The sequence below is a fragment of the Lactuca saligna genome, chromosome 2, assembly GCF_052625555.1.
Source record: "Lactuca saligna cultivar CGN05327 chromosome 2, ASM5262555v1, whole genome shotgun sequence".
NCBI lineage: Eukaryota > Viridiplantae > Streptophyta > Magnoliopsida > Asterales > Asteraceae > Lactuca > Lactuca saligna.
The window spans coordinates 46,963,695-47,035,783 of NC_136418.1; positions in this window are offsets into that span (position 1 = coordinate 46,963,695).

Sequence of the window (72,089 nt, forward strand, 5' to 3'; positions counted from 1 at the left end):
TTGAAATGAAGTATAATTTCCTCTCCCTTAATTATAGCAAAAAAAAAAAATTAACCCCTGCAACTTCCCGAATTGAAACTTTTTTTTTCTATAATTAACATTGCTAACTTGTAACACTAAACGTAATAATCATGCTCCCACTAACATGATGATTATCGTCATACCACTTATGCTCCCACTAGCTCTAACATATTTCTAGAAATCTGTTGGACTTCTGAATTTTATATTCATACACCTTTCCGTAGATAGCTCACCTGTGTGTCTCGGCAATTTTCAGAACTATGAAAAGGGATGTCGTAATCATACTCTCAATTTCTTAGACCTCTGCCATTTCTCACAAGTCCATGTTAGTGTGCCGGTTAACCACACACGCTCCACTAACGACTTTTGAAAATGCAAATAATATAACTGATATCTACGTAAAATCTACTTAATGGAAGTGTTTCCTCACCATCATTTTCATGAATCGGAGAGAAACCTTATGACACTTAGATTTTATAGTGTATGAATTACTATCAATGTGAATTTGTCAAAACCATAATCACAAGATAAGGTTAGTGATAAATTCAGCCTTACATGGATTAAACTTGTTCAATCTTAGTTTCTTGTCACCTTGGTAGCACAAGGCCCAGCAATGCTTCCAAGTTGAACTCTGACAACTCACATGCAAATTCAACTTATTTGAAGTAGGTACAGAAATAAGAATTATGTCAACACCATAGGTTGCAAACCTTAAGTTGTGTGCTAGTGATAAATTAAAGGTTTTACTCTTGATTAAATTTTGAAACTCTTTCAGGATCTTGAAGGCTCCTACTGTCCCCTTGACATATAAGTTTCCCCAGTCATGAACGATTCCTTCACAAAACAAATATTCAAGGGATAGTGCGGATTCTTATCAAGACTAACACTTCACACAATTGGTCTTAGTTGGTCTTTGTCTCATCCAAGACATCACAACTTACCAATCTCAAATGTACAAGGGTAGAAACATTTTACACTACATTTGATAAGTGTTTTAAACCTTACATTATGTCACTCAAGGTTACAATCTTGAAGTATGACTCTAAAAATTGTTTTGGAACGAACTATGACTCATCTTCTTGATTTTAACCAATGCAACAATTCATGACCTCTCTTCTTAGCCATAACAATGCACTAAGATGTCCTTAGAGTATGAACTAGTGATATGGTTTCATAATCATTAAGATGATCATGAAATATGATACTAAAGTACTCTCCCATCCTTTCAGATTTGAGGAACTTTTATCTTTCTGCCTAATTTGATTCTTCTCATTTGTTTTGTCATACATTGTATCCTTTCCAATGTTACAGAATTATACTGAACCTTATAAGTATAATCATATTTACTAATCTTTAGTAAATCATGACAAATCAATTTTTGTGGTGGACCTTGACCAGCGCACACCCAGTGTACCTAATTCCTTAGTCCTTCAATTGACTCACATATACATGTGATCAAACAATTAGTCTTAATTTTCAATGATGAAAATTCTCATTCATCATACAATACAACTTGTATGATTCCAAGTTTCTGTCCAATTGAAACTTGGGTGATGAAAAACTTTCTTCATTTGGTAAATTCAGACACTACCACAAATGAAAGAATCAAATCCACTTTCCAATATTGCTATTACTAGAAACATATAAGCAACGATTTTCCATAGATGCCATTGTAAGGATATTTTTAAAATAAATAAAATTAAAACCCTTTTTTTTATTTTAAAACATTGCGGAAAAACTTATCCTTACAATCCACATGAAAACCTTGTTGTTATCTATTCATACGGAATATATTATAACTCTTAAGCAACAGCTCAAAATTCTAATTACCGAACCATGCGATCGAAACCCACCTTCGCAATCAGAATCAACATATACTTACTTTAATCTTCCTATCTTTTCTTTGATTCTTAAAACATCAGCATGTGACCCATTCACATTATGTAATAACAATCTCCAAATAGGAACTTAATAGAGCTAGACAGTGGACTTTACCCGAAGTAGAGTCAAACCTCTTGACTTGATCAACCTTATGACCTTTTAGCTGAATAGGGCAGCTTCATAACCAATGCCCCTTCCTTTGGCCACAAAACACATGGACCCTTTGGTAATGCCACTAAACACATGGACCCTTTGGTAAAGACACTCACTATGTTACTAAGAAAGTGATTGAACATCTAACTTTCACGGGACTTTGACACCCAACTCTCCTGGCTTGTCAATATGTGACTTTATCTCCAAGATGTGAGTACACATAGACTATGCTTGCCAATAGGGATTGAGTGACTTTAAACTTTTAAAGAACTTGTGGGTGAGAGAGAATAATTGGAGGAGGTGGAGGAAGTGAAGCATGATGTTGAGGGACACCATCTTCAAGAGATTTGGGAAGATCATAGTTGTCTAAACCAGACATCTATAATGGTAGAAAATCAAGTTAATTGATTCAAAATCCTTAATATAAAACCCAATATGAAATATTAAGGCTAGGACCCAACACAATATTTTATAATCCAATCTATAAAATATTTGAAGGTAGGCGAATGACGATTCACCAATTTTGACCATGAAAAATGAAATAATTTATTAGGTTTTAATTGGATTTGAAATTCCTAGATCTTTTGAGATTCATTGAACTTTTCAATGGCATGTTTCAATCTCAAGTGTGCCCTCTCAAATTTTGTGACTGGGATGCTGAGGATCACAAAACAAGGTGTGAATAACCATACCAATTCACTTGGTACCCTTAATATTATCACCTAATCAACGTGCCGGTTAACCACACACGCTCCATTGATCTATGACAAACATTAAGTCACCCTTCGTGGTCCTTACTAGTCCAATTTAGTGTGCCGGTTAACCACACACGCTCCACCAACGACTTGGTAAGGTACAAAGTATGAATTCCATGGGCTAGCACCAAATTCACATTTTTCCTAAAGTAACTAAGATTGCGAATTAAATAAAAAAATATTTAGTTAGTTTATAATTATCATTATACTTTTAATGAGACATTAAAGTCATTGTCCTACCCGTTCGGCTAACGACCCTCCACCGATCAAGCAAGCGGTCGGTGAGAGTAGACACCCATTAAGTCGCCATTTTATAGGCAACAACCTTATACCCACCTTATACACCGGCTTCCTGAATGAGGCCTACTAACGGTAAAACGACTTGTTCTGTCACACCCCCAAACCAGAACGGCGGAAACATTTGGGGGTGGAGAACGTCATATTCAGTATCATAACAATTCATAGAAAGGAAAGTACACACCACCATATACATTAAAGTTTCCAAAATGTTTACATAATTGTATTCATTACATGTTCAAAAGTTAAATACATAAACATCTTTCAAAAGAAGTAATTAACGTTTGTACGTGAATCCCCAAAAGTTGATTTCCAAATCTGCTTAGCGGTTCCCTGAGAATACAAGTTATTTAAAAGAAAAAGTATCAACAATTAAGTTGGTGAGTTCATGAGTATTGTTTTGAGAAAATGTACGCCATTCGAAAGTTCGTGTATGTTTTCCAGAAAACACAGTATTTCGAATGTAAAGAGTTATGATTTGTTGTGTTGAAAGTGAATGTATTAGATCCAGAAAATCTCATATTTTCCCTAATGGTTGAGCTATGAATTGTTGTGTTCTCCAAGAAAAACCCTTATTTTCTTATAAAAGTATGAAATGCCTATGAATGTTCGTGTTATAAGTTGTAAATAATTGCACCAGGAAAATCCCTTATTTTCCTATTAGTTGTTTCGTTTATATACAGGAAAAACCCTTGTTTTCCTAACATAACAGGCAGTCTCTAAGACCGAAAATCGCAAGAAACCGACGTTCTTAAAAGTTGTGTCATGGTTTTATATAATAAAGCTATATGAAGATCGCATTTGTTAGATGAAGAATAGTTTTAATAGCTACTCGTTCATTAAAGCATAATACCCTAATAATTGTATATCTGGTGAGTTTTATAACCATACTAAACATAATATGCCTGTAACGACGTTCTTCAGGCGTCGCAGCGTTATGACAACTGTCACCCTAAAGGACGGACTATAGCTAACAGTTAGGGCGCGGGATCATGACTTCCCGTATAGATCTATACACATTTGACACGTTATCCGAACGGGAGACTCTGGTTATAGACAGGACTTGCAGTGTTACTTTCTAATAAAGAAAAGTAACGTTTGAAGATATACACGTCTCATGGATTCTCAACTAAGTGTTTATTAAAGTGATAGTTTTGTATGCAAAGTTTATCCTTTCTTACAATGTTTGACAAATCAAAATCATAAGTTTTTAGAATGTATAAAACAACTTAACAATGAAAGGTACTTTGAAATCATTCTATACTTTGTATAAGTCTAATGCATGCAAAGTATGACAAGGGTTTTCCATAGTAGTAATGAATTTCAAGTGATTTATTCGATAAAACAACTGAAGTGAAACTTTATAAAATATTAGATAATAACTGTATGTTTATTTGTATTCCCCCCGCCCCTTAAAGTGTATAAAAGCATTTAAAATGTATTTAAAGTGTGTTTGAAGGGGGTATGAACTCACTTGATTGAAGTGGTTGATTTGAAGTAGTCGAGAGAACAATCGAGCAGAACTTCGACAAGAAAAGTTGAAAACGCGGGAAAATCTCGGGATTCTCGGGAATCTCGGGAACAAAAAACCTTCCTTTGGGACTTTAAGGTGAAAACTGGGGCTTTGGGAGTGTCTCGGGGGCTTAAACGCAGATTTTCGTCGCGAGAAAGAAGGGAATCGAGCAATGGAACTCGGAGCCCTTGAAATTTATTTATAGGAGCATTTCTGGTGTGCCACGTCGTGGCTATGGTTGGCCACATCGTGGGGAGCAAGCCATATCCTCTTCCGTTGATTGGACGCCCTCAGTCACTTGTCGGGTCGCGGCCAAGCTGTGCCACGTCGTGGGGGCCTGATAGCCTCGGATTTTGGACCCCGAACTTGTAAAATCCATAACTTTCGCGTACGACCTCCGTTTTCGACGTTCTTTATATGCACGCGTAGCTGAAAACATGATCTACAACTCTCGTTTAGACTTCATTGGCTAATTTTGATTTATTTTTAATTATTTATTTTTAACGGGTCCGGACACGAAAATTCCGTTAAAAATCCATAACTTCTTCATCTGATGTCCGTTTTCGTCAGACTTTTCATCATTGCACTACTATTGTTGAGACCTTTGATTCTAATTTAGGTTGTTTTGGCGAAAAGTCTCTCAATCTCTATTTCGAGTTTTTAGCTGTCTACTGCTATATCCGGATCTTGGGAAAATCATAACTTCTTCATATGAAGTCAGATTTGGACGTTCTTTCTACGTACGTTTACGGTTTTGATGATATCTAAAACTTTCATTTAAATACCTAAGGCCAAAAACTATTTTATTGAAATTTTGCGTTTTACGTTTATCAGTATTGCCGGTTTTGCCGAGAATCTTCGGTTGGTCATAACTTCTTCGTTATAACTCGGATTTTAGGGTTTTTTATATGTAGGAAAACCTTGATACGATTCCTACCACTTTATTTAACCCAAATAAGATTTTAGGAAAGTTAAATTTTGACCTAAATTTGACTTGCGTTCCATCATATTGCCACGAAATATCGGGTTGTCACATCATCCCCCTGTTAGAGGGAATTTCGTCCCGAAATTAGTGTTTAAACCGAACTAGTAAACATGCTATGGATAGATGTTTTATTTGCTTCTCGTGTTCCTGAGTGAACTCAGGTCCTCGCTTGGCATTCCAGCGAACCTTTCACTATTGGGATACGATTTTGCTTCTTTCGTTTGACTTCACTGGTATGATAACTCTTCTTTATTGAATGTGTGTTGAGTGTTTTTGTCGTTTGTGAGAGTATTACACCTTGTACCCTACAAGTAGTGTTTTCCAGATCTTCAGAACAATTACCTGCTCCTGACTCAAGATCATGTGTTGTATAGTTAACTTCTAGCGCCTGAAGTTGTCTTGAGGTATATGCAGTGGCCTTTCCTCTTGTATAAGAACGCAACCAAGCCCTTGGTTGGATGCATCACCTTTCATCACGAAATCTTCTATCCCCTTTGAGATGGATAATATCGGTGCGGTACACTAAGCTTACTGTAGCTTTTGGAACGCTCTTTCCTTGTTACAGAGAAGTTTGGTGCTCCTCCAAGTGAGAATTTTGGCCTAAACAATCCTCTTCTGAGGAGTTTGTTAAGCTCACTAGGAAGTTCCAGTATCTTAGTTGGAGTTAGACGATAAGGTGATTTGGCTACTGGGGTAGCCCCTGGAACTAAGTCGACTCTGAATTCGACTTGATGCTGTGGTGGTAATCCCGGTAGTTCTTCTGGAAAGGTGTTAGGAAAGTCGTGTACTTTTGGGATGTTCTGAATGTCCTTCACTTCTTGGCTCGTATCGACGATGTGTGCAAGAAATGTGTGATATTCCCTTCGCAGGTGCTTTTGAACTTAAATACACGAAATGATGTGAAGGTTCGTACTTGATTTGTCTCCGTAAATAACAAGAGGTTCTTTGATAGGGAGGTTAGGATGAACTGCTTTATCCAAGCACCTGATGTCGGCTCGATGTAGACTTAACCAACTCCTACTGATTATGATGTCAAAACCTTGGGGTGGATTAGATGTCATGAAGATCTAAAAGAAAGTATGACTACTCATGAATTAGGGAGAAGGATAGGTGTTTCTAAGTTTATTCTCACGGAAGCACGACCACTCTCAGTCTTGGGCAGTCTCCATCCTGAAGTTCATAGTAGAACCCATACCAGGTTCATCAATCATAGTCTCGGGTATACGAGTCGTATATAAATAAGATTAAAACTGTGGTTCTTTGGATTGAACTTGACATACTGCACGAGTGGTACTTCGGAGAGGTTTGTTGAGGTTTCTTTGGAAAGGGTAAGAAACATGAGGTACTCTACGCATGAGTACTTCGGAGTTCTGAAGTGATAGTTTTGTTAGGAAGATGATTTTGGAGAGAGAGATTTATGCACGAAACTGGTATTGTGAGGATCAAATAGACTCTGATAATATGATGAAATCGGAATCACATGGAAATAACGACACTAGATTTGATCATAAAGGCGTTAGAGACAAAACAAAACAGTTCAACTTTTTAACAGAGTTACAGTACTTTAGAGTAACTACAGGAATACTGCTGCGAACAAAGTATACTACAAAAGGCAAGTATACACAGCACGAGGGTCCCTTAACTGACGGGATCTCGCAAAAGATAAGACTCGAGTTGCACTAGTTTTAAACATGTTTTAAAAATATACATAATACTAACGAGTGGAAGTGAACCTATACTATAGTAGGGTCCTTCGTTGCCTCTTTCCATTATGAGGTCAAACTCCTTCAGAATCGCCGTCGTTCTCCTCTATTGGATAGTCCCTCTTGAATTGTCCCATTACGCCACATAGATGGCATATTCGAGAGATTTCGACATTGGTGGTTGAAGTAATGTGTTGGATCCGAGTCTTAGAGTAACGGACGGTGTGTCCCCTTTTTATTGCAGTTTAAGCACTGCATTTTCTGACAAGGTCCATGATGGTGATAGTTGCATTTGTTGCACTTTAGGAGATTGCCAACATACTGTTTGGCCGGGTTAGGGATAACTAGGATACTAGAAGAGATGGTAGTAGGAGGTACAGAAGTCGTGGCCGCGAAGGCTGCCACAGTTTGTTGTCTTTTGCTCTCCCCTTGGGGTGATTTGCGTTTAGCTTTAGCCCAAAACTATTGTTTGTTACTCTTGGGCTTGGGATTCGGGGAGTCGTGGTAGTTTGTTGCTCGTTGAGGTACTTCATTGTTACTTGGATTAGAATTATCGTTAACTATCCCGCTAACATTCGCGTTGTTAGTGTTATGGTGGGTCAGAACAACTAACACGGCAGCCGAGACTGCAGCTTGAAAGGTAGCTGCATCAATCTGAAGAGTTGGTGTTTGGTTGATGGGTTGATCGTTTTTTTTCGGCGACATGATTCTGTTACATGGAAAGAAAAAAAAATGAATTTGTGAGCGAGTATGGTTGAACCTAGATGTAATTCCATCGTTCGTGTAAAGAATAGGAGTATGTTCTCGAAGGTTTGACCTACATCCCTATGATGCAGTCCTAGTATGGAGTAGAAGTAAATTAATAGAATGGTCTCAAAATGCTTATCTTCCAAACCAGGGTATTATTAGCTGGTGGATAAGATGATCCAACCTTTGAGAGAAACTTGGAAATGATCCCGGAGTTAAATTACCATAGTCCAATAACTTGACTACATGGGGTTATAGATAGACTCAAATGAAAGCATGATGAAAGCATTTGAACAAAGATTGACACAGAAGTTAGCCGACTGTCGATATCATTGATGTTTAACATGTAGTAGGTTTGGGAAATTGACCTTATTGTAGGTCTTACATCATATTCGAAGAAGAAAAGTCTACGACAACATAAAGACTTCAATAAAAGTACTTACAGTACAAGGTAATTACATAGAAAGTACTACACAGAACATAGACAGGAACACGGTATCTCCTACTGGCGACAGTCACCCCTATGGTGAACCCTTAGTTCGGTTAGTTGATGTTCCATATCAAGCAGGTATCTCTCGTACACCCTCTGGCGTACTTGGAGCTCTATGACTTCGGCTCGGGTTTCAGCTAGTGCTTGCAGCAGCGTCTCATGGTTTCTCTCAGAGCTCTCACGAGCATCTTCTAGACGAATGGTGCGGAGGGTATGTATTCTCGCATTGGTATTAACCTCTTCGATACGTTGGAGAGTTGTCATGCCCTGAATTTTATTTCGGATAACTCTGTGGATTTGGATTGGTAGAACTCTGTCTGCTAAGCTCCCTTCATTTACGTTGTAGAAGCTTCGGTCTCCATTAAACGACATAGGTTGATCTTACTCTTCGCTCCATGTTTCCAATCATTCTACCCAAGGAAGCATCGGGCCATGAAAAGTCGGGCGAGGGATAGGATTTAGAAATGGAGCTACCAGGGGTAGGTTCTCAACCTCGGGTTCGGAGTTATCAATATCCGAAAGGTTTTCAGCATGGTGATCATTCAAAGGGATTGGATGATCATTCTTGAGTTCTTCTTCAAACCCTCCAACATTTCCTTCGTTCGGAAGGTACATGTTGCTGTGGGGATGGAGTCCAACCACTGTGTCTGTACGAGAATAGGGAGATAAGGATTGTCTAGAACTAAGGCACATAAGGTTGACATCAAAATTAAACTATCGTATGCATAAAATACTCCTATATAGTATTCTAAATGTTATGTTGGATTCTAAAGTTTATAAGTTTGGTAAGTTCTAGACTCGTTGTCCATTGTAGCTATCCCCTGGCATACATAGTTCGGATCTCGGACAAATATAGTTGATCAGGCTATATTTATCCCAATTCCGATTACATATCCCAAGGCATACCTGTATTGCACAACTCATCTATAATACTTCTATATTGTTTTAATTATGACACTGACCCTATTATTAATATGAAATGAATGCATGCCTACTTTACAAAAACTAAATAAATTTAGTTTTAAAAGTATGACTCTTACTCACAGTGTTTTTGCCCAGTTGTGTTTATAGCTGTATATCAAAAATGGTTATGATATACTTAGTTCACTATAAACAATGCTCTGATACCAATCTGTCACACCCCCAAACCAGAACGGCGGAAACGTTCGGGGGCGGAGGATGTCATATTCAGTATCATAACAGTTCATAGAAAGGAAAGTACACACCACCATATACATTAAAGTTTCCAAAATGTTTACATAATTGTATTCGTTACATGTTCAAAAGTTAAATACATAAACATCTTTCAAAAGAAGTAATTAACGTCTGTACGTTAATCCCCAAAAGTTGATTTCCAAATCTGCTTAGCGGTTCCCTGAGAATACAAGTTATTTCAAAGAAAAAGTGTCAACAATTAAGTTGGTGAGTTCATGAGTATTGTTTTGAGAAAATGTACGCCATTCGAAAGTTCGTGTATGTTTTCCAGAAAACGCAGTATTTCGAATGTAAAGAGTTATGATTTGTTGTGTTGAAAGTGAATGTATTAGATCCAGAAAATCCCATATTTTCCCTAATGGTTGAGCTATGAATTGTTGTGTTTTCCAAGAAAAACCCTTATTTTCTTATAAAAGTATGAAATGCATATGAATGTTCGTGTTATAAGTTGTAAATAATTGCACCAGGAAAATCCCTTATTTTCCTATTATTTGTTTCGTTTGTATACAGGAAAAACTCTTATTTTCCTAACATAACAGGCAGTCTCTAAGACCGAAAATTGCAAGAAACCGACGTTCTTAAAAGTTGTGTCATAGTTTTATATAATAAAGCTATATGAAGATCGCAATTGTTAGATGAAGAATAGTTTTAATAGCTACTCGTTCATAAAAGCATAATACCCTAATAATTGTATATCCGATGAGTTTTATAACCATACTAAACATAATATGCCTGTAACGATGTTCTTCAGCCGTCGCAGCGTTATGACAACTGTCACCCCAAGGGACAGACTATAGCTAACAGTCAGGGCGCGGGATCATGACTTCCCGTATAGATCTATACACATTTGACACGTTCTCCGAACGGGAGACTCTGGTTATAGACAGGACTTGCAGCATTACTTTGTAATAAAGAAAAGTAACGTTTGAAGATATACACATCTCATGGATTCTCAACTAAGTCTGTATTAAAGTGATAGTTTTGTATGCAAAGTTTATCCTTACTCACAATGTTTGACAAAGCAAAATCATAATTTTTTAGAATGTATAAAACGACTTAACAATGAAAGGTACTTTGAAATCATTCTATACTTTGTATAAGTCTAATGCATGCAAAGTATGACAAGAGTTTTCCATAGTAGTAATGAATTCCAAGTGATTTATTCGATAAAACAAGTGAAGTGAAACTTTATAAAATACACGATAATAACCGTATGTTTACTTGTATCCCCCCCCCCCTTAAAGCGTATAAAAGCATTTAAAATGTATTTAAAGTGTGTTTGAAAGGGGTATGAACTCACTTGATTGAAGTGGTTGATTTGAAGTAGTCGATAGAAGAATCGAGCAGAACTTCGACAGGAGGAGTTGAAAACGCGGGAAAATCTTGGGATTCTCGGGAATCTCGGGAACATAAAACCTTCCTTCGGGACCTTAAGGTGAAAACCAGGGCTTTGGGAGTGTCTCGGGGGCTTAAACGCAGATTTTCGGCGCGAGAAAGAAGGGAATTGAGCAATGGAACTCGGAGCCCTTGAAATCTATTTATAGTGGCATTTCTGGTGTGCCACGTCGTGGCTAAGGTTGGCCATGTCGTGGGGAGCAACAAATATCCTCTTACGTTGATTGGACGCCCTCAGTCACTTGCCGGGTCGCGGCCAAGCTGTGCCACGTCGTGGGGGCCTGACAGCCTCGGATTTTGGACCCCGAACTTGTAAAATCCATAACTTTCGCGTACGACCTCCGTTTTCGACGTTCTTTATATGCACGCGTAGCTGAAAAAATGATCTACAACTCTCATTTAGACTTCATTGACTAATTTTGAATTTATTTTTTATTATTTATTTTTAATGGGTCGGAACACGAAAATTCCGTTAAAAATCCATAACTTCTTAATCTGATGTCCGTTTTCGTCAGACTTTTCATCATTGCACTACTATTGTTGAGACCTTTGATTCTAATTTAGGTTTTTTTGTCCAAAAGTCTCTCAATCTCTATTTCGAGTTTTTAGTTGTCTACTGCTATATCCGGATCTTGGGAAAATCATAACTTCTTCATATGAAGTCAGATTTGGACGTTCTTTTTACGTACGTTTACGGTTTTGATGATATCTAAAACTTTCATTTAGATCCCTAAGGCCAAAAACTAATGTATTAAAATTTCGCATTTTACATTTATCAGTATTGCCGGTTTTGCCGAGAATCTTCGGTTTGTCATAACTTCTTCGTTATAACTCGGATTTTAGGGTTCTTTATATGTAAGAAAACCTTGATACGATTCCTACCACTTTATTTAACCCAAATAAGATTTTAGGAAAGTTAAATTTTGACCTAAATTTGACTTGCGTTCTATCATATTGCCACGAAATATCGGGTTGTCACATGTTCTTATACATACATATATATATATATATATATATATATATATATATATATATATATATATATATATATATATATATAATTAACCATTAATGTTATAAATAGTATAAGTGTTGAATTTTAACTTTTAAAACTCTAAGTGTTGGAATTAAAGTTTATTAAAGTGTGTGAAACTTTTCCAAATTCCAAAATTTGAGGACAAGTTTTGTAACTCTTAAAAACTTTTCATTTCATAACTTATGAATTAAAGGTTCATAAAATGAAGACTCTTCATTTTATGTAACTTATGTGTTTTTAATGTGTGTTTAAGAAACTGACCTTTGGATATCCATAACTTGAGGACAAATTATGGACTCCATTAAAACACATAAATGATCAAGAATTAATCCTAAGCAATTCAGCAAATAATTCCTATCATCTTCTAAATTCATATGAACATGAACATGATTATCAAAGTTTCAAGAATTATATGAACACATACAAAGCATGAAATTTTGATATATGCTATTGTAAATGGATTAGAACAACCATTACACCAACTAAAATAAGTTTTAAAACATCAAAACAGTTTAGGGTAAAGTTTCTAGTCCATTTCCAGCAACAAAAGTCGAAAATCTGCATTCTGAACCTTCTACTCGCCGAGGGCACGAACCTACTCGGCGAGTAGGATGAATTTTTCCTTGGACTCGGTGAGCCCCCCATGGACTCGGCGAGTCCATCATGCAGACAACAAAAATTTCGACTTTTTTCACTATTTTGCATCAAGTATCAAACAAGCAAGCCTAGGCTCTGCTACCACTGTTGGGTTTTGAGCAATCTAACACTTCCTAAGTGTGCATGCAAACCTAATAAACGTTGGATATATGTGTGTCTAGATACATGCAAAATAATAATTTTTCCAAGGTTCATAACCTATCTAACATGGCATGGGGTACTTTTAAACATAAAAGAATTAGGTGAGATTACATACCTTTTGATGATGAGTTTGATTCCTAAGGAGTTTGAGGGCCAAGCACCAATAGTGTGAATGCCTCAAATGGAATCACAAATCACCACAAACTCTTGGAAAACTTTGAGAGAGTGTCTACACAATTATAAAATCGGCCACACACTAACACACACACTAGTGACACTAGTTCCTATTTCATGCAACATAAGCATGCTTATATAGTGTACATGATTAGGGTGAAACGCTAATAACCCATGTCTTTTCCTTTCCAAGGATCCATGGGTTAAAAGTTCCATGGATCCTCCAAGGACTTCCATATTAGCTTAGCACATTAACAAATGAGTATTAGCCCACACTATATAAAATATAATAGCCCACAATTTAATTAGTCTTCCTTTAATCTCTAAATTGATTCATAATTAATTTAAGACTAAGACTAATTAAAGTATTAGCCCATGATTTCGATCGGTTCCTCCACAAAGTTGAGGTTTTCATTGATCTTGATCTCGTCTAAAGGAATTGTTAGGGTTTCATCGGATAGGCACTTTTTGAGATTTGAAACATGGAAGACAGGATGAATGTTACTGAGTTCGTGAGGTAAATGAACTTTATAGGCAACTGGACCGATCCTCGAGAGGATCTCAAAGGGTCCAATGTACCTTGGATTAAGTTTCCCACGCTTACGAAAATGTACAGTGCCTTTCCAGGGGGATACTTTTAATAGGACACGGTCTCGAACCTGGAATTCTAGTGGTTTCCAACGATTATCAGCGTAACTCTTTTGACGATCACGAGAGGCTTTCAGTCGGTTACGGACTTGAATGATCTTTTCGGTGGTTTCGCGAATGATTTCAGGACCATTGAGATCACTGTCGAGGACTCGACTCCTGGCTAACTGTGTATCCCCCACCTCGGCCCTGCACAGAGGAGATCTGCACTTACGACCGTATAGGGCTTCGAACGGATGAGCCCTAATGCTGGTGTGGTAACTGTTGTTGTACGAGAATTCGATCAAAGATAGATGTGTGTCCCATGACTTTCCAAAGTCAATGACACATGCCCTAAGCATGTCCTCCAGGGTTTGGATTGTTCTCTCACTCTGTCCATCGGTCTGAGGATGATAAGCCGTGCTCATATCTAGTTTGGTTCCAAGGGCTTTCTGGAGGGACTGCCAGAATCTGGAGGTAAACCTGCTATCTCGATCAGAGATAATGGATACAGGTAAACCGTGTAGACGTACCACATCCTAGATGTAGATTCGCGCGAGTCTTTCCATCTTGTATGATTCTTTGATTGGAATGAAGTGAGCGGATTTTGTCAAACGATCGACAATTACCCAAATGGTATCGTACCCACTAGAACACTTGGGTAGTTTGGTGATGAAGTCCATGGTAATCATCTCCTATTTCCACTCGGGAATCTCTGGTTGTTGGAGCCGACCTGAGTGTTTCTGATGTTTGACTTTGACTTTGGCGCAAGTCAGACACTTGCCCACAAATGTAGCTATCTCAGCTTTCATGTTTGGCTACCAGTATTGTTTCTTGAGATCCAGGTACATCTTGTCAGAACCTGGGTGAACAGAGTATTAGGTTTTGTGTGATTCCTCCATGATTATTTCCCTGAATCCTCCGGATTTGGGAATCCAGATTCGATCCATGAAACAGTGAACTGCGTTACCTCTAATCTCAAGTTTCTTTTCCATTCCTCTCAAGGTTTCATTCGATATGTTCTCGGGTTCGAGGGCTGATAACTAGGCTTCTCGGATTTGCATGGGTAAGTTGGAATGGATGGTCATCGTCTGGTTCTTCACTTTGTGGCCTTCGGCTAAGGGCATCTGCTACCACATTGGCCTTGCTGTGGTGGTGACGGATTTCACACTCATAATCACTGAGTAATTCTACCCATCGCCGTTGTCTCATGTTTAAGTGTTTCTGATTAAAGATGTGATGCAGGCTCTTGTGATCAGTGAAGATCGTGCACTTGGTTCCGTAGAGATAATGTCTCCAAATCGTCAATGCAAAGATTACGGCTCCTAGTTCGAAGTCATGTGTGGTATAGTTGACCTCGTGTGCTTTCAGTTGTCTTGAGGCATAGGCAATCACCTTTCCTCTTTGCATAAGCACACAGCCTAAACCTTGATTAGACGCATCGCAGTAGACAACGAAGTCCTCTGTCCCTTTAGGCAGAGACCGAACAGGCGCGCTGCATAAGGCTCTCTTCAACGTTTAGAATACAGTTTCTTGTTTATCAGTCCAACAGAAGGGTACACCTTTCTGTGTTAGAGTGGTTAAAGGTTTGGCAATTTTGGAAAAGTTCTAAATGAATCGTCGATTGTAGCCGGCGAGACCCAAGAATTGACGAATTTCTGTGGGTGTCTTCGGTGCCGACCAATTCTCTATCGATTTAATCTTGGAAGGATCTACATGAATACCCTCATCGCTTACCACGTGACCGAGGAAAGTTACCTTCCGTATCCAGAATTCACATTTGGAAAATTTCGCGTATAGCTTTTCGGATCTGAGGGTCTCCAACACTAACCTCAAGTGTTTCTTGTGGTCTTCTTCGCTTCGGGAGTAGACGAGGATGTCATCAATGAACACGATGACAAACTTGTCTAAGAAGGGATGGTACACCCGGTTCATCAGGTCCATGAACACAACCGGTGCATTGGTTAGACCAAAGGGCATCACTACGAACTCGTAGTGTCCATATAGAGTCCTAAAAGCTGTTTTGGAAACATCATTCTCCTGGACTCGTAACTGATGGTACCCTGACAGAAGGTCTATCTTTGAAAAGTACTGGCCCCCTGGAGTTGATCGAAGAGGTCGTCTATTCGTGGAAGAGGATATCAGTTCTTAACGGTTAACTTGTTCAGTTCACGATAGTCGATACACATCCGAAAGGATCCATCTTTCTTCTTGACAAACAGAACCGGAGCTCCCCAGGGTGAGGAACTCGGTCTAATGAATCCTTTACTGAGCAACTCATTGATTTGACTGGATAACTCCTGCATTTCTGCCGGAGCTAAGCGATACGGAGACTTTGCTACGGGGGTAGCTCCAGGAATTTGGTCAATACGGAACTTGACTTGACGTTAGGGAGGAATTTCTGGAAGCTCTTCGGGAAGCACATCAGGAAAGTTACAGACTTCGGGAATGCTCGCGAGGTATCTAACTTCTTGTTTTTTGCTGATCACATGGGCTAAGAATGCAATGCACTCCTTTTGTAGGAGCTTTCGAGCTTTGATGCAGGAAATGATATGAAGGTTGGAACTGGGTTTATAGCCATAGATTATGAGAGTTTGATCCGAAGGAAGATTGAGACGGATGGCTTTTTTGTAACAAAGGATATCAGCATGATTGGGACTCAACCAATCCATGCCAATGATAACATCAAAGCTCTTAATGGAAACGGGCAATAGATCTATAGGAAATGAGTGATCATTTAAGGTAAGCGTACAACCTATGAATACATCGTTAGTGCTTTCTTTCTCACCGTTAGCCATCTCGACGGTAAACGTTTCAGTTAGTGGTTGAGGATTAGGTTTTAGATTATGTTTGAATGCATGACTAACAAAACTCCTTTCAGCACCCGAATCGAAAAGAATACTAGCATATGAGTTGTCGAGAAGGAACATACCCGAAACAACAGTGGGATCAGCAACTACTTCCTCCCATCCCATGGTTAGAATCCTTCCAGTGTTATCAGCAGTTGACTTCTTGGGACAGTTCCTTTTAAAATGCCCAACTTCTCCACAGTTGTAGCAGGCTTGACTAACACCTGCACCAGATGATTGGTTGGCTGATTGAGTAGGAGTTCCGCAAAATCGAACTGTGTTCCCATTCTTACCACAGTTGGTACAGGATACTTCTCGGCAAGGACCAGGATGATGATGATATTTGCAGTTGTCACAGAGAGGAAGATTACCAGCATATTTACTGGTAGGAGTTGAAGATGTGGATCCCACAACAGAAGCAGCAGCAACAGGAGTAGTAGCAGCATGCACTGCTACTGTCTGCTGTTTCTTGGAAGATCCTTAAGAAGATTGACCCTTCTTCTTCTTCCAGAATTTTCTCTTTTCGCCACTCCTTTGAGTCGGCTCAGAAGTGGTAGTGATTTCCTTAACATCGTCGCTGTGATCAATCAGAATTTGAGCTAAAGTCTTGGCACTATCATAGGTATCCGGACGAGCAGCCAAAACGTGACTCTTTGTCGGTTAGGATAAGCCCCAAACGAACCTTTTGATCTTTTTGTTCTCAGGAGTGAATAATCCCGGGCAGAGAAGTGCGAGATCATCGAATCGAGAAGTGTATGCAGCAATGTCGGAACCATTCATCTTCAGGTTCCAGAGCTCGTGCTCTAGTTTCTACATTTCACCATGGGGGTAGTACTCATCAATGAGAAGTTCTTTCATGGCCTCCCAGCCCATGGCATTGGCTACGGGTAAGGTTAGATATTTGACTCGGCCATTCCACCAAGTCAAGGCTTTATCAACGAAAGTACAGGCTGCGAACTTGACTTTATCGGACTCCGCACAAGCAAATATTTCAAAGATGGATTCTATTTTCTCAAACCATCGAGATAAGGAAATGACACCTCCAGCGCCATTAAAGGATGTTGGTTTTGTGTTCATGAAATCCTTGTAGGAACCCCCTCTTTGGTGTCCCTAGCTAACTTCAGGGTTTTGAGATTGAGGACCACCTCCTGAACCATTAGGGTTCATTTGTGACATAGCTGCTACCATTGCAGCTGTCATCATCGTCTGGAGCGATGCTAGGTCAAACTGGGGAGGAGGTGGCGGCAAAGAAGGATTGTTGTTGTTCTTTGAGCTGGGTCTCTTTCGGGGAGGCATCTTGATCTAATAAGATCAAGAAAGAGAGGATGGTAAGTCCTCTATATTGAATCCATATATATGGGAGTTACATGATTCGAATAAGCGATAAAGCTGAAAAGAGTTATCGAAACAGATAATTTATCGCTAAGAATAATCACAGAATGCCACTCGAACAAGGGTTTCTAAAGAGGATTGGGATCGAGAAATACTCCCATAGTATTTAATGAATTGTTTACGACAATGATTTGATGTTTGGGATATTAGGGTAAGTTTTAGGCATGTCGTATGCCACAGTCACTCCCAAGCACATGTTGGTCGTGTCTCGAATGAATATAGTTGGCCAGGCTATATTGACCCTAGACACGACTACATAACTACCCAGGTTTAACCATAGTACACAAAATCCAATTACTTATGTTCTGTTCTACTTGTGGTTACAGATGATGACGGTTCGTTATACTTGTATACTTTTGAAAATACTTGTAGTTTGAAGATACTTTTAATTCAGAGCACTAAGGCCCTTTAGTGTTTATAGTTTTATACCATGTAAGGTTTGGTATACTTCATTCACTATAAACAAGGGCTTTGATACCAATCTATCACACCCCGAAAATCGAAGGCGGAAACATTTCCGGGGTTGAATCCACGTTGAGTATCAAATCCAATGCACATAGTAAATAAAGTAAAACAACCATTACATTACAAAAGAATGTTTTACAGTTGTTTCAAAAGTAAAGTTTGTATAGTTGTGATACATAATATATATAGACAAAAGAAACGGATCTTTATGTACACCGTCTTCAAGCAAAAAGGATCTTCGGGTACCTGTTCTAACGCTGACCTGAGAACACAAGCGGTTTGAAAATCAGCATAAAGTTGGTGAGTTCATAAGCGGTTTTTGTTTGTGAAAATGTTTCAAGTTTCCTTTCTGTTTTTGAAATGTTATGTACACCAAGAAAATCCTATATTTTCTTAAAAGTTGGTTACTGTTTCACAAATGTAAAGTATAGTAAGTTTGTACACTGAAAACATGTCTACTCATGTGAAAATGTATAGTTTGTTTATCCAACTTGTCAAACTGTTCTGTTTACTTATCATGTATTACCAGAAAAGTCCCATACTTTCCTTATTGTATGTTATGAATTGTAAAAGATGTAATGTTATCCAGTTTGTTACTCTTTCTAGTTATGTAAGTTTTACCCAGGAAAGCCCCATGCTTTCCTGCATGTTGGTTTCTAATGTAAACAATGTTAAAGATGTAATCGTGATTAGGTTCCATGTTTTCCCCAGGAAAGTCCCGTACTTTCCTGATTGTTAGTTACAGTATGTGAAAGATGTAAAAGATGTAAAAGATGTAACAGATGTATAAAGTGGCTGTAGCTAGCAGCCAGGTGTGGGGTAGTCAGCCCCGTATAGATCTATACACTCAAGTCACGCTCTCTAATTCCTAGAGATTCTGGTTATGGGTGTAGTCCTCCAATCACGTATCTCGGTGTAGTGTTCTCCGAGGACGTGTCTCCAATCATACAGGATTAACAAATTTACTAGTAATAATATGATAGTCCTCCACTCGCATATGTGTGTGGAGTGTTACCGAGGACAAAACAGCGTACAGGTATTTTGTTCAAATGTTTAATGTCATGCTTTTAACTGATAAAATGTGGAAAACCATTTGTGAAATATATGCAAAACATAATAGTTTAAAAACCTATTTCACAAATATATGTTACGTGATCTGCATGTTCAAATGGTTATCAGTTGTGATGATCAGTAATAAAAGCATATGAAATATGAAACACATATTTGAAAACATGTTTTGAGTACACGAATACTTTTGTACTTTGCTTGTGTCTCCCCCCCCCCTGAAAACAGTGAAAACAATGAAAAAGGGTAGGGGTATGAACTCACCAAACTTGGAAATACGTCGGTTTTGAATACTAGACGTTGGTTCGGGGTTTGATTACTCGAGATGTCCCTATGTAAAATGAAATAATGTCCACATATATACAATTAGGGATACATTCACTAGTCATATGGAACATTACACTCCAATGAGGTTAAACACCTCAAAACGAGCGTTTGGAGTGACCCGGATGACATCTTCGGACGTGTAATGGCACTAGGGACTTGGGACTTGAGTTTACTCCCCAAGATTAAACATTTTAAAGAGTTTACAGCCATAGAACACACACATACATGATTTTACGGCCGTAAACTCATGTGGGTGTGATTTTGGGTGTTTAATGGCTTAAATGGACATGGGGATTGTTGGAATGGATTTCTAAAATGTCTTGGAATGGATTGTATGAAACTTTAACACTTAAATGGGAGTTTACGGCCACCCCATAAGATTTTATGGCCGTACACTCACCTATGGCCAAGATAAGTTGATTTGAGCTACAAAGGATAATCACATGTGATTCTAGTTAATTTTCCAAGCCTTGTTATGAATTTAGAACATCATTTAACACACTTTTTGGAGTTTACAGCCTAGAGGTATGTTCTAAGGCTGTAAACTCTCTTATACCCATGAAAAAGTTAGTTTTTCATGCTTAAAACAATCATATGTGATTCTAGAAATTTATACAAGCCATTTTAGTGTATTTGATGCATCATTAACATGGTTTTATGAGTTTACGGACAAGGGTATGTTCCTAGGCCATAAACTCCTATAAATGACATTTTTGATGTGTTTAAAGCCCTTAAACTATTTTTAGATGCATCTAGATTTTACCACAAGGCTATTGGTTGAGTTTCAAGGCATTTGGACATGATTTAAGGCACTGAATCCTCATTTAAGTGGAGTTTACGGCCCAAGAATATGTCTTGGCTGTAAACTCACTTTTGTCCCCCAAAAATCACATTTAAAGTGTTCCAAGTCTAGTTTAGCAAGCCTTAAGGTCATATCTAAGCCCCAACTATGATTTGGAAGGGTTATTTGGCTCAAAAACCCCTTGAACATGAGTTTACGGCCCAAGAATGTGTCTTGGCTGTAAACTCACTTTTGTCCCTCAAAATCAATGTTTTAAATGTGATAAGTCTTTTCCATTAAGTCATTAAGCCATATCTAATGTCCAACATTGCTTAGGACGGGTTTTAGGGCTTAAAAACCCCATCTTTAGAAGTTTACGTCCCAAGCTTATTCCTTGGCCGTAAACTCGTGCTCTTGGTCCCAAAACACAAATAAATCATCAATTTGAAGGATAAAGAGGTTGAATAACAAGTTAGGGGTGTTACCTTTTTTATTTCAAGCCTTAAATCTTTGTTTTAGACCTTGATTTTGGGATGAGGAGAGAGGTTGTGAGAGTTAAATGAGAAATTGACCAAAGGCTTCAAATGGAAGCTTAAACACGTTTATATAGTGTTTAAGTTTTGGACACGGTGGAATTCTACCCGATACCAGCGTTAGACGAGGCTTTTGGTCGTACCCGATTGAGTTACTGTAAATCGATACGGTAATTTTTAGAATTATTCTGACTACTAAAATTTGATGTTAAAATGTTTTCTAAATGTATTAAGACACCCATTAAGTCATTTTAAATACGTACAAGTTAATGACTTAATTAAACGGAAGATCAGAAATCGAATTTGGAAACGATGATTGGTTGCGCGAATTGTACTACGAAAGAGTTACAATAAATGATACGGAAATTTCGGGTTGTTACAGGAGGGTACACCCAGCGTACTCCCCCTGTTGGACTTTCATTTTGGGCCTTTGAGTTTGGGCTGATTTTGGGCAGTTGGTTATTGGGCCAAGTCTACGAATTTATGGATAGAGTATTTTGGGCCTAATTATTATTATGGACATTGGATCTAAGCCCTTTTGCTGAGGTGGGCCCAATTTGGTAAATTGGGCCAATATATGACTTTGTATGATTGGCCTAATGTTTATTTTGTTATGATGGTAGTTCGGGATTTGCGGTGAGTTGGTGATTCGAGCGTCTGCTTTTTCAGTTCAGAGTATCGGCTTTCGCGAGGTGAGTTATCCTCAGGTCGGCCCTTTATCGGATTGAGATTCGGATATTTGTTTTTATGATATTGCTATGATATGTTTGCATCCTGGTAGCTAGGATGGTATTGTTGGGTTTTGAGCAAGCTAACACTTCCTAAGTGTGCATGCAACCCTAATAAACCCTGGATCTATGTTTGTCTAAATACATGCAAAATAATAATTTTTCCAAGGTTCATAACCTATCTAACATGGCATGGGGTACTTTTAAACATAAAAGAATTGGATGAGATTACATACCTTTTGATGACGAGTTTGATTCCTAAGGAGTTTGAGAGCCAAGCACCAATAGTGTGAATGCCTCAAATGGAATCACAAATCACCACAAACTCTTGGAAAACTTTGAGAGAGTGTATAGACACTTATAAAATCAGCCACACACTAACACACACACTAGTGACACTAGTTCCTATTTCATGCAACATAAGCATGCTTATATAGTGTACATGATTAGGGTGAAACCCTAATAACCCATGTCTTTTCCTTTCCAAGGATCCATGGGTTAAAAGCTCCATGGCTCATCCATGGACTTCCATATTAGCTTAGCCCATTAACAAATGAGTATTAGCCCACACTATATAAAATACAATAGCCCACAATTTAATTAGTCTTCCTTTTAATCTCTTAATTAATTAATAATTAATTTAAGACTAAGAGTAATTAAATAACATGACTTCATATTAATATATTATAACTTACAATATATTAATAAACATATGTGTATAACTCTCATAAAATTATACATAAATAATTTGGATGAAATGCAACCCAAATGGACCATGCCGGGTCGGGTCAAGTATGTACCAAATAAGTTATGGACTTAGACACCTTATCCAATAGACTCCCACTTGGATAAGTCTAATAACTATATTTGTGTATGTTACTTTAGGAACCAACCAGCAATCGTAGCTCTCGAAAACTCTATTGAACTATGAAGCACCATTTTAGATAAGTGATCGTATAATCCTCTGTTCTTATGATATCAGCTGGACAAATACATGGAACAACATCGTACTTATTGTCCAGTAGTTTGTTTCCCAATTTTCGATTTGTTTGACAAAGAACTTAATCGAACACATCAATTTAGTTCTGACCAGCCGGTACGTAGGTCACAACAAAATCATCGAGGAGCCCAGATATCGCTTCTATTTCTAGAAGGAACAGATAAACTTCGACTCATATGCTTGTTCTACTACTTGTTGAATTGTACATAAATGCACGTCTTATAACATCAAGTTACTGATGCGTTTGCGTGCAATCAATGCACAACCAACTCATAGGTAACAACTCATATCTCTAGTTTTGAAGATTTATATGATATTATTGTCTCATGATCACTCGAGATAAATTCCATGAATTGATACAAGTGAGCGTGGGTTTATTCCAATACTCATAACTTATGAGCACTCATGAATGTTGTAGCAACCATTGCTATGACTAAACCCATTTACCCATCTACAAACTCGATTCATGATAGTCTTGATTCATACCTAGTTCCAACATATGAACGACTGTGGAGTGTTTAAATAACTTAGTCATTTGGAAGGAATAACCTAGCTATTTTGGAAGTCAAACCAGGCAAAGTGAAACACAATAATAATCGAATCTAATATGGACTCAGAACCCTTTTAAATATAAATAGAACCACATTTTATTTATCACCATATTGATTACACATTATTCATTGTATAATGTTTCAAACAATCAACTTAAGACATTAATAAAAACAACAGTCGTCCCATGCTCCTAGCATGTACACTTTGTTTTTCTAAACAATAGTTATGCCATACTCCAAGTATGCACACTATGTTTGTCTATGATCTTTACTTTGTGAAGTGGATCAATTGAACATAATTCCAATGATACTCATTTCACAATCCCAAATCCTTATTGTAAATGTGAGAATCCCCGATTACTATCATTTACCAAAAAACCTGTTAGATTTTAAACATTTATGCAATGTTCCTCTTGTAATGATTATTCACAAAGTCACCAAAACCTTGTCACCAGTCATTACAGAGTATTCCAAAATAGGTCAACTTCTATGGAACGAAAGTCTCATATTCAAAGTACATTGCTTTGAACATCCTTCTTGCATTAAGGTTTTCTAATCTTACATAGATTGAATAACTTCCACCTATGGATACATTTCCATAGTCCCATTTTGACTATCACTTCTGAACAAGAGTTACTTCTTTTCAGAACATGTCAATACGGTCCTTTCCGACAACTTACATCATACTTCCAACTTTCCCTAAGCAACCAATCTTTTGCGAACCTCAGATTGTCCTCGACAATTTCTTAATCACTTTATTCATATCCAATTCTAGACTTTCCCTTCTCAATGCCTTAAGCATTTGGAAAAATTTAGAAAAGATGAATATTATAGCACACGCAATCGATCCTATATCCGAAGCATATGGGACACGATTCATGATGTTTGACATAAAGACATGATACTAGACCAGTCTTTTGCTACAATATTTTTTTTATTTGCCGTGTTTTCAAAATTTAACTATGAAGAGGGATGTGTAACAACTCGAAGTTTTCCATCATCGAAAACTTGTTCTACCCGTGAGACTTCACCGTCAATCGATTCGTTTCGTTCTCGCTTCGGGTTAATTAATTAAATTTATATGTTTATTATAATTGAATGAGTGTCCAAACCTCTTGGAACTCATGAAATTAACTCAAAAGTGTTCATTTCAAAAAGTTAGAAACATTCCCGCCGGGTGACGATAACTTAATCGGGTGCGACCTAAAGCCCCGTTTAATGCCGGTATCGAGTAGAATTCCACCGCGTCCAAGTGTTGGGAACTATATAAACGTGTTAAACCTTTCATTTGAAGCTTTTTCCTTCTCTCTCTACTCTCTCTCTAACCTCTCTCGTAAAATCCAAGATTAAGGGTCCAAAACTCAATTTTAAGGTCTCAAATCCTTAAGGTAACTTCCTAACCTCATTGTATAGCTTATTTGACTTCCAAATTCGAGACTTAATCATGAAATAGGACACAATGTATGAGTTTACGGCCCAGGAAGGTGCCTAGGCCGTAAACACAAAAAATGAAGGGTTTTGAGCCCTTAAACCCCTCCTTGACAAGTTTGGGACTTAGATATGTCTAAATGGCTTCAAGATATGGACTCTAGACAATTAAAACATGAACTCTGTGAAGTTTGAATGAGTTTACGGCCAAGGATCATTCTTGTGCCGTAAACTCATATATCTAGGGTTTTCATGCCCTTAAACCCTTCCAAACCACTCATATGTCTTAGTTATGAATTACAGAACATAGATCTTTGCATTTGGACACATGAAACACAATTTTTGGGGGACTAACATGAGTTTACGGCCAAGGCTTGTGCTTGGGCCGTAAACTCCATGAAACGTGGTACAAATCCAATTCTAGGGTGTTTGAAAGCCATCCAACACCACCAAAAGCCTTGGAATAAATCAAAGGACCAACCAAAAATAGTTTTAAGGCTTTACAAACATCAAAACCCCACATTTGAGAGTTTACAGCCATAGAACATGTCTCATGGCCGTAAACTCATAAAAAGGTGTCAAATGATGCCTTAAACTCATTTCTTGGCTTGTGGGAATTTTTAGAATCACATGTGATTGATTTTAACACCTTATAAACACTAAATCTTGGAGATTTGAGAGTTTACGGCCAAAGACCCCATGCCTAGGCCGTAAACTCCCTTATGTATTGTAAATGATGTTTTTAATTCAATCCAAACCTTAAGAAAAATTAATCAAAGCATTTCCAAGTGTCCATATCCACTTATGACCCAAATTTGCACCATAAACCACCCTACCATCAGTTTACGGCCGTAAACTCATGGGGAATGGGTGTTTTGGACCAAAAAATATTGTATGAGTTTATTCATGGGGAGTAAACTCAAGTCCCAAGTCCCTCGCTTCAATTCCCATCCTTAAACGCCACCCGGGTCCCTCCAAACACTCGTAATGGAGTGTTCCCGCGATTACAAGTAATGGTCCTTATCAAATAATCAATCTAGGTCCTAATTAGATACAAATGTGTATCTTTACATTATACTTAGGAACCTCGTGTGTTTGCAAGCCCCAGACCAACATTTAGCATCCGAATTCACCACATTTCTCGTCCGGTGAGTTCATACCCCTACCCTTTTTCAACTGTTTTCACTGTTTTCAGGGGGGGAATACAAGCAAAAGTACAAGGAAATCTGTTAAGATTAAACTAACCTTTAATTTATAAAGATCGATTAGATCTTGAACAAGTAAGTAAACAAAGATGATATAAACACAATAATAAGAACAAGACAACTGTAGAGGATCAACTGTAGAGGATTGGAAGGTTACAAGAACGATCAAAGAAACCTATTGTCGTCTAGATGTATATCTATTCTCAGATCTCTAAAACCTTAACCTATATGCATGCAAGCGTAAACATATATACAAAACATAAAAGGTTCACGGTTGGGCAGGCCTAAACCGGTACACAAAATGCCTTAAGCTAAACGAGCCCAAAAGACGCAATCAACAAAAATGATCTTAAGCCCAACAATCTCCCCCTTTGCGTCAATTTGGAGCGAGACCTTCACTAATTACTGGGGCCAGCAGCTGAAGCAGGTACCTTATTCTTCATGGTACTAAACAGACATTTGGTGATGGAAAGAATGGTCTGTCTAAACCGGATGTACTAGTTAATCATATCTACAAAATACTTGACATCATCAGCCGAGTTCTCTTTACACCGTTTGACAATGAACATCACATGCTCCAAACAGGTTGTGGTGTAAAGATGCTTGTCAGCTAAAGCGAAGAGACATTTCTGTCCTTCCGCTCTAGTCAACATAACCGAGTTGCGTCTCGGGTCGATCCTGCCCAGTAGCATTTGATTGAGATCACTGGCCGATCCTACAGGAGCAATCTTTGGTTTCTTCTTGAAGACTGTGGCGACCTCCTGATCCATTAGGGCAACCTCCATGATGTAGTAGGCTAACATCCTTTTGACATGGTCTAGAATGGGACCATATTCAGCTTCATCAGTCAAAAGGATGTTATACAGGACGATCCAATCATGAGGATTTAGATTCGGTAGATCTGCCAGGGAGATAAGATGAGCAGTTCTTGCAGATCCCTGAATCAATTTGAACCGAACATTTATAAAACGTCCCTCAGTATAAGGTTTCAGCACCCGAACGTTTACAATCTTCTGGGAGCTCCAAGTAAGGAATTGTGGACGAGCAGCCGCCAGATAGAAGTCAATGAGCTCCCTGTCAAGCTCAGCATTCGGGTGAGGGACTTCAAAGATGTTAGAGAAGACGTGGAAGATGAACGCCTTTCGAGTCAGCGGCATATCGAACTGCGAATCGACAGTGTTGTTGCAGTCGAACGATACAACCGGCTCGAGCCATAAGATGATGGGAGTTTCAATGGCCTCTTTGATTAAACGTTGCCTGGTCCAGGCAGGGAAGAGATTCTTTCGGCTCTCAAGGAGATCGTGGGCTTCTTTTTGTTTGCGTTCGGCTTCGGCAGCCTCACGCGCCACATGACTGGCATCTTCACCAACCTTGCGACCGTTCTTTCGTTTTAAAATGTCAGCAATGGTCTCCTTGTCGCCTTCTTCATCTTCATCCTTAGCTATGTTTTTGCCTTTGTCCTTCACACCCGAACCTAAAGCTTGATCAGTTGGAGATGGTTCGGTCGTGTGAGTAGCTTTGGAGGAAGGAGGTGATTTTGATCCTGTCTTCTCTTCTCCCCTTGTTTCGGAATGGACACAAAACTTGGGAGGCCTTCTACTTTGTTAAGAAGATCGATGGCTGGAGAGAGCTTTTCAGCAAGGGAACGCCTCACCGAAAAGTTTAAGATGGGATCGTGTGCTTCCAGAATGTTGGATATAACAGCGTAGACATCCGAAACACACGTCTTGACCACCTCCCATTCAGATCGAAGATCTTCCAATTGTTGTTGGGATTGAGAGAGTTTTGTTGTCTTGACCTCAAGTGCAGTTGTTTTGGTTGCCAGATCGTCCATTAACGAACGCTCGGTTGCCAGATCTTCTTGTAGCTTGGCGAGGCGAGCATCAATGGAGGCAGTAAAGGCCGAGTTGTTGTCGCTTATGGTTTGGCGTAGAGTTGCGAACGAAGGCAACTCCGATGAGACAAAATTGGCCAATTGTTGGAAAATTGGTTCCAAAGATGTCTTTGTGGCATCTGCACTTTCCTGCAGGGACTGCAGCAGGGTAGAGGCATCAGAAAATAGTTTATCGACTTTTTCGGTCGCTGCCTCACATGCCCTGGTAGATGCCTCAATTGCAGCAGTTGCTGAGGCCGCTGAATCATGTTGAGCCCTGGAGAAGGCATCAACAATCTTCTGAAGGGCATCTTCAGACAAAGAGGACTGCTGGTTAGACGAGGAGGCGAGAAGTAGGTCAATCTTCTCGTTGAGCTCTTTGAGATGCTTCTTGGTTACTGGAGCATCATCCTCCTCGTCACTTTGAACTTGAAACGGACTATAGTAGACCGAATCAAAGATCATGTTTTCTCCCCCAAGATAAGGGTTTTCGCCCTCAGATGCATTTTCAGGAGATGAAGGGGGTGGAGAGGTTGGGGGTGTTGTGGGTTTGGTAGGATCAGGTTGAGTGGGTGATGGTATAGTTTCACATCACCATACATTGACTCCGGGATAGAGCCAATAAAGGAGATTTTTGATGCATCTGAGACGATGATCTTCTTGGTATGGAAAGTACCAACAGAAGACATCGATGCACCTTCAGCAGTGGGAACATCGAATCTATCCATGTCCCATTTTGTTATCAGTATCCAGAATCGGGCCAACGAGACTTCAGATTGTCGGGATGAAGAGGAGAGGCTTTGAATAAGTTGTTGCCATAGAACAAACCCATAATCCAGGTTAATCCCATTGTAAACTCCGTACAGGATGGTGAGGAACAGACGACTTGCACCATCTGATCCTGAACTTCTCTCCGACATGCCCTTGAAAAGGACTGTAAATAAACCGTTCCATTGTGGCGGCAAGCATGACTTTTTGAATCTTGCAACGGAGGTAAGAACTTCTGTGTATCCCATGTTGTAAAACATGTTATACAGATGACCAATCTGTATCGACTCCGGATGAACTCTTGAAGGGTCAGCAGCAAACCCTAGCAAGGTGCAGAAACGGGGGCGAGAGACGGAGGTTTTGTGGTCTCCAATCTCGAAAAACACCCGGTCGACAGCCTTGTCGTAATATGCAGTCGCGTAGACCTGCGATAGGGCCGCCATCGGCACCGATTCGATTCTGGAAAGAGTCGGAACAAGTTGGAAATACTTCAAGCACTCTATGACCGGCGACATGTAGGAGTCGTACGCCAGTGGGTTAAGATCAATGACCAGACATTGCTGTGGGCGAATGGAAAGAATCTGTGAGGTGGCATGAACTGAAGAGGAATCAGCCATTGTTGCAGGTATGAAGAGGATGATGAACAGGAAACTGTTTGGGAGTGTTTGCATTCTGGAAATTTTGAAAGTGGTAAAGAGGTAAAAGGTGGTGTAGTGGGCTATTTATAGTGGGTGATAGGAGAGAGAAAAATCATTTCAAATCCCTTTTGGAAATTTGAACCGGGTTGTTGAGTGACAGATGGATGACAGTTGGGGCGTGCGATGATCACGTAGGAGAGAGAGTGTCAGGTTCCTAGGATTACGCCGCCCAACAAGCACTGTTTCATAGGGACAAGCCGTTACTGTTTAACCACGCGCATTGAATGCCACAGGACAAGAAAGAACTTAAGGTTTAAAAGAATGCCCGTTAAAATTACGATCAACCATTTATTAAGAAATGTTGAAAGGCTTCTTTTAATTAGGCTAAAAACGACTGGCTTGAAAATAAAATCTCAGAAAGAAAAATAAGAAATAGATCCCAAGGGAAGAAATGTTATGGGTTTTAACAATTTCATAGGAATCACATAAAATTGGAGATTTTAATAGGGTACTTTCGTCAATTCTTTAGTGAAAACTTGAGCAATTTAATTGTTCACCGTCAATTCGTTAGGTGTGGAATTTTGGGTTTCACTTAGCTCGTAGTGACACAATACTAAGATCATAAACACAGATGTTGTGTAACCATTAACCTCAGTGGTAATTTCTGAGAGTCTCAAGGGTTACTATGATGGAATGAGTGTAGTGGAGAAGTAATGTAGAGATGGTGTAAGAGAACAAAGTACCTCTGCTGCGAAAAGAAGGACCAAGCAGGAAACTCTTAACTCATGTGAGAAAAGAGTGAGGTAGCTCACGATTAGAATAAATGAATTGGCCTTATTGGGAAGACAAGGTTTGTGTATACCAGGTCATGAAGGCCATTATTCAAAATCTTATGAGGCTTGAGACACATACAGCAGCATGCTTCTAGGGACACTTAGATATAGCATCAAATTTATCCCACAAACGAACACAAATCATACAAGAAATGAAAGAAAATATTTTTGGAGTTTTTGATAGTAAAAAAAATAGGAAAGGGGGAAAAACCGAACCCGAACCTTCAGTTGGTTTCGGTTCTAGAAAATTTTGAAAAACCGAACCCGAACCTTCGGTTGGTTTCGGTTCTAGAAAATTTTGAAAAACCGAACCCGAACCTTCGGTTGGTTTCGGCTCAATAAAATTTTGAGGAACCAAGAAATTTAGGTAAACAAGGAAAAGAGATTTTGACACGAGGAAAAAAAATAGTACAATAAATATACAACAAAGTAAAACTACCTTTGAAGTAACGAGTGAGTCAGATAGTTGAACCGAACCCAAACGATCGGTTGATTTCGGTTCTTACATTTGAGTTTGAGAGATAGTGTGAGGTACTGACTCTGATTCCATCATACCTAGTCCTTGCAATATTTTATTGAATGATGCTTCAGGAAGAGCTTTTGTAAAGACATCAGCTAGTTGATCAGTGGTTCTTACGAAGTGAACTTCGACGTTTCCATCTTCCACGTGATCTTTGATGAAGTGATACCTCAGTGCTATGTGCTTGGTTTTGGAGTGTTGCACTGGGTTATGACAGATCCTAATTGCACTTTCAGAGTCACAATATAGTGGGATCTTCTTCATATTGAGTCCGTAGTCTCGAAGTTGACTTTGGATCCAAATCACTTGTGATGTGCAGGATGCAGCTGCAATGTATTCTGCTTCGGCAGTAGACAACGACACACACGTTTGTTTCTTGGATTGCCAGCTGACTAACTTCCCGTCAAGAAATTGACAACCCCCAGTTGTGCTTTTACGGTCGAGTCCACATCCTCCAAGGTCAGCATCAGAATAGGCTTGAACAAAGAAGCCTGAGTTAGATGGATACCATAGACCTAAGGAGGTGGTTCGCTTGAGGTAGCGTAGGATGTTCTTCACTGCAAGCATGTGAGGTTCGCGTGGGTTTGCCTGAAATCGAGCACAATAACAAACAGAGAACATGATATCAGGTCTGCTAGCAGTTAGATACATTCATGAGCCAATCATTTGACGATAGAGCGTGATATCGACAGCCGGTTTGTCTAGGGATGGGGTAAGCTTGGTGCCGAATGCCATTGGGACTTTGACTTTTGAGTCTCCCATCATACCAAACTTTTCTAGGAGAGTCTTCGTGTAAGCTTCCTGATTAATAAAGATGCCTTCGGGTCCCTGTCTTATGTTTAAACCAAGGAAAAAGTTAATTGGACTCATTGAGCTCATTTCAAACTTAGTCTCCATCATCTTTCTGAATTCAGCTGTTAAGCTGGGATTCGTGGAGCCAAAGATGATGTCATCGACATAAATTTGAACTATCATAAGGTGGTTACCTTCCTTTTTGCGAAAGAAGGTTGGGTCAACCGAACCTTGTTTGAATTTAGACATCTTTAAAAATTTTGTAAGCGTTTCATACCAGGCCCTCGGAGCTTGCTTGAGGCCATACACAGCTTTATCCAGAATATAGCAATGATTTGGATGCTTTTCGTTCACGAACCCAGGAGGTTGCTCCACGTACACAGTTTCTTCGAGTTCTCCATTGAGAAATGCACACTTGACGTCCATTTGGAAAACCTCAAAGTTCTTGTGAGCAGCATAAGCCAGAAATATTCTAACAGATTCTAGCCTAGCTACTGGAGCGAAAGTCTCTTCATAGTCTATCCCTTCCTCCTGACAGTATCCCTTTACCACCAGACGAGCCTTGTTGCGTATAACATTACCTTCCTTGTCCATTTTGTTCCAAAATAACCATTTGAGACCAACAACCGAAGCATCTGGAGGAGTTGGAATGAGGCGCCAGACTTTGTTCCTTTCAAATTCGTTCAGCTCATCTTGTATTGCTTGAACCCAATCAGAGTGATCTAGAGCAGTATTGACTGTCTTTGGTTCAACTTTTGATACGAATGAGTTAAACATGCAAAACTCAACCTTTGAAAATAAGGAAGTCTGTTTTGCCTTCAGTTGTGATTGGGTCAAAACCTTTTCAGAGACATCGCCAACTACTTGAGAGACAGGATGATCTCTGGTCCATTTGATAAGAGGAGGGTAATTTGGATCAAAGGTTGGGTCTAGTTCAACATTAATTATTTCGTCTGGATCAGATTGGCTATCGTAACCGAGTGTCATATCTATATGTTCCCCCTCAGTTGATGAGCTTTGGAAGACATGAGGTTCAGGTGTTTCTTGTGGTTCTGAGCTTCCTGGTCTTGAGGCCTCTTCGGTTGATGTTGTAGAATTTGGCTCCCCCTGGACATGTGAGCTTGGCTCCCCCTTGACTTGTACGCTTGGCTCCCCCTCGACTTGAGCGTTGTTGGATGGAGAGTCGTTAGAGGTTGAATCTCCTTCATGCATTCTTCTTGCAGCATCTTCGACAATCTGCTTCATGTGATTAACTTTGTTGTCTGCTGCACCTGCTTCAGAGAGTGAAGCGTTCTCTAGTTCGTCAAAGAGCTCCATGAATGTCTCGAATAAGTTGGCGACCGAGACTGTAACCTGGCCATTTAGAGGAAAGATTTCCCCAGCGATGTCTTCTTTAGCCTGTAGCTTCTTGACATAGTTGTCGTCAATGGTCACATAGTATGTCTCTTCAATTTTTCTCGAACGCTTGTTTAGGACCCTGTATGCCTTGGATGTGAGCGAGTAACCCAGAAATATTCCCTCGTCGGCTTTGACATCAAACTTGTTGCGGTGTTCTTTAGAATTAAAGATGAAACACCTCGAGCCGAACACATGGAAAAATTTCACATTTGGCTTTCTGTTGTTCAGTATCTCATATGGAGTGAGCGCGAACCTCCTGTTGAGATAGGACCTGTTCTGTGTAAAACAAGCAGCCGAAATAGCATCAGCCCAAAAATAAAGAGGTAAGGAAGCGAAACTTAGCATAGTTCGGGCAGCTTCACACAAAGATCGGTTTCGTCTTTCGACTATTCCGTTCTGTTGCGGTGTGTAGGGAGCTAAGAAACTATGACTAATTCCCTTTTCTGCAAGAAATTCTTCAAACTCCCTGTTCTTGAATTTGAGACCATTGTCGCTTCTGATGTTGCGAACAACCTTCTTGAGCTGTACTTCAATTTGCTTGATAAACACTTTTAGCTTTTGAGTCGCTTCATATTTGAGCTTTAGAAAGAACACCCATGTAAATCGTGAAAAGTCATCAACGATAACAAGAATATACTTGCTACCACCGATGCTTTCGATAGATGAAGGACCACACAAATCAATATGAAGTAATTCGAGTGGTTCAACAACTTTTGTGTTGATTATAGATGGGTGACTTTGACGACTCTGCTTCCCCATTTCGCATGCAGCACACAAATGATCTCTGTCGAACTTGAGCAATGGAAGACCCCTAACATGACCTCCAGTGACAAGTCGGTTGATATCTTTAAAATTAAGATGAAACAATCTTCGGTGCCACAACCAGCTTTCGTCGGATTGAGCTTTTGACAACAAGCAAATAGTTGGGTTTCCTTTGATGGGTTTAGGGTTTAAGGGAAACATTTCACCCTTTCGATCAGACTTGAGAATCACTTTCTTTGACTTTTTCTCTATGATTTCAGAACCTTCATCATCGAACGATACTTTGAGACCTGTACCTCCAACAAGCTGAGATACACTTATTAGGTTGTATTGAAGTCCTTCCACATAAGCCACCTTCCTTATAGTAAAGTCCCCATTTGTTATCATCCCGTATCCCTTTATGGTGCCGAAAGAATTATTTCCAAACTTGACGTTGCCACCATTTGCAAGAGATCTGTATTCCCTAAGCTCCTCTTTCCTCCCTGTCATGTGACGTGAGCAGCCACTATCGATGTACCATTCTTCGTCGAACTGCTCGTCACTTATAACCTGTAAAAATTAGACAGATTTAGGAACCCAAAGTTTCTTGGGTCCACGTGAGCTTTGCATGGAAAAGGGAACAGTAAGAGAGACGTCAACAAGATAAGTTCGTTTTATAAGAGTTCTTTCATCTTTCCTTTTAATGGTGAAAACTTTTACTTTGTTAGGATTGGGTGTGTTTGGTTTGGATACATTCACCTTCAGCTTCCCCTTTTGCTCAGCTGACAAACGAGATTTTTGAAAGCAAGAGGAATCAGCTTCAGAGTAAGATGGAGACGAATCAGTGGGAGTAGAAGAATTAGAAGAACGAGAAGAAGAATTAGAGGAACGAGAAGAATTTGAACGAGAGGGTTTGGATTGAGAGGATTTTCTGGCTGGAGACTTTAGGTGACCCTTTTGCTTTTGATCATTGGAGGGAACGACCTTCGAGTGTTGTTCTCTTTTGACTTCAGAACCGAACCTTTGCGTTCGGTTGGAGCTGTCTTTGGAACCGAACCTTTGGTTTCGGTTGAAGTTCTTTTCAGAACCAAACCTTGGCTTTCGGTTGATATCTTCTTGTGAACCGAACCTTGGCTTTCGTTTGATATCTTCTTGTGAACCGAACCTGGGCTTTCGGTTGATATCTTCTTGTTAACCGAACTTTGGCTTTCGGTTTTTGTGACTTTCAAGCTTTCCTACAGGATTGTTTTCATACTTCAGATTCTTGTCTTGATGAGAGAAATATGCATTCTGGGAATGCCAGAATTGTTTCCTTTCAGAAAGGTTCTTCCTGTATCTATTGTTCCTTTCTCTCTTCCTATCCCTCATCTGTGTAGGTTGATGATGAACATTTTCTTTCGTTTTCAGTGTGTCCTTGGCTGGTTCCTTTTGAATTGCAGGAGTTTTACTTTGAGCTGAAGGAGCCGAGGGAATGTCTTCTTTTGCCGAGTGATCATTCTTCTGAGGGATATCTTTTGTACCACTGGTGCTTGGCTCATCGAAGTTGTTCGGCTTATTCAAGGGTTGAGGTATGTATCTATCTTTGCTCTTCCAGGAAGTTCTTTCAGATAGACCAATGGTTTCGTCTGCATTATCAATTGGAGCTTCCCAGAAGTACTCATCGCAGCCATCAGCATTGTCTTCGTTTACAATGGCTACAAGTTCAGCTGTTTGATGTTCGGTTACTCCTGTTACCTTGTATACTTGGTTTGGAGTGGTCCTGACCTTTTGATACACAACTGCTTTCTCAACTAATTTTGGGGACTTTTGATGGGACAACCGAGCGAACTCCACTGAATTTTCAGATATAAGATTCTTGTGGTTTTCAGGTTCGGTTTTAATAAATTCTGAGTAGTCAACCGTGTCCTCTACAGAAATTTCACTCATGTTTTCATCCTCGTTAAGCTCAGATGCATTTTCAACATCAATTTTGTTTTCTGAGCTTACGTTGGCGTTTAAAGAGTCAAATTATTGCATGGTTTCGGTTCTCAGTTTAAGTCTGTCATTTTCATCCAAAAGATTTTTAAGCATGTCCTTGTGGTCTTTGGATTTAATGAAGGACTCAATTTTGTCTAGTCCATACATGTAGGTTGGATTGACATCATCAGATGATATCACACTCTCACAATTGTAGGCTTCGGCATCGATTTCATCTTCCTTAAACTCTAGGAAGGGCAAAATCATGCGGTGAATCTTTTGGCCTATTTCACAATCCAAGTGAAGCTGAGTAATATTAGAATACAGACGTTTAGCAATTAAACAAAAAATATTCCGCTGTTTTAACAATTTTAAATTGTCTCTTTGCAAAATAAATGTTTTCATCTTTAACTTTAACTAATTCCGACTCTTTTAACTCGATCCACATTCTCCGCTCCTCACTCTTCGACGCCACCCTGCTCAATTGATCAGTTAGGTTAGAGTTTGTGACTCGAGTTTGAGTTAAGCTACTATCTAGATGAGAAATTCTTGTATTGACGTTTTTTAGTTCTTTCTCATAAGAGGATGATGGTACTTTGCATGAAATAAAAACAGATTGTACCTTCTTTATCAGTTCATCGAGCTCATTGAACTGCTGGCTGAGTGGTTTGGCCGTAAAGCACATGTCCTCCTTTGCCTTCGGTCCATCACTTCCTCCATCGGTGTTGTATCCCCTCATTTGAGATACGTCAGTTACCATGAGGCATCTTCCACCACTGCTTTCTTCCTTAGTCACGTAGGCCTTTCCATGGGTAGGCTGCCTCACTTCCTCGTCTTCTGAGTCGGTAGACCAAACTTCCGTGCTACCGAACTCATCACCTTTAACCGAACCTTGCACAATAAGAGCATTAATAGAAGGGTTAGCGGTAGACTTCTTCTTTCTCAACTCGTCCAGTCTTTTCTGCAACACAGCTTCCTCGTCATTCCCATCATCTTTTTCAGCCATCTTCTTAAGGACGCAGTCCTTAGCATACTGGTTTTTCCCACCACAGTAGAAACAGCTCCGGAATCACCATCCACCTTCGGTTCCTTCTTGTGCTCCTCAACCTTCGGTTCATTATTCACCTTTTCAGAGTTGTAACTCCCCTGCCAGTTTCGGTTTTTGTTGCTGGGGAATCTCTTCTTTATGAACCTCTTGGGATTGGACACCATCATGGCATAGTCCTCTGATGTGAGATCATAATCCTCCAGGTTGAGGTCTTCGTCCTCCATCACAGCTTTACTTTTAGATAGGAGGGCCAACAAACCGAGACTAGTAGCAACATTCTTTTCTTGCACCACAATCTTCTCTTGGGACTTGAGAATACCCACCAGTTTCGCCAAAGAGTATGATTTAACCTGCTCATGGGCTTTGACTGTGGAAACTACCGCTCTCCATTCGGACCTCAGACCATTCAAGAAAGTAACCTTCTGTTCGATAAGCTTCCTTTCAATATCATGTTTGATCATCTTGCTGAGAAGATGATTGAAGCGATCAAACGTCTAGGTCACGGTTTCTTCGACTCCTTGCCTGAATTCTCCAAACTCAGATAAAAGCAAGGTTTGAATAGAATGTTCAAGATCCTCATCTGTAGAATACAGTTCCCGAAGTCTATCCCAAACTTCCTTTGCCGTCATGCATGAGCTGACCAACCGGAATGTGTCGGACTGAAGGGCGAATCTGATCAACCTTAATGCCTTGATATTGCACTGGAATTTATCCTTTTCATCTTGTGCAATATCCTTCACGTCCTTTAGCAGATCATTGTACTCTTTTTGTGTCTTGATGATTCTGGACGTTGCAGAATGAGAAAACGGTCCATTGGTGATGGCTTCCCAAATGAGGTACCCATTATCCTCCGACCCAATAACGTAGTCTTCGAAGTGATGCGCCCATACTTCATAGTCATGGGTGTATAAGATTGGAATCTTTGTCGTCGAACCAATGCTGTTGGAAATATTAATAAGGTTTGATTGTGTCGTGTCCATTATGATCGTAAAGACCTGTTCAAAGATCAGACTTGTAATAAAGCAGATTAGGGCAAAATAATAAATATCAAGATACGTCAATAACGAGATGACGGCTCAATAAATATTGATAATTGCGGAAAAACCCTAATGGAAATCTTTTTCACAGAAAAGATGTGTATCGATTACACAGCCTCCTGCTCTGATACCAATTGTTAAGATTAAACTAACCTTTAATTTATAAAGATCGATTAGATCTTGAACAAGTAAGTAAACAAAGACAATATAAAAACAATAATAAGAACAAGACAAGATGGAATCAAACGTGTCGAATGATTAAACAAAATCCTCAGAAGAGCTCGATTAAGAACATCAACTGTAGAGGATTGGAAGGTTACAAGAACGATCAAAGAAACCTGTTGTCGTCTAGATGTATATCTATTCTCAGATCTCTAAAACCTTAACCTAATATGCATGCAAGCGTAAACATATATACAAAACATAAAAGGTTCACGGTTGGACAGGCCCAAACCGGTACACAAAAAGCCTTAAGCTAAACGAGCCCAAAAGACGCAATCAACAAAAATGATCTTCAGCCCAACAAAATCTTGTACTCAAACTTATTGTTTTCAGTTTAATCATTTTCATTCTGTATGTTCTAATATCAATAATTGTGTTTATCAAATAGTTCTAATTTCGAATTTAGCCTTCAAACTAATCATAGATTTCTCGATAAAATGTTCTAATCTAAACAATGAGTCATAATCTACGAATAATTTCTACTAATTTTCAATTATATCTAATTACGAATACGAAAACGAATACGAATCTATAACTAGGAATGGATAACGAAACTATAATTAGGAACAGAACGAATACGAATACGAATACGACTGCGAATACGAATACGAATACAAATAGTATTAGGAGTAGGATTAGGGATAGGAATGCGACTACGAATATGAATATGAATACGACTACGAATACGAATACGAATACGAATACGACTGCGAATAGTATTAGGAGTAGGATTAGGAATAGGAATGCGACTACGAATACGAATACGAATACGACTGCGAATACGAATACGAATACGAATAGTAATAGGAGTAGGAATAAGGAAACGAATACAGTAACGAATACGAATACGAATATGAATAAGTACAATCATAACTAATTAAGAATAAGAACACGAATATGAAGATGTGAATTTAAGTACATTCCGAAATATTACCATTAGGATATCAGCATAACTAGATAATACAATAGGTGCGAATGGAAACAAATCAGTATATCGAAGTTCAATAAATAACAATTACTTTTAGGAAAGTACGGGACTTTCCTGGGGAAAACGAAACATTACCTAATCACGTGTATATCTTTTACATCTTTAACATCTTTCACATTAAAAACCAACATGCAGGAAAGCATGGGGCTTTCCTGGGTAACACTTATATAACTAGAAAGAGTAGTAAACTGAATAACATTACATATTTCATAACTAGTAATGTACAATTAGGAAAGTATGGGACTTTCCTGCGTTCATAGTTAAACATAACCAGAATCGTGTAACCTAACAATCAATTAACCTTTTCTCTTAAGAAAATATAGAATTTTCTTGGATAACAACTTTTCGATAAACAAAACGAAACTCGTACATTTTCACAAAGCAAACATCTTATGAACTCACCAGCTTTATGCTAATTTTCAAACTGCTTGTATTCTCAGGTCCACATTAGTCAGGTACCTAGCAAATCTTTTGGAGAAGACAGAGCGTACAGAAGACTCGGCTCTACTTTTGTTCATATATATTATGTATTACAAATGTACAACTTTACTTTTGAACAAATGTAAACTTTGATATGTAATGTAATGGTTGTTTACTTTACTTACTATGTACATTGGATTTGATACTCAACTTGGAGTCAACCCCGGAGACGTTTCCGCCTTTGGTTTTCGGGGTGTGACAGGATGTCGTAGTCATAATTGAATTTTGGGAACGCAATATATATAGAATTTGCTTAAGTCGAACCATTTAGATATAAAATTCTTATATATGTCCTTGACTAAAGATGATTAAAATCTCAATCTAAGCTTCTAGAATTGAAATGAAGTATAATTTCCTCTCCCTTAATTATAGCAAAAAAAAAAAAATTAACCCCTGCAACTTCCCGAATTGAAACTTTTTTTTTCTATAATTAACATTGCTAACTTGTAACACTAAACGTAATAATCATGCTCCCACTAACATGATGATTATCGTCATACCACTTATGCTCCCACTAGCTCTAACATATTTCTAGAAATCTGTTGGACTTCTGAATTTTATATTCATACACCTTTCCGTAGATAGCTCACCTGTGTGTCTCGGCAATTTTCAGAACTATGAAAAGGGATGTCGTAATCATACTCTCAATTTCTTAGACCTCTGCCATTTCTCACAAGTCCATGTTAGTGTGCCGGTTAACCACACACGCTCCACTAACGACTTTTGAAAATGCAAATAATATAACTGATATCTACGTAAAATCTACTTAATGGAAGTGTTTCCTCACCATCATTTTCATGAATCGGAGAGAAACCTTATGACACTTAGATTTTATAGTGTATGAATTACTATCAATGTGAATTTGTCAAAACCATAATCACAAGATAAGGTTAGTGATAAATTCAGCCTTACATGGATTAAACTTGTTCAATCTTAGTTTCTTGTCACCTTGGTAGCACAAGGCCCAGCAATGCTTCCAAGTTGAACTCTGACAACTCACATGCAAATTCAACTTATTTGAAGTAGGTACAGAAATAAGAATTATGTCAACACCATAGGTTGCAAACCTTAAGTTGTGTGCTAGTGATAAATTAAAGGTTTTACTCTTGATTAAATTTTGAAACTCTTTCAGGATCTTGAAGGCTCCTACTGTCCCCTTGACATATAAGTTTCCCCAGTCATGAACGATTCCTTCACAAAACAAATATTCAAGGGATAGTGCGGATTCTTATCAAGACTAACACTTCACACAATTGGTCTTAGTTGGTCTTTGTCTCATCCAAGACATCACAACTTACCAATCTCAAATGTACAAGGGTAGAAACATTTTACACTACATTTGATAAGTGTTTTAAACCTTACATTATGTCACTCAAGGTTACAATCTTGAAGTATGACTCTAAAAATTGTTTTGGAACGAACTATGACTCATCTTCTTGATTTTAACCAATGCAACAATTCATGACCTCTCTTCTTAGCCATAACAATGCACTAAGATGTCCTTAGAGTATGAACTAGTGATATGGTTTCATAATCATTAAGATGATCATGAAATATGATACTAAAGTACTCTCCCATCCTTTCAGATTTGAGGAACTTTTATCTTTCTGCCTAATTTGATTCTTCTCATTTGTTTTGTCATACATTGTATCCTTTCCAATGTTACAGAATTATACTGAACCTTATAAGTATAATCATATTTACTAATCTTTAGTAAATCATGACAAATCAATTTTTGTGGTGGACCTTGACCAGCGCACACCCAGTGTACCTAATTCCTTAGTCCTTCAATTGACTCACATATACATGTGATCAAACAATTAGTCTTAATTTTCAATGATGAAAATTCTCATTCATCATACAATACAACTTGTATGATTCCAAGTTTCTGTCCAATTGAAACTTGGGTGATGAAAAACTTTCTTCATTTGGTAAATTCAGACACTACCACAAATGAAAGAATCAAATCCACTTTCCAATATTGCTATTACTAGAAACATATAAGCAACGATTTTCCATAGATGCCATTGTAAGGATATTTTTAAAATAAATAAAATTAAAACCCTTTTTTTTATTTTAAAACATTGCGGAAAAACTTATCCTTACAATCCACATGAAAACCTTGTTGTTATCTATTCATACGGAATATATTATAACTCTTAAGCAACAGCTCAAAATTCTAATTACCGAACCATGCGATCGAAACCCACCTTCGCAATCAGAATCAACATATACTTACTTTAATCTTCCTATCTTTTCTTTGATTCTTAAAACATCAGCATGTGACCCATTCACATTATGTAATAACAATCTCCAAATAGGAACTTAATAGAGCTAGACAGTGGACTTTACCCGAAGTAGAGTCAAACCTCTTGACTTGATCAACCTTATGACCTTTTAGCTGAATAGGGCAGCTTCATAACCAATGCCCCTTCCTTTGGCCACAAAACACATGGACCCTTTGGTAATGCCACAAAACACATGGACCCTTTGGTAAAGACACTCACTATGTTACTAAGAAAGTGATTGAACATCTAACTTTCACGGGACTTTGACACCCAACTCTCCCGGCTTGTCAATATGTGACTTTATCTCCAAGATGTGAGTACACATAGACTATGCTTGCCAATAGGGATTGAGTGACTTTAAACTTTTAAAGAACTTGTGGGTGAGAGAGAATAATTGGAGGAGGTGGAGGAAGTGAAGCATGATGTTGAGGGACACCATCTTCAAGAGATTTGGGAAGATCATAGTTGTCTAAACCAGACATCTATAATGGTAGAAAATCAAGTTAATTGATTCAAAATCCTTAATATAAAACCCAATATGAAATATTAAGGCTAGGACCCAACACAATATTTTATAATCCAATCTATAAAATATTTGAAGTTAGGCGAATGACGATTCACCAATTTTGACCATGAAAAATGAAATAATTTATTAGGTTTTAATTGGATTTGAAATTCCTAGATCTTTTGAGATTCATTGAACTTTTCAATGGCATGTTTCAATCTCAAGTGTGCCCTCTCAAATTTTGTGACTGGGATGCTGAGGATCACAAAACAAGGTGTGAATAACCATACCAATTCACTTGGTACCCTTAATATTATCACCTAATCAACGTGCCGGTTAACCACACACGCTCCATTGATCTATGACAAACATTAAGTCACCCTTCGTGGTCCTTACTAGTCCAATTTAGTGTGCCGGTTAACCACACACGCTCCACCAACGACTTGGTAAGGTACAAAGTATGAATTCCATGGGCTAGCACCAAATTCACATTTTTCCTAAAGTAACTAAGATTGCGAATTAAATAAAAAAATATTTAGTTAGTTTATAATTATCATTATACTTTTAATGAGACATTAAAGTCATTGTCCTACCCGTTCGGCTAACGACCCTCCACCGATCAAGCAAGCGGTCGGTGAGAGTAGACACCCATTAAGTCGCCATTTTATAGGCAACAACCTTATACCCACCTTATACACCGGCTTCCTGAATGAGGCCTACTAACGGTAAAACGACTTGTTCTGTCACACCCCCAAACCAGAACGGCGGAAACATTTGGGGGTGGAGAACGTCATATTCAGTATCATAACAATTCATAGAAAGGAAAGTACACACCACCATATACATTAAAGTTTCCAAAATGTTTACATAATTGTATTCATTACATGTTCAAAAGTTAAATACATAAACATCTTTCAAAAGAAGTAATTAACGTTTGTACGTGAATCCCCAAAAGTTGATTTCCAAATCTGCTTAGCGGTTCCCTGAGAATACAAGTTATTTAAAAGAAAAAGTATCAACAATTAAGTTGGTGAGTTCATGAGTATTGTTTTGAGAAAATGTACGCCATTCGAAAGTTCGTGTATGTTTTCCAGAAAACACAGTATTTCAAATGTAAAGAGTTATGATTTGTTGTGTTGAAAGTGAATGTATTAGATCCAGAAAATCTCATATTTTCCCTAATGGTTGAGCTATGAATTGTTGTGTTCTCCAAGAAAAACCCTTATTTTCTTATAAAAGTATGAAATGCCTATGAATGTTCGTGTTATAAGTTGTAAATAATTGCACCAGGAAAATCCCTTATTTTCCTATTAGTTGTTTCGTTTATATACAGGAAAAACCCTTGTTTTCCTAACATAACAGGCAGTCTCTAAGACCGAAAATCGCAAGAAACCGACGTTCTTAAAAGTTGTGTCATGGTTTTATATAATAAAGCTATATGAAGATCGCATTTGTTAGATGAAGAATAGTTTTAATAGCTACTCGTTCATTAAAGCATAATACCCTAATAATTGTATATCTGGTGAGTTTTATAACCATACTAAACATAATATGCCTGTAACGACGTTCTTCAGGCGTCGCAGCGTTATGACAACTGTCACCCTAAAGGACGGACTATAGCTAACAGTTAGGGCGCGGGATCATGACTTCCCGTATAGATCTATACACATTTGACACGTTATCCGAACGGGAGACTCTGGTTATAGACAGGACTTGCAGTGTTACTTTCTAATAAAGAAAAGTAACGTTTGAAGATATACACGTCTCATGGATTCTCAACTAAGTGTTTATTAAAGTGATAGTTTTGTATGCAAAGTTTATCCTTTCTTACAATGTTTGACAAATCAAAATCATAAGTTTTTAGAATGTATAAAACGACTTAACAATGAAAGGTACTTTGAAATCATTCTATACTTTGTATAAGTCTAATGCATGCAAAGTATGACAAGGGTTTTCCATAGTAGTAATGAATTTCAAGTGATTTATTCGATAAAACAACTGAAGTGAAACTTTATAAAATATTAGATAATAACTGTATGTTTATTTGTATTCCCCCCGCCCCTTAAAGTGTATAAAAGCATTTAAAATGTATTTAAAGTGTGTTTGAAGGGGGTATGAACTCACTTGATTGAAGTGGTTGATTTGAAGTAGTCGAGAGAACAATCGAGCAGAACTTCGACAAGAAAAGTTGAAAACGCGGGAAAATCTCGGGATTCTCGGGAATCTCGGGAACAAAAAACCTTCCTTTGGGACTTTAAGGTGAAAACTGGGGCTTTGGGAGTGTCTCGGGGGCTTAAACGCAGATTTTCGTCGCGAGAAAGAAGGGAATCGAGCAATGGAACTCGGAGCCCTTGAAATTTATTTATAGGAGCATTTCTGGTGTGCCACGTCGTGGCTATGGTTGGCCACATCGTGGGGAGCAAGCCATATCCTCTTCCGTTGATTGGACGCCCTCAGTCACTTGTCGGGTCGCGGCCAAGCTGTGCCACGTCGTGGGGGCCTGACAGCCTCGGATTTTGGACCCCGAACTTGTAAAATCCATAACTTTCGCGTACGACCTCCGTTTTCGACGTTCTTTATATGCACGCGTAGCTGAAAACATGATCTACAACTCTCGTTTAGACTTCATTGGCTAATTTTGATTTATTTTTAATTATTTATTTTTAACGGGTCCGGACACGAAAATTCCGTTAAAAATCCATAACTTCTTCATCTGATGTCCGTTTTCGTCAGACTTTTCATCATTGCACTACTATTGTTGAGACCTTTGATTCTAATTTAGGTTGTTTTGGCGAAAAGTCTCTCAATCTCTATTTCGAGTTTTTAGCTGTCTACTGCTATATCCGGATCTTGGGAAAATCATAACTTCTTCATATGAAGTCAGATTTGGACGTTCTTTCTACGTACGTTTACGGTTTTGATGATATCTAAAACTTTCATTTAAATACCTAAGGCCAAAAACTATTTTATTGAAATTTTGCGTTTTACGTTTATCAGTATTGCCGGTTTTGCCGAGAATCTTCGGTTGGTCATAACTTCTTCGTTATAACTCGGATTTTAGGGTTCTTTATATGTAGGAAAACCTTGATACGATTCCTACCACTTTATTTAACCCAAATAAGATTTTAGGAAAGTTAAATTTTGACCTAAATTTGACTTGCGTTCCATCATATTGCCACGAAATATCGGGTTGTCACATCATCCCCCTGTTAGAGGGAATTTCGTCCCGAAATTAGTGTTTAAACCGAACTAGTAAACATGCTATGGATAGATGTTTTATTTGCTTCTCGTGTTCCTGAGTGAACTCAGGTCCTCGCTTGGCATTCCAGCGAACCTTTCACTATTGGGATACGATTTTGCTTCTTTCGTTTGACTTCACTGGTATGATAACTCTTCTTGATTGAATGTGTGTTGAGTGTTTTTGTCGTTTGTGAGAGTATTACACCTTGTACCCTACAAGTAGTGTTTTCCAGATCTTCAGAACAATTACCTGCTCCTGACTCAAGATCATGTGTTGTATAGTTAACTTCTAGCGCCTGAAGTTGTCTTGAGGTATATGCAGTGGCCTTTCCTCTTGTATAAGAACGCAACCAAGCCCTTGGTTGGATGCATCACCTTTCATCACGAAATCTTCTATCCCCTTTGAGATGGATAATATCGGTGCGGTACACTAAGCTTACTGTAGCTTTTGGAACGCTCTTTCCTTGTTACAGAGAAGTTTGGTGCTCCTCCAAGTGAGAATTTTGGCCTAAACAATCCTCTTCTGAGGAGTTTGTTAAGCTCACTAGGAAGTTCCAGTATCTTAGTTGGAGTTAGACGATAAGGTGATTTGGCTACTGGGGTAGCCCCTGGAACTAAGTCGACTCTGAATTCGACTTGATGCTGTGGTGGTAATCCCGGTAGTTCTTCTGGAAAGGTGTTAGGAAAGTCGTGTACTTTTGGGATGTTCTGAATGTCCTTCACTTCTTGGCTCGTATCAACGATGTGTGCAAGAAATGTGTGATATTCCCTTCGCAGGTGCTTTTGAACTTAAATACACGAAATGATGTGAAGGTTCGTACTTGATTTGTCTCCGTAAATAACAAGAGGTTCTTTGATAGGGAGGTTAGGATGAACTGCTTTATCCAAGCACCTGATGTCGGCTCGATGTAGACTTAACCAACTCCTACTGATTATGATGTCAAAACCTTGGGGTGGATTAGATGTCATGAAGATCTAAAAGAAAGTATGACTACTCATGAATTAGGGAGAAGGATAGGTGTTTCTAAGTTTATTCTCACGGAAGCACGACCACTCTCAGTCTTGGGCAGTCTCCATCCTGAAGTTCATAGTAGAACCCATACCAGGTTCATCAATCATAGTCTCGGGTATACGAGTCGCATATAAATAAGATTAAAACTGTGGTTCTTTGGATTGAACTTGACATACTGCACGAGTGGTACTTCGGAGAGGTTTGTTGAGGTTTCTTTGGAAAGGGTAAGAAACATGAGGTACTCTACGCATGAGTACTTCGGAGTTCTGAAGTGATAGTTTTGTTAGGAAGATGATTTCGGAGAGAGAGATTTATGCACGAAACTGGTATTGTGAGGATCAAATAGACTCTGATAATATGATGAAATCGGAATCACATGGAAATAACGACACTAGATTTGATCATAAAGGCGTTAGAGACAAAACAAAACAGTTCAACTTTTTAACAGAGTTACAGTACTTTAGAGTAACTACAGGAATACTGCTGCGAACAAAGTATACTACAAAAGGCAAGTATACACAGCACGAGGGTCCCTTAACTGACGGGATCTCGCAAAAGATAAGACTCGAGTTGCACTAGTTTTAAACATGTTTTAAAAATATACATAATACTAACGAGTGGAAGTGAACCTATACTATAGTAGGGTCCTTCGTTGCCTCTTTCCATTATGAGGTCAAACTCCTTCAGAATCGCCGTCGTTCTCCTCTATTGGATAGTCCCTCTTGAATTGTCCCATTACGCCACATAGATGGCATATTCGAGAGATTTCGACATTGGTGGTTGAAGTAATGTGTTGGATCCGAGTCTTAGAGTAACGGACGGTGTGTCCCCTTTTTATTGCAGTTTAAGCACTGCATTTTCTGACAAGGTCCATGATGGTGATAGTTGCATTTGTTGCACTTTAGGAGATTGCCAACATACTGTTTGGCCGGGTTAGGGATAACTAGGATACTAGAAGAGATGGTAGTAGGAGGTACAGAAGTCGTGGCCGCGAAGGCTGCCACAGTTTGTTGTCTTTTGCTCTCCCCTTGGGGTGATTTGCGTTTAGCTTTAGCCCAAAACTATTGTTTGTTACTCTTGGGCTTGGGATTCGGGGAGTCGTGGTAGTTTGTTGCTCGTTGAGGTACTTCATTGTTACTTGGATTAGAAATATCGTTAACTATCCCGCTAACATTCGCGTTGTTAGTGTTATGGTGGGTCAGAACAACTAACACGGCAGCCGAGACTGCAGCTTGAAAGGTAGCTGCATCAATCTGAAGAGTTGGTGTTTGGTTGATGGGTTGATCGTTTTTTTTCGGCGACATGATTCTGTTACATGGAAAGAAAAAAAAATGAATTTGTGAGCGAGTATGGTTGAACCTAGATGTAATTCCATCGTTCGTGTAAAGAATAGGAGTATGTTCTCGAAGGTTTGACCTACATCCCTATGATGCAGTCCTAGTATGGAGTAGAAGTAAATTAATAGAATGGTCTCAAAATGCTTATCTTCCAAACCAGGGTATTATTAGCTGGTGGATAAGATGATCCAACCTTTGAGAGAAACTTGGAAATGATCCCGGAGTTAAATTACCATAGTCCAATAACTTGACTACATGGGGTTATAGATAGACTCAAATGAAAGCATGATGAAAGCATTTGAACAAAGATTGACACAGAAGTTAGCCGACTGTCGATATCATTGATGTTTAACATGTAGTAGGTTTGGGAAATTGACCTTATTGTAGGTCTTACATCATATTCGAAGAAGAAAAGTCTACGACAACATAAAGACTTCAATAAAAGTACTTACAGTACAAGGTAATTACATAGAAAGTACTACACAGAACATAGACAGGAACACGGTATCTCCTACTGGCGACAGTCACCCCTATGGTGAACCCTTAGTTCGGTTAGTTGATGTTCCATATCAAGCAGGTATCTCTCGTACACCCTCTGGCGTACTTGGAGCTCTATGACTTCGGCTCGGGTTTCAGCTAGTGCTTGCAGCAGCGTCTCATGGTTTCTCTCAGAGCTCTCACGAGCATCTTCTAGACGAATGGTGCGGAGGGTATGTATTCTCGCATTGGTATTAACCTCTTCGATACGTTGGAGAGTTGTCATGCCCTGAATTTTATTTCGGATAACTCTGTGGATTTGGATTGGTAGAACTCTGTCTGCTAAGCTCCCTTCATTTACGTTGTAGAAGCTTCGGTCTCCATTAAACGACATAGGTTGATCTTACTCTTCGCTCCATGTTTCCAATCATTCTACCCAAGGAAGCATCGGGCCATGAAAAGTCGGGCGAGGGATAGGATTTAGAAATGGAGCTACCAGGGGTAGGTTCTCAACCTCGGGTTCGGAGTTATCAATATCCGAAAGGTTTTCAGCATGGTGATCATTCAAAGGGATTGGATGATCATTCTTGAGTTCTTCTTCAAACCCTCCAACATTTCCTTCGTTCGGAAGGTACATGTTGCTGTGGGGATGGAGTCCAACCACTGTGTCTGTACGAGAATAGGGAGATAAGGATTGTCTAGAACTAAGGCACATAAGGTTGACATCAAAATTAAACTATCGTATGCATAAAATACTCCTATATAGTATTCTAAATGTTATGTTGGATTCTAAAGTTTATAAGTTTGGTAAGTTCTAGACTCGTTGTCCATTGTAGCTATCCCCTGGCATACATAGTTCGGATCTCGGACAAATATAGTTGATCAGGCTATATTTATCCCAATTCCGATTACATATCCCAAGGCATACCTGTATTGCACAACTCATCTATAATACTTCTATATTGTTTTAATTATGACACTGACCCTGTTATTAATATGAAATGAATGCATGCCTACTTTACAAAAACTAAATAAATTTAGTTTTAAAAGTATGACTCTTACTCACAGTGTTTTTGCCCAGTTGTGTTTATAGCTGTATATCAAAAATGGTTATGATATACTTAGTTCACTATAAACAATGCTCTGATACCAATCTGTCACACCCCCAAACCAGAACGGCGGAAACGTTCGGGGGCGGAGGATGTCATATTCAGTATCATAACAGTTCATAGAAAGGAAAGTACACACCACCATATACATTAAAGTTTCCAAAATGTTTACATAATTGTATTCGTTACATGTTCAAAAGTTAAATACATAAACATCTTTCAATAGAAGTAATTAACGTCTGTACGTTAATCCCCAAAAGTTGATTTCCAAATCTGCTTAGCGGTTCCCTGAGAATACAAGTTATTTCAAAGAAAAAGTGTCAACAATTAAGTTGGTGAGTTCATGAGTATTGTTTTGAGAAAATGTACGCCATTCGAAAGTTCGTGTATGTTTTCCAGAAAACGCAGTATTTCGAATGTAAAGAGTTATGATTTGTTGTGTTGAAAGTGAATGTATTAGATCCAGAAAATCCCATATTTTCCCTAATGGTTGAGCTATGAATTGTTGTGTTTTCCAAGAAAAACCCTTATTTTCTTATAAAAGTATGAAATGCATATGAATGTTCGTGTTATAAGTTGTAAATAATTGCACCAGGAAAATCCCTTATTTTCCTATTATTTGTTTCGTTTGTATACAGGAAAAACTCTTATTTTCCTAACATAACAGGCAGTCTCTAAGACCGAAAATTGCAAGAAACCGACGTTCTTAAAAGTTGTGTCATAGTTTTATATAATAAAGCTATATGAAGATCGCAATTGTTAGATGAAGAATAGTTTTAATAGCTACTCGTTCATAAAAGCATAATACCCTAATAATTGTATATCCGATGAGTTTTATAACCATACTAAACATAATATGCCTGTAACGATGTTCTTCAGCCGTCGCAGCGTTATGACAACTGTCACCCCAAGGGACAGACTATAGCTAACAGTCAGGGCGCGGGATCATGACTTCCCGTATAGATCTATACACATTTGACACGTTCTCCGAACGGGAGACTCTGGTTATAGACAGGACTTGCAGCATTACTTTGTAATAAAGAAAAGTAACGTTTGAAGATATACACATCTCATGGATTCTCAACTAAGTCTGTATTAAAGTGATAGTTTTGTATGCAAAGTTTATCCTTACTCACAATGTTTGACAAAGCAAAATCATAATTTTTTAGAATGTATAAAACGACTTAACAATGAAAGGTACTTTGAAATCATTCTATACTTTGTATAAGTCTAATGCATGCAAAGTATGACAAGAGTTTTCCATAGTAGTAATGAATTCCAAGTGATTTATTCGATAAAACAAGTGAAGTGAAACTTTATAAAATACACGATAATAACCGTATGTTTACTTGTATCCCCCCCCCTTAAAGCGTATAAAAGCATTTAAAATGTATTTAAAGTGTGTTTGAAAGGGGTATGAACTCACTTGATTGAAGTGGTTGATTTGAAGTAGTCGATAGAAGAATCGAGCAGAACTTCGACAGGAGGAGTTGAAAACGCTGGAAAATCTTGGGATTCTCGGGAATCTCGGGAACATAAAACCTTCCTTCGGGACCTTAAGGTGAAAACCAGGGCTTTGGGAGTGTCTCGGGGGCTTAAACGCAGATTTTCGGCGCGAGAAAGAAGGGAATTGAGCAATGGAACTCGGAGCCCTTGAAATCTATTTATAGTGGCATTTCTGGTGTGCCACGTCGTGGCTAAGGTTGGCCATGTCGTGGGGAGCAACAAATATCCTCTTACGTTGATTGGACGCCCTCAGTCACTTGCCGGGTCGCGGCCAAGCTGTGCCACGTCGTGGGGGCCTGACAGCCTCGGATTTTGGACCCCGAACTTGTAAAATCCATAACTTTCGCGTACGACCTCCGTTTTCGACGTTCTTTATATGCACGCGTAGCTGAAAAAATGATCTACAACTCTCGTTTAGACTTCATTGACTAATTTTGAATTTATTTTTTATTATTTATTTTTAATGGGTCGGAACACGAAAATTCCGTTAAAAATCCATAACTTCTTAATCTGATGTCCGTTTTCGTCAGACTTTTCATCATTGCACTACTATTGTTGAGACCTTTGATTCTAATTTAGGTTTTTTTGTCCAAAAGTCTCTCAATCTCTATTTCGAGTTTTTAGTTGTCTACTGCTATATCCGGATCTTGGGAAAATCATAACTTCTTCATATGAAGTCAGATTTGGACGTTCTTTTTACGTACGTTTACGGTTTTGATGATATCTAAAACTTTCATTTAGATCCCTAAGGCCAAAAACTAATGTATTAAAATTTCGCGTTTTACATTTATCAGTATTGCCGGTTTTGCCGAGAATCTTCGGTTTGTCATAACTTCTTCGTTATAACTCGGATTTTAGGGTTCTTTATATGTAAGAAAACCTTGATACGATTCCTACCACTTTATTTAACCCAAATAAGATTTTAGGAAAGTTAAATTTTGACCTAAATTTGACTTGCGTTCTATCATATTGCCACGAAATATCGGGTTGTCACATGTTCTTATACATACATATATATATATATATATATATATATATATATATATATATATATAATTAACCATTAATGTTATAAATAGTATAAGTGTTGAATTTTAACTTTTAAAACTCTAAGTGTTGGAATTAAAGTTTATTAAAGTGTGTGAAACTTTTCCAAATTCCAAAATTTGAGGACAAGTTTTGTAACTCTTAAAAACTTTTCATTTCATAACTTATGAATTAAAGGTTCATAAAATGAAGACTCTTCATTTTATGTAACTTATGTGTTTTTAATGTGTGTTTAAGAAACTGACCTTTGGATATCCATAACTTGAGGACAAATTATGGACTCCATTAAAACACATAAATGATCAAGAATTAATCCTAAGCAATTCAGCAAATAATTCCTATCATCTTCTAAATTCATATGAACATGAACATGATTATCAAAGTTTCAAGAATTATATGAACACATACAAAGCATGAAATTTTGATATATGCTATTGTAAATGGATTAGAACAACCATTACACCAACTAAAATAAGTTTTAAAACATCAAAACAGTTTAGGGTAAAGTTTCTAGTCCATTTCCAGCAACAAAAGTCAAAAATCTGCATTCTGAACCTTCTACTCGCCGAGGGCACGAACCTACTCGGCGAGTAGGATGAATTTTTCCTTGGACTCGGTGAGCCCCCCATGGACTCGGCGAGTCCATCATGCAGACAACAAAAATTTCGACTTTTTTCACTATTTTGCATCAAGTATCAAACAAGCAAGCCTAGGCTCTGCTACCACTGTTGGGTTTTGAGCAATCTAACACTTCCTAAGTGTGCATGCAAACCTAATAAACGTTGGATCTATGTGTGTCTAGATACATGCAAAATAATAATTTTTCCAAGGTTCATAACCTATCTAACATGGCATGGGGTACTTTTAAACATAAAAGAATTAGGTGAGATTACATACCTTTTGATGATGAGTTTGATTCCTAAGGAGTTTGAGGGCCAAGCACCAATAGTGTGAATGCCTCAAATGGAATCACAAATCACCACAAACTCTTGGAAAACTTTGAGAGAGTGTCTACACAATTATAAAATCGGCCACACACTAACACACACACTAGTGACACTAGTTCCTATTTCATGCAACATAAGCATGCTTATATAGTGTACATGATTAGGGTGAAACGCTAATAACCCATGTCTTTTCCTTTCCAAGGATCCATGGGTTAAAAGTTCCATGGATCCTCCAAGGACTTCCATATTAGCTTAGCACATTAACAAATGAGTATTAGCCCACACTATATAAAATATAATAGCCCACAATTTAATTAGTCTTCCTTTAATCTCTAAATTGATTCATAATTAATTTAAGACTAAGACTAATTAAATAACATGACTTCATATTAATATATTATAACTTATAGTATATTAATAAACATATGTGTATAACTCTCATAAAATTATCCATAAATAGTTTGGATGAAATGCAACCCAAATGGACCATGCCGGGTCGGGTCAAGTATGTACCAGATAAGTTATAGACTTAGACACCTTATCCAACAGGTATATGTTAGAGACCTGGTTAAGGTCGGTTTCCTATTATGTAGGATGATGTTATGCTAGTGACCGGTTAGGTCGGTATCCTGGTTAGGGTAATGATATGTTATGTGTTCTGCTTGATCGGCTTGTTGACGATGAACTGTTATATGATAGTATGTTATGTGCACATGGTTGTTTGGACTGGAGTTGGGTTGAGGCGGGTCCTGCTTTTTGCTGTAGGCCAAGATACCCAGGGCAGACCGGTTGTTCCGAAGGCCCAACGAGCGGTCCGGATAGGCTGTAGGCCCCACGAGGGTGAACCAGACGTGCCGAGGCTTGGAGAGTGGACCAGGCCGACTGAAGGCCCGATGCGGGCGGACTAGTCATATTGTAGACTCAGAGAGTGGACCAGGTGGGTTGAAGGCCCGGTGCGGGCGGACCAACCACACTGCAGACTCGATATGCATGAATGTTCTATGTTCTGTTATGTTATCTATGCTATTTATGTTATGGGTCGGAAGGCACTATGTAATGGGCCGGAAGGCATTATGAATTGGACCGGAAGGTCGTAGCCTGGAAGGGCGTATACTTGGTTGGTATTTTGGGGGTATCTCACTAAGCTTTTGGGCTTACATTTGTGGTTTAATGTTTTTCAGGGTCTTCAGGAGACCGTGGCAAGGCGAAGGCGTGATCGTACCACTCCTCGTGTTTATGATTATGACATGGATCTGGGAATACTCTGATAATAAATCAATTGAAAACCTTTTTGTAATAACATTATTAAAATGGATTGTTTTTGAAAAGTTTAAATTTTGTTGAAATTTTTGGTGGTTACAAGTTGGTATCAGAACCTTGGTTTGAGTGAATTGGAGGAACAATCGTGTGAATCCAATCTCAAATCAAGGAGAGTTTTTAAAAGAGAATTTCAAATGGTTTTCAAATTAAGTAAAAAGAGGATGCGGAGGTACGATCAGCCGGAGCCAGTAAGTAACCCCAAAATACCATACATGACATTTGTTTTCGAGCTTTGATAGAACAGCATGCTAGTACTAGGCTAGGGATCTTCAGGATTTCATGATAATGTTGCCTGTTTTATGATGCCTGCTAGCCTAGGGTTTTCCTCTGTATGAGATTTCCAGTGTTCCTCTAGGAGTGAGGATTGAGCGATTGCTATGTATATTTGTCAATAGGGTGTTGTGGTAGTACTTCATACAAATATGGGTAGGTGTGGAAGGTAGTATGGGCCCGTACTACTGAAAGCACATGACCCATATGCGTATAAGGGAAACCATGACCTCTAGGGTTGGGTTGAGAGTTGGTTCCCGGGATAGTGAGAAGTGTCTGAGATTTTGTGGTTTATTTTCAGTATGGAGATTTCAAGGCATGCTGGGAGTGGATCTGGGTCAGGGTCGGGAGCAGGAGAGGGAGTTCCAGGTAGGTCAATACCGTCCGAGGTTATCGATCAGATGAGCACGCGCGAGTTGGATGCGGGGATTCGTAAGATCCTGCATGATGAGGTTGCTGCATTGTTCCGGGCCGAGCTGCCGGAACTGTTTGGGTCGATCAAGATCGCCATGGTGGAGTATTTTGATGAGCACTATGCGTCTCTCACTGAGACGGCTGCCGCGGCAACTACAACAACTATAGCAGCGGCAGGGGGAGGAGCTGGTAGAGATTTTCAGTATCGTGACTTCGATAATACGAAGCCTCCCACCTTTGATGGAGTTCAGGACCCGATCGTTACTATGAGATGGTTATCAGACGTATAGGGGTGTTTCTTCATGTGTTGATGCCCTACTTATCAGAGGTGAGGTGTGCTCTGAACCTGTTAAGGCTCGGGGCAAAGGATTGGTGGAGATTGACCACGGGGTCATATTCGGATGCGCAAAGGGCTGCGGTTTCATGGGATCAGTTCAGAGAGATGTTCAGCACTCGTTATGTTCCGCAGGTCGAGAAGGAGAGGTTGGCTCAGGAGTTCCTTGAGCTGAAGCAAGATTCAGAGTTGGTGACGGAGATCACCAGGATGTTTACTGAGAGGGCGATGTTTTTCCTTGAGTTCGATTCGGAGCAGGCTCAGATGTCCCGATATCTTAGTATGCTCAAGAGAGATATCAGACAGTTTTTGTCCGCGCAGAGGTACAAGACTTTGTTGGAGTTGCAGGAGGCCGCTAGGTGGCGTGGGTTAGAGATTGAGTTGCAGTTACGTGAGCTGAGGCAAGCTACGGTACAGTCGCAGCCGGCAATGAAACGGTCTAAGACCGTTGATTCCAGGGTGGGAGATCAGGGCAGCCACATTTGTGGGAAGTGTGGGAGGGGTCACACCGGAATTTGTCGGTCCGATGGTGCATGCCGCAAGTGCGGAAAGGAGGGGTACTATGCAAGGGATTGTCGGTAGTAAGCGCCGATTCTGGATTTGAGGATTTGTTATCATTGTCATCAGGTTGGGCGCTTGAGGGTTAACTGTCCACAGCTTGCTGCATGACCGGTGCAGGCCCTAGCACCGGCAACTTTGAGGATCACAGGTGGAGGTCAGGGTGGAGCAGAGCCCCCAAGGGCTCAGGGTCGTGCTCTTCAGCTTTCAACAGAGGAGGTCAGAGCTGTGCCGGATGCAGCTGCGAGTATGTTCCTTTCTTGATATCTTGTTATCTTGTGATTATCGTGGAAGTATTATTATCTGCTAGTCTCGTTGTATGGTTTTCGTTTTAGTATCCATTGTTCCTTGAGGGTTTGGTATGGTTATGGGTTAGTGTTTCGGCTTATCGTTGGTTATCATTCATGAGGGTTATTAGTGGAAATACGACGCTGGTTTGAATATCGGGTAGCATCTGCAGTCTGAGCAGTGGTTAGTTGAAGATTGACTTTCTTTCGAGCGGGATGATCAGTGTGGAAATGTGTTTTTTCGAAGGTTGCTAGTGCTAGTGGGAATCAGTCCGCGTGTAAGTGTTGGATTTTCTGCAAGGTTGTTTTGGGAGGTCGGTGATAGCGACCGGTGGTTGATAGTCAGTGCCCTAAGTGGGGGGCAATTGGAAATTCTCCGAATGGTCGATAGGCTTGAGAGATTGTTTAGCTGCTTGGGATTCAGCTGTATTTCTGTTAGCCGAGAGCTGGCTGGTATGGGTGACTAACAGGCGTGCGGGGCGGGATACAAACCTATGGCATTGATTATGGAGGGCCTGCGATCAGGCTGGGATCGAGTATGTATGTTGGAGTTAGAGTTCGGAACCCCTAGAGGGCTAGAATAGTATGCATGGGAGGATTTCCCTGAGAGATAACTCGGAATGACGGATGTTAGTCGAGCGGTCCGGATAGAGTAAAGGTCGGTAGGCGTACCAGTCAGGCTTAAGGCTCGGAGAACGGTCCAGCCAGACTGAAAGCCCTGGAGGGCGGTCCAGATTACCTGAAGGTTCTGAGAGTGGTCCATATTGGCTGAAGGCCTAGTAAGGCGGTCTAGTCATGATGAAGACTCTGCAGGTATTCTTAGATCGGTGCGACGAAATGGTTTGAGTATGTTGCAATGTGTTAGCGTTAAAAGGTCTCGTCCTATGTATTGATCTTGATTGGTGGATGTAGTGCATGGACTCAAGAGTCCTTCGAGCAGATTCAGGACATGTGTGTTGCATGGATAGCGGTTACGCAATAAGGGAGTGTAAATTTGTGGAAGTGGAAGTAGCAGCGCAGAGTTATGATTGGAGTGGTCCAATTACGGTCATTAAGCAGCGTGATTGTGGCAGTGGTATGGGATCACATCCGGTTTGGATGGTTGCTAAGGCTCGAAAGGAATGCATGGGTGGAATCTCGGATTTCCAGTTAGACTTTGTTTTATGTGGTGGAAATTTATCCGGAAGGATGTATGCATGTGTCACCATTGTGTCGGGTTTTTCCTAATTAGAGGACACTAGAGCCAGTTCATTGTGGTTATGAGATTATGGTGGAGAACTCGTGGGAGTTGCTCTGAGGCTGAAGCATGTGTCATCGTGTCAGCAAGAAAGGTAAAGTTGGGTTTCGGATTTCGATGGTCGAGTTTTCAGGAACATGGTCTGGTGAATGCCAGGCGGTGCATTGCGGGGGTAGTTCTAGAGTAGAGTTGTCGCAGGCTTCGAGGGCGAAGCCTAATTTAAGTGGGGGAGAATTGTAACACCTCGTTCTTAAACTGTTTAATTATGAGTCCCTGAGATTTAAGAGGAAGGGTAATTCTGGTCCTTTTACGGGAAATGGGTCTCATCCGAAAGGTCTCGGGTTGGTGTATGTTGTTAGAAGCATTCGTCTTCTCATCACCCTCGTATGAATGTAAAGTTATTTGGGAGCGGGTTTAGAGTAGAGGAGTTGCGGCATTTTGAAGATGATCATTGATATAGCTCTTTGTCAATTAAGTGGGAAAGGTCCCATGCATGCATGGCATGCATGAATTTTGAAGTTTGGTTGGGTACGCCCAACTTAAGCTAGACGTACGCCCAACGTAATAGAGAGAAAAGTGCGGGGTGGCCGGGTGAGTACGCCCAACGTACGAGAGGTACGCCCAACGTACTCTCATAAACCCCAAACCCTAATTTAGGGTCAGCCACTATATAAGGGATACGTTGGTTCATACCCTAGCCTCCTTAAGCTCATCCTTAACCTTAGAAACCCTAGAAAACCCGTATTCCTCCTTTGTTGGGTGTGTTTGACCTTGGAAAGCTCATGTTAGCAAAAGAAAGGCTAGAAGGACAAATGAGAAGTTGTCAAAGAAGAAGAGGAACGATTGGAGCTGGTAGATCTGAAGAGATATCATCCTTTGGAGCTTGTTTGAGGTATAAAGCTTCTTGCTTGCCAATTATTTTTCATAGATCCATGTGTTGTGAAGTTTTTAGCATCTTTCTTGTCCCAAAGTTCTCATCTTGATTCATGCTTTGTGTTGGCCGAGATTATCTGTCCTTTCAGGCCTTTGGAGAGGTCTTGAGTGAGAAAAATGAGGTTCCAAGGGTTGTAGCTGTTCCATGTGTGAGATATATAGATCTTAATGGATTAAAACCTTCGATTAAGAGCTTATGGACTTCCCAAGTGATAAAGTTTGACACTTTATGAATCTTAGGCATGTTTTTCCTAAGGATCTGAAGTTTGGGCTTAAGAGCTTAAGCCATTAAGAAGTTATAAGAACATATTAAAGAGCGCAGTTACGCCCTGCGTAACCCCTGAGTACGCCCCGTATAGCGGGCCAGAGCCCCGATCCCCTTTGCAAAGCAATGTTGTATGCCCCGCGTACCAAGGAGGCTACGCCCGGCGTACTCCCCCTATTAGACTTTCATTTTGGGCCTTTGAGTTTGGGCCGTTTGTGGGCAGTTGGCTATTGGCCCAAGTCTGGGAATTTATGGATAGAGTATTTTGGGCCTAATTATTGTTATGGACATTGGATCTAGGCCCATTTGGTGAGGTGGGTTGAATTTGGTAGATTGGGCAAATATTGGACTTTGTATGACATTTGGACTTTGGTCTTTGCCAATAAGTGGATGTATGATTGGCCTAATGCTTATTTTCTTATGATGGTTAGTTCGAGATTTGCGGTGAGTTGGTGATTCAAGAGTCTGCTTTTTCAGTTCAGAGTATCAACATTCGCGAGGTGAGTTATCCTCACTATGATATTACAACAACCTGAAATCCCTGAATGGAAGTGGGAGCAAATTACAATGGATTTCATAACCAAGTTACCCAAGACATCAAGTGGTTATGATACTATTCGGGTAATCATCGATAGATTAACCAAATCCGCACACTTCTTACCAATCAAGGAGACTGACAAGATGGAAAAGCTAACGAGAACATACCTCAAGGAGATTGTGCGACTGCATGGTGTACCAATATCCATTATTTCAGACCGAGATAGTATATTCACCTCTCGTTTTTGGCAGTGTTTACAAAACTCTCTGGGAACTAGGCTAGACATGAGCATAGCCTACCATCCGCAAACCGATGGACAAACTGAAAGGACGATTCAAACGTTAGAAGATATGTTACGAGCTTGTGTGATATACTTTGGGAAGGTATGGGATATTCATTTACCCCTTGTTGAATTCTCTTATAACAACAGTTATCACACTAGCATAAAAGTTGCTCCATTTGAAGCCCTTTATGGCCGCAAGTGCAGATCCCCTCTATGTTGGGCAGAAGTGAGAGACACGCAGCTAGCTAAAGGTCAAATTCCTGACAGCGCTCTCATAGGTCCAGAAATTATTCGAGAATCTAATGAGAGGATCGTACAAATTCGGGAATGACTTAAAGCTTCCAGAGATAGACAGAAAAGCTACGCAGACAAAAGGAGAAAACCCTTGGAATTCCAGGTTGGCGACTGAGTTTTGTTGAAGGTCTCACCCTGGAAGGGCATGATACGCTTTGGAAAGCATGATAAACTAAATCCAATGTACATAGGACCATTCGTGATTCTTGCCCGAATCGGCCCTGTAGCTTACAAACTACGATTGCCCCAAGAACTAGGTAACATTCATCCTACTTTCCACGTTTCGAACTTGAAAGAGTATCTTTCCGACGAGACTCTTGTGATACCACTCGAGGAAATCGAGATAAACGAGAGCCTCAATTTTGTGGAAGAGCCCATAGAGATACTAGATAGGGAAGTTAAGAAAACCAAACAAAGCCGCATCCCGATAGTGAAGGTTCGCTACAATGCAAGGCGGGAACCTGAATTCACTTCGGAGCGGGAGGATCAAATGCAACAGAAATACCCACATCTTTTCCCTAGTCTATCTGTAAAGTAAATTTTGGGATGAAATTCTATCTGATAGGGGGATAATGTAACAAACCGCTATTTCAAACATATGTAATAGTGTAGGTCAATTTGTACTTCTTTGTAAATTAATAAAGAGAAATTTTAGCATACTATGTGTATTTACATAATTGACCCTCAAAATAAATTATTAAATAATCTCAATTGGGATGAACCAAGTGATAGAGATTGTAACGAGGTTTCCAAAAATATAAAGAACCCAAATATCTGAGTTATAACCAAGAAGTTATGACCAATCGAAAATTCGCAACAAAACCGGCATCACATTGTTCCGTGTAAAAAATGATTTTTTAATAAAAGGCTTTCCAGCCTTAACAATCTAAATGAAAGTTATAGTATATGTTAAACCGAAAACTTTCATAAAAAGAATGCTAAAATCTGTCTTCGTATGAGGAACTTATGATTTTTCTAAGTTTCAGTATACCAGTGTATAGCTAAAAACACGAAATAAAGATTGAGTGGTTTTTAGCCACCACAACCTAAACGAGAATTGAAGGTCTCGTCATTAGTAGTACAATGGTAAAAAGACAGACAAAAACGGATGTCGTATGAAGAAGTTATGAATTTATAACGGATTCACGTCCCAGTATGTTTAAAATAATAATATTAAAAATAAATTCAAAATTAGCTGACAAATTCTAAACGAAAGTCGTAGACTATAATTTTACCTACGCGTGCATATAAAGAACGTCAAAAACAGAGTTTGTATGCAAAAGTTATAAATTTTACAAGTTTTGGCAAAAAAATAAAGAAAAATAGCAAAACCTAGGAATTTTCGCATGAACAGTAACGCCACGTCACCCTCGCATGCGAGCCTCCACCTGGCATCTTCTGATTGGGCCGCAGCCTCGTGTGTCGCCTCTTGATTGGTTCGCAGCCGAGGTCAACTAAGAAGCCAACAGCTTCGCATGGAGACACATTGGAGACGCCCCTCGCATACGCCTCGCACGCCCCTCGCACACTTCCGTTTGCACGTGTCGTTCTTCTATTGGATCGAAGTCCGGTCCAATCCAAGCCAGCCAGCAGTGAGCCTCCGGTCCGAAGAAGCTCCCCTTCCTTCGCCACCTGTCCGACACGCGGCAGCCTCGCATGGCCTCGGATTCGAGGCTTCGGCCTATATAAGGCATGTGAGGGTTCCAAAGAATTTTCACTTTTTCACCCTAAATTTCACCCTCTTTCACATTCTCCACTCCCCTAAGCTCATATACAACCCCTAAAGCCCCGGTATCAAGACTCGAACCCAAAGTAAGCCTTGAAGCCCCGAAATTCTTGAGAATTCATACTCTCTCCTGTCAAAACTCTGTCCAAATCACCACCTATCATGTGAGCTCATACCCCCGTATTTTCATAATTTCTACTATTTTAAGGGGGGGGGGGGGGGGAATACAAGAATAACTCAACAACTTTGTGTTATAAATAAATGATTTCAAATCACGATAAAACGATTTTAAAGCATCAAAAATACTCCAAATATTGAACTCTTTTATCAACTTATATTTTTCCCAAAGATACATAATCTTACATGTATATAAATATAAAAGTTATCTCATCAGTTTAAATAACCTTTGTAATATGTTTAGCAAAGGATTACATGAAATAATAGTTATTTACCAATACATAAAGTACATATAAATTATAATAGGTATAATTTATAATACATAGAGCAATACTTCAGGATTGAAGTATACATGAATACATTGGTTTACATGAAAGAAGGGTTTTCATTCAAAACAAATGAAGGGTTTAACTTGTCAAATAAATGTTTAGAATACTAATTCAAGAACATATTGTCAATCATTTATTTCAGAATGATTGGGTTTTCAGAACTAATATACATGTAACGTTTATATGCTTTTTATGAGACATTCAATTCAGGTTGTTTAATTCATTTTAGACAACCAAGGTAAGGCCCTGGCATTATAACTAGAATCCCCAGTCCGGAGATCAAAACAAGTAGTGTGTAGATCTATATCGGGATTGACAACCTCGCACTCAGACTGCTAACTACAGTCAGGCATACATGCCAATGAGTGGAAATTGTTATCAACAGTTTAAGCGCTCACAGGGCGTTTGTTTCAGGCGTTCATGTGTTAGTATGGTTATAATAACTCATTAAAAAGATATTAATAACATGTTATTGTATAAACAACTAAACGTAAGTACATCTTCAAAGTACTAGTTTACAAAATACAAAGTACAATGGTATACTATAGTTTTCAATAATAGCTGGCGAAGCCAGGAACACACTCAGTTACAAGTTTTACAAATACATTAGTTCACAAATAGGACGGTTTTATGGGAATAAAACCACTTTTCACATACTACAGAAAATATGGGATTTTCTAGAACAGTTTTCATATTCAGAATACCAAGACAACCATGCAAGCATAAAGACTTATGTAGTCACTCAACTTATTCTTGATACTCTCTTTTCAAATTACTTGTATTCTCAGGGAAATAATACCAAGTACTCCCCGAGCTTTTTGAGAAGATGGAGCCATTATGAGTCTTATCTTCTTCTTTTGTATAACTATTTTGGTTTCAATATACAATGATTGAACAAATGTAAATATTTTACTTTTAAATACAATGGTGGTTTGTACTTTGATTACTATGATGCATGTGTTGTGATACTACAAATGAAGTCCTCCACCCCCGGACGTTTCCCACGTCTGGTTTGGGGGTGTGATAGAATACTACTATAACTCGAGGGATCACATATATTACAAGTTCCCTAGTCTTGTGTCAGCTTTCATTTATTCGAGTACGGATGCTATGCTTTCAGTTTTACGGGCTCATACTACCTTCCACATTTATCGGTACTTTCTTCAAGAATTGCCTTAACTCCACCAAGTGCCTCCTACTGCTACTGCTTTCTGCTACTCTCATCCTTGGTCTACCCTAGGGTAATCACCGACCCATTCTCCGCCATCAGCTACACAAGAAGTCCCAACTTTCTTCCCCTAACTAACTCATGAATACTATTATATATTACTCATACTAGATAATTCTTCGAATGAGAGATCCTACCCTACAACAGTTGGACTAAAACAAGAGCTGCGAAATAGAGCTGGACATAACCTTCTGAAATTATTTAATCCTTGCAATATGCAATGTAACTTATTCATTTACTAGTTGGTGAAAGATAACTAGGATTCATAAAAGCACAAAGCAAGCAGCGTTCGAGCATCGATTACACATAATCAAGCACATACTACTCCGGCTTTCATACCGACAATTCTGTACTAACATGTAGTTCTCATAAAGCTGAAACACATATAACAGGAACATAAAGCATCCTTCCTAGATCCTAAGTCCTAATCTAGCATGTTGTTCTAATAAAGCTGATAATAATATCATAACATAAACGTGTATGGGTAATTTGGGAGTACTTACTTGAGCTCGGCTGATTGCATGCACCACACTTTTTTTCTTTTCAAAGCTCATCTCTTTCAAAAAATGTTCTTTTTGCTTTTTCTGAAACTCCTTCCTTTAAAAACCTTTATACCACTTCTATAGTTTGAGTTCAATCACACCCGTAAATTTACCCGAATCACTCAAACCAAGGCTCTGATACCAACTTGTAACATCCCAAAAATTCAAGCCAAAATTTCATTTTGAATTCATTTAAATATCATAGATATCATCACTATAATCTAAAATCATAGAACATGTATCTCAAAATCTCATAAAATCTGTCGACATATCACAGTCTCCTATAAAATATCAAAGTAAACTCCAATGGTAATACAATGTGGTGTGTGCCATGCCATCAGCTCAAACCCTTCCCTTTGCTAGCTGAAGTAGCTAAAACGAAAACTGAAACTGTAAGAACGAAGCATAGTGAGCTCCCTCAAACTACCACATACCATACAATCACATATAATAACTATTGGCCCCGCCCACTGCGTTGGGCCCCGCTCGGCATCGAACCGAAGTCAGGAATAACTTGGGCCCCGCCCACTGCATCAGGCCCCACCCGACATTGGACGTAGTTCTGGAATAACTTTGGCCCGGCCCATTGCATCGGGCCCCTCCCGACATCGAACTGTAGCCCAGAACATATAACACATACTTCATCATGCATGAATCAAAAAGACATGACGCATACATATCTACTTCTCGGGAATGCCCCAACATTGGACCGATGTCTAGAAACAAATAAACTGCATCGGGCTAACCTCGGTATACTACACTATTAATCGGGCCAACATTAGTGCCTTAGACCCACTCCTACTGAAGGGAAACTCACCTCGTATGTCTGAATGCTCAAACGTTGGGCAAGAAACCTTTGCCTGCTGCTCCGATGACTCTCCAACTATAATTTCCATAAAGACACTTAGTCAAAGACTGATAACTGATGTTAGGGTAAAATGACCATTTTACTCCTGGATAAGGTCAACATCCTGGTCAAGGTCAACTTCCAGTTGACTCGACTCCCCGAGTCGTTATTCTTTCATCTGACCGCATTCCGACTCTACCCATCGAGTCTAGCAAGAACTCAACGAGTTCTCCTTCAAATCAAATCATCGAGAAAATCTTCAACTGACTAGCCGAGTCCCCCCTAAACTCGTCGAATTCATCTTCATCATATGAACGTGTCCAGTCACCGACTCGCCGAGTTGTTTGAACAACTCGTCGAGTCCATCTTCATGGGTTGGTAGATTGCCTTGGTGTTGCCGAGTACGTTCATACACTCACTGAGTCTCATGGTTTCCAGGTCCGAAACTACGGCTATTTTTGTTGCGTCCTTCTTTTGGACTCAACTACCACCTATCAAAACTTAACTGGATTCGTGCAAGTCGCAATAGATTGGGGAACCAAGCCCCCATACTCGCCGAGTCCGAAGAACGACTCACCGAGTCGACCATTATCCCATCCCATTATTTGATTTCTGATGTACAACTCTCATCCAAAAGGTAGATTTGGGTTCCTTAAGTCGATATCACACGTAAAGTCATGAACTTTATGTGCATGCATGGGACTTTGATGATAAATGGACCAAAAATGGGGTTTATTTCATACATGGGGTTCTCATGGCCATGAAGATGGCACCTTTATGCCATGATGACCCTCTAAGGTTCCAGATGTTGAGTTATATTAACTTGGGATGTCTAAGTCCCAAAGATCAAGCTTCTTGGTCCCAAAATTCCATAAAAATGACCACAAGAAGATCTAAGAAACTACAAGTCAAGTATAAAGCTTGATTACCAGAAAGTGAGTATAAAGTGTTGTTTCTCCTGGATCTACTCCTTCACCCTTGGGTCTTCTATCTTCCACTTCTTGCTCTATCTTCAAAACACACCAAGAAACACTCAAAATAACCAAGAAAGCTCAAGCTCACTTATGGAGGATTAGGCTTTCGGGTGTAATGCTCTGGAGGTGAGGGAGGTTGTGGTGGAAGCCTCATAAGATGTTTAAATAGGGTGCAAACTCTCCAATTTAGGGTTTCACCCAGACAACTCCTACTCACCGAGTCTGAGGTCTGACTCGCTGAGTAGGTCAGTAATTCCACCTGATCTGGAGTTGGTCCTACTCGATGAGTTGAGCCCCAACTCGTCGAGCTCAAGAGTAAAATATGAAATTTGACTTTAATTTAAATGCGTACATGAGACTAGGTGTTACAGTTTGTCCTTTGAATCCATAAGAACATATTATAGTTGATTTGAAATTACCTTGGTATTTCAATCATTTTTGTGTTTAGGATAAAAGTTCTTCTATATATAGCACTTCTGCTTTAATATCTTAACTTCAATGGTTGCTCCTAATTCGCAACAAATGTATTTAGTGCAAATAGCAAATAGCGTGGGTTTCCATTCTTGTGTCCCATTGCTAGTTGTTGAAGAGTTTGATAACTGGAAAGTTAGAATGGAAAGTTTATTAATTGGTAAAGATAAAGGTGAAGCTATCTGGAGATCTGTAAAAGAAGGTCCACATGTTCTAGTTAGACAAACTGTAAGAGATGCGGCTGCAACTCTCTTAGGAGAGGAAGAAGAACATCAAACATCGCATGGTGATGATAACATTAAGAAATTGCATGCAGATCAAATTCCATGTTCTTGAAATTGTGTTTGGTGTTCCTCCTTCTCTCTTTGAGCACATTAAGTTGTTAAAATCTGCTAAAGACATTTAGGACACACTCCATGACCTGTTCAAGGGATCAAAAAACACGAAGGATAGGTGTTTAACTTCTATCGTCAACGAGTTTGATACTTTCACCACAACTCTTAGTGAATCAGTTGCCTCGGCCTCTAACAGATACCAAATAATTGTTAGCAATATGATAGCTCGTGGGATTGTCTGAAATCCACTATAATCTAATCTCAATTTCATCAATAGTCTTGTTAAAGCATGAGGAAATGTGAAATGATGTCTTTAGAGTAATAGGTCTTGGAAGAAGCTAAAGCTTTACCAACATTTTGACAAACTTCAATGTCATGGATCAAATGTTGCACACACTTTAAGAGAACTCCCAGAAGGTCCTCTTACTCTTGTTAGTTCTTTCTCTCCTCATGTACGGAACCTCTCTATTTCGGACCCATTCGAAGTTGTTATCCCAAGTATCCCACATGTTCAACCCTCTCCACCAACTTTACATGCTCCTACTAGTTCCAACTATCAGTTTGATGGACACTGAACTACGCTTTCAACAAGAGTTTGATTTACTTTCCATGGAATATAAACGTCCTTTCAATCCCATTCATAAACAATATCACAACTATTTCCAAGCTCCTCATCAAAGTAATCCCCAACCATTTCCCAAACCTTTAGAAAATCAACCTGCTTCTAAACCCAACATCTCTACACAATTCCATACCTCAGAATCCCATGAGTCTCTGAAGTCAGAAAAACCAAAAATCGTTTGTCACAAGTGTGTTCGTACTAATTGCTACTCCAAAGATTGTTTGGCTGAAGCGCCAAAAAAACCCAAGATCAAGGACTCTTCATATTGTTCACATCGAGCCCAAGAGATGGTTGCTAGTGAGAAAGCATTCTCTATCACTATGTTGAGAGATGTGGAAGGATATTGGTCACCACGAGATAAAGATGATGTGAGTACTAGTTGAAACATGTGTCTTATGTCAAGACAAACAACCGAATGTGATGAAGGCTATTGGTCTTCTAAATCAGACATAGATGATGATGTTGAACCGAACTACTGCTACATGGCGATCAACGACCCACCCGGTAGAAGTATCGTTCAACAGGTAAAATCTATGATTACTGATAATAACTTTGATTTATCTCTTTGTGAATCATATCTAACCCGGATCCAACCAGATATTGACATCATTTATAAAGTCTACAAGTCTACAATTGAAGCTAGTTAGAAGATGGAGAGTGAACTACGTTGTCTTAGATTAAGTTTTTAGGATAAGATGCTTAAGATAGAGTCCTTAGAACATGAACTTGGAATCTCAAAAGATGAATGTATGAGTCTTAAGGACAAGGTTGAAATCAGTTATTCGTAATGGAATGTTTTAATTTCTGATAACAAACGTCTCAATGCCAAAATAGATGTTGTGCATAATGCCATAGATATTCTTGAAGCAAATGAACGGATGACTCACAATTTTCGTCTTCCTTAGTCTAAACCACCTGGTCTCGGAAGCGAGTTTCCAAAACCTATTGCTCGTCCCTTGGAGGAGTTACAAAATCTAAATTTTATGGGAGACATTCCAAACTACAAACATTCAGATACCCTTGTCTCGCCATTGTAACCCCCATCCTGAGACTTCAGACTGATTCTCATCCCTAATTCCTGAGTTTCAACCAATAGTTGTCAAAAGTCCTGATTCCACGCCTCTTCAACCGATGACACCCCTGGACCTGAATCAGACCTCGAAATTTTCCACTTGCATTCCCAACACTGTAGTTCAAATTCTGGTGACAACTAGACCTAACTTGGATAAGTCAGATTTTGTCTAGGCATGTTTTGATAGTGACATTGAAGAATAAATCGTAGTAGAATATTCGTATGATTCATGTGTTTCTGATTCTCAAGTGATTTAGAAAACCACCTTAGTGCCAATTAAACCCATGTTTAACAATCCATCTACTGACCAAACTTTCATGTCATCATATGACTCCTAGAAGAAACATTCATTAAATAGAAAAGATGTTGTCGATCCTAAGATAAAAGCCAAAAATGCACTCAAAAATGAAATTAGGTCAACACAAGGCTACATTTTAATTGAGAATTCCAAAAAGAAAGTATCTCTCACTGTAAGCTCAATGACTAGGAACCATAATACATTTCCTATGTTTTCATTGTTAAATCTGATGATACGATTTTTAAACCTCAACAGCCTTCAAAACCAAATGTACCATAAACAATAGCAAACAAAGAAATATTTGTTAAAAACAACGTCACTCAAAAAATTTCAAAGAATTCAAAACAAAAGTTTGAGTGGAGCTCTGAAAATTTTGAAAAAATTATTGCAATTTCAAGTAGCATTGTCATCCCTACAACTCCAAAAACAATTGGTTTGAGAAATGTTGTTCTGAAGCACCCTATTGTTGAATATGATTTTTGGATCAATGAAAAAACATTGGCGTTTTGCTTATTTCCCAAAGGATCTCAGAACAGGCCCTCTGAGACAATTATTACTCAAAAGTCACGATCCAAGTCTAGAGCTCGTATACAAGTCCCAAAACCTAACTCTGAGCCTAAAAACTCCAAAATTCACTAACTTTTGCAGGCACTTTGTGCTTCATAACAAGATACAATATGGTATATTGATAGTTCTTGTTCTATGCACATGACGGGGCGTAAAGATTTTCTGCGAGATCTTAAACTCTCACCAAATACTAGCTATGTGACGTATGGCAAAAACTCCAAATCTTCGATCCAAGGTTATGGCATCCTCACCAATGGAAACTTCTTTGTCTCAAATGTAGCATACGTAGCTAATCTGAAGCATAGCCTAATTAGTGTTGCTCAACTTACTGATGCAAATCATCGGGTTAAATTCTGCAGGAATCACAGCTATTTCATGTCTGAAGACCAGACAGAATGTCTAATCAAGTCAAATCGCAACAAGAACATGTATCCTCTTGACATCAAAATGATCATTTCCAAACCTCAACTCTATCTACTCTCAAAGGCAGTTCCTGATGTTAGTTGGTTATGGAATCAAAGGTTTGCTCATCTAAATTTTCTATATATGAATGATCTTGTTTCTGGTAAAATGGTATGAGGTCTGCATCTCCTCATGTTTGAAAATGACCATATCCGTGCTGCCTATGAATGTAGGAAGCAGTCGAAGAAAGGTCACCTTGTGATCATCGAAAAATCAATCTCGGAACTATTGGAACTTCTTCACATAGATTTGTGTGGACATTCCATTGTAGAATTCTACATAAGAACAAATGCATTATTGTGATTGTGGATGAATTTACAAAGTTCACCTGGGTTTTCATCCTCATTCTTAATTCCAAAACAACCTCGGACATTATCAACTTTATCAATGGAATTGAAGTTCTCATCAAACTGCCTGCTCAACAAATCCAAAGTGATAATGGTTTGGAGTTTACCAATTTCACCATTGAGAAATTCCTCTCGGAGAAAGGAATTGATCATAATTTCTCAACTCCCTATAGTCCCCAACAAAATGGTGTGGTCAAAAGAAGAAACAAAACCCTCATTGTAGCTGCTAGATTAATGCTTAATTTTTCCAAATCTTCGACTCTATCTTTGGGTTGAAGTTGTGTCCACTGCTTGTTTCACTCAGAATTGTCACACCCCAAAACCAAGAATGGCGGAAACGTTCTGGGGCGTAGGACGTCATGTAAAGTATCACAACATAGTAAATGTAAATAAACAAACAACATCATCCATTGCATTAAATATATAATTTTAATACAAGCGTGTTCTGTACATTTTTAGACACCAAAATATTATGTAATTCAAAATAATATGATGAGTTTTGAATGCGCGTTATCTTCTCAAAAGCTGGCATCGGTACCTATCTACTGATGACCTGAGAATACAAGTTATTTTGAAAGAGTTTATCAGCACTAAGCTGGTGAATTCATAAGTGTTTTAGTGTCGATGTTTGTTATCAAAACGTTTGAACCTGTCGTAAGTATGAGTTATAAATGTATGTAAGTGTTTGTAAAAGTTTGAATCTCTTAGAAAAACCTATATTTTCTGTTAAAGTAGCCTTCTACCAAGGCTTAACTGTTTTGTATGCTCGTTTGATGTAAAAGTGAGTAATTTCCCAAGTGTAACTATCTTTTAACAAAATATAGTTTGTACATTAAAGTTTAAGTGAGGTTATCACCAAAATGTAATGGCTAAATCATTGTAGTACTGTAGTTTTGTTTTATAGGAACTACTGCTGTACTAACTACCTTAAACCGGATTTATATTAAGGTATAATGTGATAATTGCACCATACTATCGACTGATAACAACGACATAAAGAACGGTCGTAATAACGGAATGACGTTTGGCACCCGCAGACCTGCAGGTCCGGCTGTAGCTAGCAGCAAGGTGTAGGATAGTCAATCCAGTATAGATCTATACGCAAACTCAACGCTCTCCCTCCAAGAGAATTCTGGCTACAACTCGGGCCATGTCATTTAAGGCATGCTCCGATACAGTGGATCACAATTGTTCACGTGTTCATGTATTTGTAATGTTTCTCGTTCTAGTATAGTTGTATATGCTCTGTTTCTAGTACAGTTGTATATGTACTGTTTCTAGTATAGTTGTATATGTTCTGTGTTACCCCGATGGTAACTAGCTATTGATGTATTGATAAGTATGAATATGGAAGTAGTTTTATGTCTATACATGTATATATGATATCTAACTAATATTGAAACGACCCTCAGATGGTCACCCGAAATCCCACCAGACCACATCTCAGTGCGCGAAAAGGAAATAGGGCGGATGGCCTTTCAAAGCCCTTTAAACAATACTTATATATCTATACATATATGGGTATGCAATTTATAAGTAGTAAAACAAAGTTTAAATAAAAGCATTTGATAAGTAACAGAGTTTGTAAAATATTTTGAAGTAAAACAGTTTGAAAAGTGATAAAATCATTGGTTTCCTAGTTATTAATCACATGTGATTAAATCAATCACATGTGATTGATGTAATAACTGTAAGTGTTTAACTTGTATTCCCCCCCATAAAGTATTTAGAACATTTAAAAGCATTTCAAAGGTTGAATAAAGGGGTATGAACTCACTTGGATGTTTGAAGATAGCAAGATCGAAAACCGGGCAGAGTTTCATCTAGGGAAACGGATTTTTCTCGGGATTCTCGGGAATCTCGGGAGGAAAATCGACCTTCGTGACTTGCACAAAATGACCAGGGCTTCGGGGTAGTGCGAGCATGGAAAATGAGGCAAAACGCAAGAAAAAGGAGAGTGAATGAGCAATTTTTCCGGAATCCCTCGCATCCCTTTTATAGGGGCTGAGAGGCATGCGTACGCGGGGTGTACTCCCGTACACGGCATGTACGGGACGTCACTGCTGACCGCATCCTCGACTGCAACGCTTCGGACGGGACGGGGAGGGGGTAGCTCGCATAGGGGCGACGTGGACGATCCGAGGCCGTGGCCTCGAGTACGTGGGGCGTACGAGGGTACGCGGCGCGTACTACGGCCCTAGGCTGACTCCCCTTCGGATAATTAATACCGAATTTTTAATAAAAATTATATATAAATTATTTATCAAACTTCAAAAATTCATATCTCCTTCACACGAACTCCATTTTCGACGTTCTTTATATCTCCGCGAAGGTGAGACTACGATCTATAACTTTCGTTTAGATTCCGTTGGCAAATTCCGAAATTATTTTTATTATTTATTTATTAAAATGACGTGATTAAGGAATTTCTTTAAAAATTCATAACTTCTTTATCTGACGTCGGTTTTTGCCAGACTTTTTAC